This window comes from Protopterus annectens, chromosome 10.part0 (genome assembly GCF_019279795.1).
Source record: "Protopterus annectens isolate FY-2018-M chromosome 10.part0, PAN1.0, whole genome shotgun sequence".
Taxonomy (NCBI): domain Eukaryota; kingdom Metazoa; phylum Chordata; order Ceratodontiformes; family Protopteridae; genus Protopterus; species Protopterus annectens.
In genome coordinates, this window is record NC_056744.1 from 495,648,192 (window position 1) to 495,720,280 (window position 72,089).

The window sequence follows — 72,089 nt, forward strand, 5'->3', positions numbered from 1 at the left end:
TCCTATGTTGAGAGAGCTCAGCCTCCAGTTTGGCCGTATAGTTGCATCTCTCGCATGTATTTGTGTTTTGTGGGAGGAGGAGAGGGTTGTCTGTGTACATGAGGCAATTGTAACATTGCCTCAATATTCCCAGGTTCACCAGCTGAGCAGGAGAGGACACTAGCAACTGATCCCTCGACATGCTAGAAGGAGTAGACAAAAAACTTTAAAAGAGATTCCGGGGGATATGGGTGACCAAGAAATGGGGGGTTGCCTTTTTGGGGTACTATCTATGACAAGAGTTCTGTATCAAGGTAATAAGTACTGTAGGAGCAAGTGCTAGGTTTAACAGATAGAGAATAGTCTACTTGGAGTCAAGTAGAGATGATCTTTTTAGTTGTAGGATACGCTGATTAGATCAGTAGTATAGTTCGAGGAAGGTAGTTTTAAGGGAAAATTTGAAGAGTGGACTTTAGGTAGCCTGAATAGTTTAAACCTGCTTAACCGGCGCTGCCCTAGTGTGCAACAGTGGCAACTCCGCGCTAAATCGTGTTAATTCGCGCTAAAGCGCGCTAAAACGTGCTTTATAGCAGGGGGCTGGAAAAGACAGGAAATGACCCAAAATGGCCAATAGACTACAAGTTACTGCCTTAAACCACTCCTCTAAGGGCAAACAGGCAGCTCAGTACTCCCCACTCTCACTGGTGAGTAAAGAAACTTCCCCCTGTACACAACACACACATGTTTGGCATACACACTACACCTTAGCCTGCTACACATGTCCAATTATGACATCTGCTGTATGGCCAGCCTTCAGCATCCCACTTATCTACGCAGCACACATAATATACCTGAGGGGTAGAGGTCTATCATGTCTTTGTGCAACAGTCTGGAACAAATAATACATTCATGTTAGGAAATTCTCACTATTGGCCACCTTATACACCCATGTAACAAGTGGTTGTGTAATTGTGGATGTAGTCATGTTACTGCACTTCAGGTAAAGCATGCTAGCTGCCTTTCTGGCGCACATTATTATTGTTGACTGACCACAAGAAGCATGTTGATCATGGCTCACGTTACTACACCACATGCAGTTCCACTGACCACAAAAGTACACATAGCTGTTATTGCGTAGCACCGTCATGTGTTGTTTGTGTGTGTGTGTGTGTGTGTGTGTGTGTGTGTGTGTGTGTGTGTATGTGTGTGCAAATCTATGCACCCACAGCTTGTAACACTTGCACAACATTGTTATGTCCTTGTACACATTGTGTCCCAGGATGGAGACAATCACTGAACATCTACACACAAGCATCAAGTACACGTATACTGTTATTAACAAGGGCTGTCTACACTTGCACTGCATGTTCCTGTGCAACACATAACCTGCATGCTGACACGTGTGCAGTGATTTTTTCCTTGTATATGTGTCTGTTGTCATTTAACTGTGTGCACAGGGTGGATTGCTGGACCATGGGAGGTTCCTGGCTTAACACATACAACTGCGAGATATGTGTCTGACTGCTATACTCAGACATGGCCTAAGTGTGTGAGCATGCCCAGTTCAGGCTTTCCATGGTTTGTTGCCTGACATGTGTCTCATTTATCCAAGTGTATGAGCATGCCCAGTGTGACCTTTCCATATGTTGTGATCTGAAGTCCACTACATTTGTGGTTGTGTGTGAACAGGACCAATATTGACATTAATACTGTGTGTGTTGGAAGTCATGTTGTGTTCTTACTGCCAGACCCCTTTGTGTCATAACTCAACAGGGATTATGCTGTGCTTGATGGGTTTCCATGAGATAGTTTGCAAAGACTTGGCAATATTCTCTCATACTGGCTGAACACTGCAATACTGTCATGGTGTAGTGGTTCAGTACTTTCACTATGGTGCACAGTATCATGGGTTTGAGTCCCATCACTGCTGTAAATGCTCATACTGAACAGACCAGACTAGTTAAGGGCCTGTTGGGCAACTATGAGCATGTTGCATTTTGTTCAGCTATGGCCTACTTAAACCAGACTTGTCCGACATTGCTCTGTATTCACCAACTTGGGTGGACATTGGCAAACATTACTCCACAGTGACCACAGTTGTACTACTTGGTGTGTGTGATTCTGTTCATAGGTTCATACTAGGCTATCTGCCCTAGGGCATTTATAATCCTAGCCAGAGTGTGTTTGGCTTTCAACACACATTGTAAGTGGAGTTTGCCATTACATTTTTCATGGTTAGTATACTGTGCCTCTGGCTAACAGTGACATAGAAGTAAACCTACAATCTCCCATCCACTCATCAGGCTTCCTCTTGAAGAGAGTCAATGAGGGACTCTGGCTAACCTGGAGTGGGAGTTTACTCAAGAGTGGGGGGAGCCTCTGGGTTATGGATCTGTCACTCCAGCATGTCCTATTTATTTCAGTCCTGAGGTTCAGGTCTCTTGAGCACGTAACTTGATGGGATTCTGATTTTCCAAGGTGCGGCATGTCCATTGATTCCAGGTTGGACATGGCTTTATACATCTGGCACAGATTGCCTCTGGGCAGGCAGTATGCCACTGAGTAGAGCTGCAGTTTCTTTAACCGGGCAGTGAATTGCATGTGTTTGAGCCCTTTGATCCTCCTGGTGAGGTACTTTTGTGGTCTTTCCAGCTGCTGCAGGTGTCTGAAAAGGTACATCCCACAAGGGGCATTGTACTCAATTATGGGCCTGATGATGGATGAGTTAAGAGGCACAATGACCTCCACTGATGTAGATGTGATTACCTTCATGATTAAGTGGGCTATATGAAATGTTTCTCGGAACACTTTGGCCACATGGTTGTCGAATGTGAGATTGCTATTGACTTGGGTCTCCAGGTCCCTTATCACTTCTTCCATACTTAATGGGTTACCACATATGTAGTAATTTGTGGGCACTTAGTTTTTGACAGGGGAGGACTGTACACTGTTTTGTGTTTAGCTTGAGGACATGGCTCTGGCACCAGTTGTCTGTTTCTATGAGGCCCTTTTGTAGGACACTTGTGTCAGCTGGAGGGTCGATTATGGCGCCCAGTTTGCAATCATCTACAAACTTGTTCACCAACAGTCCTTCTGTGTTGGCCTGTACCTCTGAGAAATATATACCAAACAAGGGAGGTCCCAGGACTGAGCCTTGTGGGATGCCACTTGTAGCTGGTTTGTGGTCTGACATGGCTCCAGCATTTCAGACGATGTGGGTTCTGTCCTTGAGCCAGTTTGCAACCCATCTAGTGACATAGGGGTTTCTATTGAAGCTGGTGATCTTATCTATGATGACCAAGTGGGGTACTGTATGGAAGGCTTTTGCAAGGTCCAGGTAGGCTGTGTGGACCACCATCCCCTCGTCAATGGCCTTGGTGACTGTTTCAAATGACTCAACCAGGTTTAAGAGGCAGGATCTGCCCTTAACAAAGCCAAAATGGGTAGGATCCAGTGTCTGTGTGTCCCCAATATGTTTATTCTTGAGGTCCATGATGATCCTTTCCATAGCTTTGCAGACCAACCTAGTCAGGCTTCTGGGGCGATTGTTTGCAGTATCCGTTGAGGCACCACCTTTGTGGAGAGGGTCCACTGTTTCTGTACACTGCTCTTTGGGTACATATCATGTGTTAAGGCTGACATTGAACAGTGGTTTTATGTGTGTGTTCAATTCTTCTTAGGGTTCATGTTGGATACAGCCCAGGACACTGTCTGGTCCCATTGATGCTGTGTGTTTTGCTTTGGAGAGGCTGGCTGTTACCTGAGCATCTGCGATGTCAGGGGCCAGCACTCTGCTGGGATAGATATTTGCCCTTTTGGTGGGGAGGGGGGGGAGAAGTTTGCACTGAACCTGTCAGCTTGGATGTTGGCAATGTCTGTGGGTTTGTTGTATTGTTTGTCATTTTGGACTAATTCTGAACATATCTGGGGATTCCCACACAGGTTCCTACAATAAGTAAAGAATGCCTTGTGATTATCCTTGGTGTCTTGCACAATTTTTATCTCACAGATGGCCTTAGACAATTTTTTGTGTGGACGTTGTTTTTCAATAATACTGGTCAGAGATGGCTTCCCTTTTTGTGATTTGGATCTATCATATAGTAGCTTTCTCCTTGTATTGTATGGTTTGTTTTCTTTATGGCTGGGGTCCACCAAACAAGATGCCTGCCTTTGGAGGACTGGGTTTTGGTTTTATTTGGGATTGCATGATCCATGCATTCCTGACGGTGCCCATAGAATGTGTTTATAAAGGGTTATGAGGTCTGGGCCATATTTTCCACAGACACAGGGGCTGTGAAGGATTCCACCTCAGTTTTGAGGTGTGTGACATATGCTTTAGTGAACATTTTTCACTGTGGTTTTCTGGCCATGGGCTGGGGTGGGGATGTGAATATCCACTGAGATTACTATCTGGTGTGATCGTACCAGTGAGGGATACACTTCTGGTCTTGGGCATAGAGTCCCAGTGTTGGTGATGATCAGGTCCATTATGTTTTCCCCTTTTGTGGGAGTGGTAGCAAGTTGTTCCATAGCATTTTGGTTTATAAATTCTGGGAACCTTTGGCCTAGGGTGTTGGAGCTAGGGTAATGCTCACAGTGTATGTTTGGGTAGTTGAAGCCGCCCAATATAATGGTGTTTGGGGAGATCTTCATATTTTCATGTGTTCTTCAGTCAGCCAAGTGTGGTTCCTGGGTTTAGGAGGGTGGTCTGTAGCAGGCTATGAACTGGAAGGTGGTTTTACCCACTGTTGGCTACATATGGGTAGTCTCTGATGCTTCATGCTGTGCCACCAACTTGGGGGTGTGGGTATCATTGACAAATATTGATACTCACCCTCCTTTTGTAGTTTGTTCCATGTTTTGCAGCTGTAAAGCATGGTATGAGGTGTACCTGTGAATGCTAGGGTGCTCTTGGGAGCCTTGAACCAGGTTTCTGTTACTGCACAGATATCAACATTCTCCATGCTGAGGAGTGTTTGGAGTGTGTGCATCTTGCAGTTTAGACTTCTGGCATTGAGTAGCATTACTTATACTTTCTTATCCCTTGTGATACCTATGGAGGTGGGTTTGTCTTTTGAGCCTTACCTAGAAAAGGCACTATGGGGGTGACAAGAGCTTTTGGCAATATCCAATAGGCCACAGGTGATAGGTGAAATCCATCCCTAGCAAAGCATCATGTCTTGTCGAGCATCTCATCCCAGGCTGACAGGCATTGAATCCCCTTTTACTGACAATACTTAAGCCAATTGTTGTAATTGATCATCTTGTCTTCATATTGTGGCCTCATGTTTGGTGAGGGTAGGATGCTACTGAAGGTCATCAAGTTTGCATATACGACATGGTGGTAAATGCTGTTTAGCACTACATTACATTGCTTAACACATGGCAATCATGCATCAGGTGGTGCTGCAGGGCTGCCTATGTCGGATGCACATACTGCACTCCATATACATGTTTGGAAACAGGTAGTGTCAAGTTAGGCATCTCTTTTACTATATGTGTGAGTCAGAGAGAGGTATCATTTCCAGGGTTCCTACTGAGCCAGTGTATGTGCTATGCGTTGCCTCTTTGCCAAGGCCAAGGCATACTGGGCAAACCTCCTTCTGCCTACTGGTGCAGGCTCAGGTTGTTCCTCCTCCGAGTCACGCTCTGCCTGTGATGGCCTTGGCACGGGTGGGGGGCTGTTTGGCCCAGGCCTATGCTGGTCCTGTTGCAGCTGTTTTCTCAGGATCATATTATGTAGCATAGCACATACCATGACAATTTGGGTACAAGTAGTTGGTGAGTATTGCAAGGCTCCACCAGATGTGTCCAGGCACCAGAACATTGACTTGAGCAACCCAAACACACGCTCGATTACATTTCGTGTTTGTGCGTGTGCCTCATTATGGCGTTCTTGTTCAGGTATGTGTGTGTTTCTGATGGGTGTCATCAGCCATGGCTCCAGTGCATAGCCAGCATCCCCCACTAAGTGACCATGTGGGATGTCCCCATTGGCAAATGTCTGGTACAGCTGCGTCAGATGCCAGATATGGGAATCATGGTAGCTTCCAGGGCAGCCAGCACACGCATTCATTATTATGCCCTGGGCATCACACATGACCTGGCGGTTGATGGAGGGGAAGCCCTTGCAGTTAATGTAGGCCCTACCCTGCTCACTGGCTGGTGCTTTGATGCGTATATGCGTGCAGTCTATTGCACCCACTACCTCAGGGTATTCTGCTATTTGCTGGAAGAGATGCATATTGCTGGCCAATACCTCACGGGAATTGGGGAAATATACATGATCACCGACATGTGCTGACATGGCATCCAGGAACTGGTGCAGTACCCTGGATGCTGATGCCTGTGATATCCCCATCATATCACCAGTTGGTCTCTGAAAGGTACCTGTTGCTAGTATTCTTAGGCCAACACATACCTTGGTTTCCACTGGGATGGGTTCCCCTCTGTTGGTTCTGTGTATGAGGTGTGGCCTGCACAGCTCAACAATTTGCTGCAGGAGGTGTCTGTCTACTATATAGCGCTCCACTATCTCCAGCTCATGAAAACCCTGGTAGGTGACCCTGGGCCTGTACACTCTTCTCCGTCTCCTCACTGTGGGTTGTCCAGCAGCATTTGCATTGTCACCACCCTCAGCATGTTGCATATGTCGTCTTATAACAGCAATGGTAGCCCCTAGAATTTTTTGTCTGAGTGAAGCTTTTTCAGTTTTCACTTCTAGTAGCATACTCCAGTGTTTCAGTGTCTCTTGTGAGAAACAAACTGCACTGTTGTTTGCAGAGTTTTAAGTGCTGGGCTGGGCTAGGCTAGTGTTCTGCCTGTGTTATTGCCTGATTCGGGTTGTTTTCACCTGCTAGCTCTACTAGTATCACCTGGTAGCTTCCTGCTATTTATTGTGCTTCCTTTTTCCTTTCTGTTTCCTCAGGGGGAGTGATGCGCATACAAGCGCAAACACGCTCACAGCAGCTCACACACGCGCATACATGCTTAGACGGACTAAAACTTGCTTATTCGGGCTAAAACACACGCACACCAGTGCAAACAAGTTTACAGGTCTTCCAACAGCCTTATACATGCTTACTCCGGCTTAAACGAGCACACTCACGCTTCCACGCGCACACTCTGTCTTACTCATTTACAGGCGCGCACACGTGTGCATACCCGCTCAGCAAGAAACTTTGGTGTTATTCACAGTATACACCTTCCATTTCTTGGCTTTCCCTGGCCTACCTGTTGACACACCTCTTTCCATGATGTCTAACTGACACCTAACAGATGCCACTGTCCTCCAATGAGCTGCACTACATTCATACATACCCCCATTGTGATGTCACCTTTCTCCTACTCTGTTCCTCCCCATATCCTACTCCTACACTCCACTGACTGCTCATTTGCTATGTAAAAGTGTGATTCACTATCCTAACACTCATTTACATAGGATTGCCTACTAATGCTTGGTTACATGTCTTAGACTGGGCTTCTCCTCTTAGCAACCCCTACTCGGTGGCCATGTTGTCTTCAGCCTGCTATTCCCTTACATTGCAATTTGACAATTTTCATAAATTCCATGTTTGTGGCTTTTATTGCCTTATTATATGATTTTTTAGTGCACCCCATTTGCGCGGCGCTGTGCTACACTTAAACATCGGAAATCGGGGGAAAAAAAAAATTATTTTAATTTTGCATCAGGGAAACTTTCCAATGGCCGTATATTTGGCCATTGGCATGCTTCCTCAGCCATATGAAACCTTTATTTGGAGCTGACAAGGCTCCATTGTGCTATTTGCAGAACGGTACTCAGTTGTCAACTGAGTACATTTCTGCAGCTAACACGTTTTCTACTCGGACAGGTTTCTGCTTCCTGGATCACAAATTTACCTCATCTGCATGCCTTTCGGCTGCAAGTGAGGTAATTTACATATCACAGCCCTCTCCGTGTAGGAGACGTGTTAGGAGCTCTCTTACACACCCCTACAGGCTGTTCGTGGATCGCTCGTCAGACATGATGGCTGCATGGGGTCTTACTCTACTCGTAGACTCCGTGCAAGCCATCTTGAATCCGGCCCATAGTCTTTCCATAAATACTATAATATAGTATTATGCACACAAACCCTAAACTAAATTTTTTCTAAACTTTCACAAATTTTAATATCTTGAATGCTATACAAACTAAACATATATTTTAGAACATTTTTGTTAATCGGATATAAGCTTTCACATGACAAGAAATTCCTCTCTGAACACATGTTTGAGATATTTACAAAAATGTGAAAGCTATACAAATAATATAATAAAATAATACTGGATATTTCTCAAGATGTGCTACACAGTGCAAATATCAAAGTCAATTTTCTGCAACGGCATCTAAAGTTTCACCAAGTGCCATGCAACAGTTTGTAAGTCACTAGTTTTTTTGAAGTGCTTAGTACATAATGAAATATTGCTTATTTTCATAATTACTAACAACTATCAATATTTCCAGTACTGTGTGATACAAACTAATAACCCAAATATAATGTGCAATGTCTTCACCAAATGAACCAATTGAAAAATAAATTCCACAGTACCAAGACAAATAAAAATAATAAAGGACCTTTAATAGAACAAGTTGAATGCTTGCAGCTCTGTCCCAGGGACTTCATCAGAACAATACATATCCAAAGTTAACTTCTTATAAAGTGTACACCATTGCATATTCACCAGCCAAAACTCTTATCCAATTATCTTGTTAAAATATATAAAACAAAAATCGTGAGAATTTAATGTGTTTAAAATTCTTAGTTATCAACTTAATTATTGTATACAAATAAAATACATTCCCTTTTAATAATAAAACTACTTCTAAGAAATGTTAGCAAAACTCTGAAAAATTCATCTAAGTTCATCTTTATTAAAGCTTCCCTGACCTAATTTTAAGAAGGTAAAGAATAGAAATGACCTAATTTAAACCCAGAACTGCAGTTGCTTTTAACTTAAACTGCAATAGCATTTCATTGCACTCCAGTTTGATTTCTCAGTCCTCACCTCATAAGTTGACCCTAACTTGTTCCAAAATAGCAAATCTAAAGGATGTACATTGATTACTAGGTGAGAGGTGTTTGAATAAAGCATTGTTGGAATTTTTGTTGTCAGTGTCGTACAAGTGTTCACATATATGATTGCAGAGGTATCTTTCAGGTTTGCCTACTTAAAAACTTGAACATCCCATACATTTTGCAATGTACACCACACCTTTAGATGCACAATTACCTTTACATAAGTGTAACATTTTCAATGAAATGTCCTGTCTCCCACATTATTTTTTTTCACACTATACACCTCAGTTTTGAAAATATAAACATAAATATAAAAATATAAATAAGTGGTAAACAGAGATTCATTTATCCACTACAGAACATCCTCGAGTAACAATCTTAGTGGTATTTTTGTTACTAACCCCTTTCTAATACTGCTTACTATTATCTGGTAAGTCACTTGTTAAAGACCCAGACCCAAAAAAGTTCTGGACACTGTAAGAAGTATCTGTGTGAACTGGAAGTATACAGAAAGGTGTTATAAGCTTGAGTGAGTTAAATAAATGTAATGATAATATTGCATTGCTGGTATTTTACGACAGATAATTAAGGCTGTGAACTGCTTGCAGGTTTCATCCAATAGTCCTGTGTTTGCTTTTTTTACTTTCTATTTGCCTACTGTGTGATTCTGAACAAGCCAACTAACCAGGCCCTGCTTCCATGTCACTTCTAAAAATTCATGTGTGTAGTGACTTTACCTAACTAAAATAGATAACTAAGTATAAAAATGAAATTACTAAACTAATGTCTTTCAGCTTTTCCCAGTTAGGGGTCGCCACAGCAAAACTCCAATCCGCTAATGATCGGCAGTGGATTTTTACAGTGCCGGGGTGTCAGCCCGATGCCCAACCTTCAAAGAAGGCACACCCATTCACACACGTACCTACTTGCATGTCTTTAAATATTACTCAACCATGGGGAGGACATGCAGACTCCACACAGAAGGCACTTCAGCCGAGAAGTGAATTGGAGAACCTCTTGCTGTGAGGAGACAATGCTAACTGCTGCACCACCGAGGCCTTTAAAAATGAAATTAGTAACTAGCAGTAGATGCAACCATGTGCATTTGTAGTTTTTTTGTTTGTTTACTTATTTAAACTGCTTAACAATTATTTTGGAGCTTCAAATTTGACACAGTGCCTGACTTTATGTCCATCCTCATATGTAGCTCCTGCACCTTCAATGACTACTTGAACCACAATTCATTGGAAATTAATCATTTGCTTATATTGTTGTGAAAACAAGGATTGTCGAGACCATGGTTAGCTTGTTTAGGAACTTTCCTTGATGTTGTATGACCATGGACTTGTTATATAAAACTTCAGGGAGGTAGTTTTCAGTCTGTGTCATTGCATTTGTTTAGGGCCTCATATTAAAAGCACCACAAACAACTATTCATCATTACTAAAGCTCTATCCAATTATACAAGGTCCAGTATCATCTAATTTGCATTATAATGATCTGAACAATTGACGATATAAAATCTCTAAACTTGCTCAAGAGTGCCTGGGGATCCAACAGGATGTGTTGCTGTTGATCTACAAATAATAAAGTGATTAGCAAAGTGAAAGTGTAATTTCATTATTGCAGATTGAAGTCAGTTCAGATAAATTAAAAAAGTGATGGGCCAAGTATTTAACTCCTTTTGTGTGGTCCACTAATACAGAGAATGAAGATCTACTTTTATCCTCACATAATGTATCATGGAAATCAATTTTACTATGTGCATTTTTTGACCTCAGGCTGTTCACGGTTAGGCCTCCAATTTTCCAGACTAATGCATTGTTATCTGTTAATATAACATATATTATTGCACTTGGGTGTCATAACTGAATGTCTTGCCATTGCTCATCAAGTTAATGCTGGTATACTTTGCCACTGAATTTTGGTATCAGGACTGACAAGCTATAGTCATTCGTTCAGTCTGTATGATGTTTACACTGCTGTCTTGCTGAATGGATGCATTGGTTTCATGTGTGTAACTCTGGTTTCATTAGGGATGTAAATACGTGTCATTTTCAGGTGACAACATGAAGGGATACAGACAGAGGAGGGGCAACTTCTGCCTTGAGGAGAACTACATTCCCATATCTCATGAAGGCTGTTAGGGTGCATGATAGATGCCTTTTTGGCAAAGAGTATCAAAACAAACTGAGAGAGCTATGGTGTGGAACCAAGGGGTTTAGGATACAAATGCGTTTGGCAGGGGGGACTTGAACAGTGATGTAAAGCATAAAGAGGGTCAATTACAGGAGCAGAACTGTCAGATCAAAGGCTAGGTAGAATGCAGCTACCCACAACACTGCTGATAGGGTACCTCCCGCCTGATCCCTTTAACGAATGATGAGGCATGCTTCCTCTCCATATGGGAAGATAACTATGACATTGATAAGGATGTCACGGGTATAATCAGAGATGGTGTGGATATCAGTTACACTCGTGCACACAAGTAGGTTTGCACATCCCTGATGGCAAAACTGAATACTTTCAAAAACTGTGGGGGGTAGTTGTGTACACAGAACACATGTCATCTCTCATCAACAGGTGCCCCTTAAATTTCTGTAGAAAACAAAATCGGCCAGCACTCGATGTGAGAAAACCAAACTTTTTTTTAATAAAGCAACAGCCCAAATCAGTACATAGTGTGACAGTATCACAGAGAAACATGTGCCATGTGGAAAAGTGGCTAGAGTTTGGATGGCAAGTTTGCTCATTAGTTACTCTAAGATAATTCAGTACTGTGGTCCAAGTTTCAGTAACCACGTCATCATTTACTCCTTCAGAGAATTAGCCACTGAAATAGCAACTGCACACTGCAGCACAGTAGGCATATGTTGGCAGCAGAATGGCTGTTGAACATGATGTCATAACTGTCATATTTATGATACAGCATGAGGACAGTGGCATATAACCACCAACTGTAGGGGCGGGATAAAACACTCCATAGCAGGTACACAGTTCTGCAGGCAGTGATAGAGGCTCACAGACTAAAGTGGTAAAGCAAGTGGTATGACACTATGTAGCTCAAAAACAGTGTTTACTGAACCACAGGAACACCTTCAGGAAAATGATACCATCTCAACACCACTCAACACCTGTGCAAAGGGGTGCCAGGTAAAGTCACATGTCACACATAGCTCCAGGAATATGTAAAACCTTGGATACCCAGCAGCAGATGTGCTGAAAGATAGTGTAAGTGCAGTCCACTGCCACAGAGAGTACAGCATGGTGTTCATGAGGATTTCCACCAGTACCTGGGAATGGTAGAGAGCAGGGAGAATGCCATAGTCTCACTCATGCATAGTAGAGTGACACACATAGCAGCCAACTCTGCCTCCCTGTACACACTAGTCAGGACCTACAAGATTCAAGTTGAAAACGCTGGTGGATGGAGAGGAAGCCAAGGCACTGTCTGGATACATGGGTGCATAGTAGGCTGCACACCACATGATTCTCAGGAAAGTGGTGGGATATAACCCACAAGAAGACAGGTAGGCCTCATCAGCCTTCATCTTTACAAAGAAGAATCTGTTACTGGAGGTCTCAATAATGCAGCATTGTGAGGTCAGTGTCTGTAGAATCACCTGCACCCACTAGGTCACGTCATCAAGCTCACATGGTAACACTTCCTCATGATCACAGGCACCATCACTCGCACTATCCTTAGGGGACATTATGTATAACACTGTTGATTTTATATACATGAGGATGCAAAATGCTAAAACCGAAGATGTCACACGGTACAACTGAGCAGCATTTGTTTGACATGACAGATGTTACTGTTCAAAATATGAGAAAGGTTTGTCAAACACCAAAACTTAAAAAAAAAAATGGGGGGGGGGGGTAGTGTATGTGGACTGCAATGTGGAACAGTATTAAGGCCCTACTACACCCGATGCTGTATAATTACAACAATACAATAAATCCTGCCAGCAACACCTGCAGTGTTACTACTTCACCCTCAGCACTGTACAGGTGATGATTGCCACTAAATACTCATGACACAGTTGTCAGTGTCTATGACAGAATTAATCTGATGTGCAGTAGTTTAATAGAGAAATAACGTTATTACTTAAAAATCTGCAAAACACATGACCTAAATATTTCACTGCATGCCACTAAACTTACTACATACAACAATGCAGTAGAAATTGTCATATTCAACATTTTGCCTCCTAACAATGCAGTTCCCTGCACAGATGTTAGTTAGACATGACAATGAATGCATGCTACCACTAAGCAAAAGTAGATCTATAATACAAATAACTATATTAAAAAAATCTTTAAACATAAGGACTGTCTAATGTGGATTGGCAGTACACCTTGTAGTATAGAGTATAGCTCACACATTACACTGCATGCCTCAATTATAGTTTTACTAACCTGAATGTCATGGTGCATAGCTCTGGAACATATGAAACCTCTTTGCCTGCATAGCCCTGTATCATGCATGAGACTATTACACAGCCTCTCACACTACTGCCACTAGCTGCCCATCAACACCATCACCACTGGTGGAAGGACCTATAGTGGGAGCTGCACTGCCTTCATGGTGCACTTCACCACCAGACTGGTACATGTTCATGTTGTCCAGACTACAACACTCTGTAAACATCCTGCATGTTGCAAAAGGATCTTACTGAAAGGGATTCTCAGACTCACCCAGGCAATGGAAACAGGCTTTCAGCAGGCCAAACATTTGCCCAGTCACAATCCTTGTCTGGGACAAGATGGTATTGTATCTTTCCTCGGCAACTCCCCTAGAGGTCTGGACTGGTGTTGTCAGACATGGTTTGAGTAGGTAGCCTGCATCACCTGGAAAAGAGAAACACAACAGAAGAGTAATTTACTACTAAGCAATACATTTTCAAATGTATATTTGCTGATATTAATGTAGTTAAAAATTTCACTTATAAACAAGGTCACCTTGTAGTATTCTACCATGCAGGATGGTGCAGTAGAGCAAGCTTGTATGCCAGATATGAGAATAATTGGCACTTACAGGATGCTAGGCCAACATACTAGTGATGCACTCCCATGTATCACACAGTACTTGGCAGTTGATAGAATGTCAGCCCTTCCTGTTTTGTTGCCACTTCCTTGTGGTTCTGATGGGGCCATAATGGTGACATGGTTGCAATATTTTGCACTAAGCACATCAGGGAAATGCTCCATCCCATACAAGACACATATGGTTCTGGCCCAGTCAACCATTTATTCTGGCAGATAAATATACTAGTCCACATGTGCAAAGAGTATTTTGAGGATCATCTGAAGTTTTCTTGAGGAAAAAGTTAGAGAAATACCGAATGTGTCCCCCAGTCTGTCTTTGGAAGGTCCCAGTGGAAAGTACAGTTTGGGTTACACATACCTTAGTATCCACAGGTACAAGAAGGTCATTTGCATATGTAGGCCACACAACCACACTAAAGCTCTTACAATATCCCTGTCCACTCTAAATCTATCAAAAATGTTTTGGTCGCCAAACTTGCAATGAGTTAACCTTTGTCTACATATACACCAGTGAGCAGCACTGGACACAGCCAGATCATGGTCAAATGGGGTCCTAGGCAGGGTAACGGATTGAGTACCTGGACACATACACACACACACACACACACACACACACACACACACATGCATGTGCACACACAGACAGCAGACCTCCTCCCCCAGCAGCCATTCTATTGTCTCATTACTTAGCTATTTCTCCTTAGTTACCATAAACAATATCCAAACCTTTCAGTGTGCATAATACTTTTTTCTTTATTTCTACAATGATTAGAGATATTTGGATTTAATTTAAAACATTTCAAAATTTATAGCACAAACACTGATAGACATTTGCTAAACAAAACAATACAGTCTCAGTAAGAACGTCTCTGCCTTTGAAACTCGCATTAATTGAAATGGCATTGAACCCCACATTCAAAGAAAATGCATCTAGACATTGCTGGATAAAGTTTAGCCTTTGGGCTGTTTTCAAACCATAGACTCCTTGCACATATTTTTAGGGCCATGTATACATGTATGAGTTCTTCAATTCACCTTCCTGATTGTATTAAATAATATTTATTGTATGATATAACACCACTTGTTAGAGTGTGCTTTAAATTTGTAATGAACCAATATTGACAAAACTGCCCATTTCAGAACATTTCAACCATAAAAAGGCAACTCAAACTTCTGTCATTACAATCTACCAGTATCAGTCAATATCCACAATCTCTGCAGAAGTAAAAAGTCATACGAATAATTCCACATTAAAGAAATCTGCAACTAATGAGGATGTTGCTGCTAGCAAACAAATTTATATATCAGTGTTTCATCTACAAATTCAGTTCCTGTTACCCTTGAAGAATAAACTGCATATGCTTCATTAAAAAAATGGTAATCTGGTAATATTGCAATAAGGAATGAATTGACAACAGTTTCATACTTACTAGGTATCTCATTCAAAGGAGAACGCACTCAGGACTGCAGCACCCCATCCCCACCCTCTTAAAGTATAACACAGTATCAGTAATCCAGCTGCATACTATAGGAGTAGAACTTACTGCCTTCTGCATCAAATTCAAGTTTTCTACATGTTGTACTACTAACAATGCTTTCAAGCTCTATAGCACAATAGTGACGCCCATTTGCTAAACAAAACAGTTGCACATTGAAAACACTTAGCATGAGCAGCAGTAAACTTCTCTTCCCTTGAAGCTCACAATTCCTTGAAAATGCATTGAAGCTCACAGTTCCTTAAAAAATGTATTGAAACTCACATTTCCTTGCAAATACACTGAAACTCACATTTTTGTGTAGTTTGGCAGTTGACATAGAGGATACAGGGTTTGTGCATTTCAGCATAAGAAAATGTATTAACCTACCATCCCTAACTAAGGCATTTCACATACACATACCTTACTGATGGCACATTATTTGTCTGTCCTTGGCAGCAAGTATTTTTTGTCCATGCTTAAGGTTAAGGTCCATGTCTTGTATTTAAATTCTGTGTGTGCAATACAGAAACATGGAAAACAAGAAGCAATAGGTGTTTGCACTGACACTGGATGCAAAAGGCATTCTTAAAGAACAACCTTAAAAAAACACATGTAATTTTTTAATTAAAAAGTAAATGTTGTGGCAGCTCCCTAGTCAGTGGGTTCAGTCCTTGCCAGCAGGACTCCTGTAGGACAGCAGGACCTAGGCAACTACCTTGGTCGCCTAGTACTTGATGTGTCTCTGATGCTGGATGCCTACAGTTTTGACTCAGCCGAGACATGCAGCTCACACCAAGAAATAGCTGGCAGCTACAGCATGCATGCTTGTCAGCTGTAAAGTATACAAAAAGGCACGACTTCACCTTTTTATAATGCTTTTGTACTCGGCATCAAAATAGCTTAAAAACAACTAGGAATCTCAAACGGTCACATATTGGCACAAGTTATAAAGCTGTTTACATTTCCATTTCTTAAACTGTTCATTTGTGTAAGTTGATCACAGGTGGCTGTACCTAAGTGCAACTGCCTCTCTAAATCACGTTGAAGTTGTGCTTAGATATAGCCACTACAGATGGCCTTTATGCTTAATTGTAGTTACTGTGAATACTACTCAAAGTCACATAATGAAATGAGTAATGCATTAATAATGCTATATCTATCAACAACAGTATAATAGTGTACTATCATGAGCTGGAAATACAGTTGACAATGTCAGTTAAAGGAAAGTACAGTTTCAGAGTCACACAATGCCGAACTGGAATACTACAAACTCACAATAAAGAAAGTAGAGCATGATTCATTATTATGAGTTTGGCATTGTGAATGGAGATTGCGGTACAGTGAGGATCAGGGAATTTACCCTTTCTGTAGTGCGATCTCAGTGTTGGTACATATAATTTGCAGGGTGTGTACAGGGGGCTTGCCTCCCTGCAAAAACATAAAATGTCACACAAACTTTCAATACCAGAAGTCTGGTATGTCAAAGGTTCTTTCGTTGTGTTTTTGATGTTCGACATTTAAGGTAAATGCTATTTTTGCTTTTGAGATTTTATTTCCATCTTTTCATTAAAAATGATTTTGCCTTTGAAATTATGATAGTAAAATCTGTATAATAAGAAACAAACTGATACTGAGCTTTGGCAGACTTTATTTACATTTGCACGATTTAACAACAGATTTCTGCTATAAGAGATTTCCACAGATGATGGCAAATTTCAGTAACAGTATATAATCCATAAAATTCCATTGGCAGTGACCTCTACACATTTTTGCTTGCAGCATTTTTTTTGCATTATGTTCTATGTATTATTGGTTATAACTTTTTTAAAAAAAGCAAACAACTGACAAATGAATCTTATCATGTTCTGATCCCTGCTACAGAAACAGAAGTGTCTATATTTTGCTATTGCACCTCTTCTGGGATTCATTCCATAATGTGATTGAAGTCATTTTAAAACATACCTAGAAATTTGTTGCAGGATAACAGATGGTTTTCTTTACTGAGCTGTAACATAATATTTACCCTGAAGGAACTAATGCTGTTTTGTGTTCTGGTCACAGTTTGATGCATAACTCTCCACTCTCACCATGTAATCTCAAATGCCTTTTGTGTCATGTAGTTTTGAAGTGAATTTTCCAATCCACATCATTCTACTGTCTAAGGAAAACAGAAAGGACATTAATAATAAGATCTTCAGCAAACATCAAGCTGTGATGAAGGCTAACACTAAACCTAAGGCGTTCAGAGTTTAAAACGTTGCTGTCTCACATGTGTAGGCTCTCATCATGACCAGTGTTCTGAGAAGGAATATTCTGTTGTTTAAAATGGCAATTAGTTACTATAAATATGAAACATGTCACATGCATAGTATAACAGATCTTAAATAGATGTATACAGGGATATCATTCACTCTTGATGTATTTTAAATCTTTTTGAAACAGTAAAGCCTTCTGAAGGATGTTGTTAATTTCCTTCCAAACCGGTAATAACCACAAACATAAGTTTACACAGTGGATAAAATACTTCATCTCAGTACAGTTATATTAACAAATTAATTTCAGACAGTTTTCAGTTAAACAACAGCTACATGTCTCAAAAATACAAGCATAATTACAAAACAGGTATGTACAGTTACAGTAAAGTATTTACATCGACATGCATAAGCCTGTACAGTTATCAGGGAGGACATGGAGTTATGCAGAAGGGAAAACATTGTTATAAAGAAGCGTAATGTTTTTCACATTTCAGTACACAAAGTTTTGAAAGGAGTTCAAAAAATATAATGAAGTAAGTTATAAAATGATGTTGTAGGGGAGATATTAGTGTTGTATGGGGGGACAATGGTAATAATATCATATGAATAAGAGAGCATGGTATAGGAGTAGATCTATCCAGGCTGCCTGCTCCAAGCTGGTGTTTCTCAGAGGTTTATAACTTGGGTGTACATGGAATGTATGAGAGGGACAGAGCAATGGATAATGGCAGTTAGAAAAAGAGAAGGAAAAGACGTGATGTTAAACTCATTGACACCTATGTGGTGTGGAATATCACACCTCTAGCAGCCTACACACCGACTGCATTCCTGGGCATTTTCTGAAAAATAATCTTAAAAAGCATAAAATAGACTAATGTACATATTATGTGAACAGTAAATGCTATTAAAATTGCATAAATATCAACATTATCAGTAGAAGTGTTCCTTACAGTGCTAATAGTCAGTGCATTCATACTATATCCATAGTCCTATATTATAATGCACACAAACCCCAAATTATATATTTTTTGCTAAAGTTTAAGAAACAAATGCCCATATCTTGGAAACTATACAACCTAAATATATATTACTGGAACATTTTTGTTAACCAGAGATAAGCTTTCACATGACCGCAAGACATTCTCTCTGGGTATGTGTTTATTAATATGTTTACAGAAATATAAAAAGTATGTGTTTAATTGTAAAATTTGCAATTGAAATAACATTGACTACTTCTTGAGATGTGCAACTTCTAGAGTAAGCATCAAAGAAAGTTTTCTTTAACAACATCTAAGGTTTCACCCGATGCTATGCAACAGTTTTTAAGTCACTTGTTTTTTGAATTATTAATTACATATAAAACATGTTTATTTTCATGCAACTAGCAATATCACATGTATGGTGTGATATAAATGAATATTGAAAATACATTTCCCTGTCCCCTACCATTGCATATCATACCTTACCCCTTGAAACATTGTAGGGTCTCAGTTATGAAAATATGAATAATAAGTGACAAACAGTGATTCATTTCTCTACTACAAGGCATTTTAGCTTAATCTTGGTGTTATTTTGTTAATATGTCCTTGCCCTTTCTAATGCTACCTATTATTAGCTGGTAATTTTTCTACTTAAAGAAACCAGACTCAAAAACAGGAAATATACAAAAAGGCATTTTAGGATACAAGAGCAAGATAAGTACTGTTTAAAAGGAGGATGAAGATGGGGTGTACTGATGCAAGTGCAGGAGGGAAAGTTGTTAGGGGTGTATTGATTCAAGTATATCAGGGGAAAAGTTAGCAATAGGCAATAAGAAGTGCTTTCACTAGAGGTCATATGCTGCTCATCTCTGTTACTCACAGCAAACGTAGCCCACTCTTGCTTGATGCAGCAAGTAAAATATATACCACATTACATAATATCCCCTTAGGTTCATAGGTTCATAGGTTCATAGGTTCATACTAGGCTATCTGCCCGAGGGCATTTACAAGCCTAGCCCATAGTTTTGTGGCTTACACCACCCCTTAGGTTTGGGGAACTATGCCCATTATTTTGCTGTGCCTCTGTCGAGCAGTGACACTGAGGTAATCCCTGGGGTATACTTGCGATCTCCCATCCATTGGTCAAGATTTCTCTTAAACAAAGCCAGCGAGGTGCTTTGCCTCACATATACCGGGATTTTGTTCCACAGCATAGGGAGTCTTTGGGTAATGAATCTATCCCTCCAGCACGTTCTATTAATGGCCGTGTCAAGGTTTAGGTCTCCCGCTCTTGTGGCTCTGATGGATCTAGATTTTAGGAAGGTCAAATCACCATGCAAACACTCACATTACATGATATACCCACTCACAAAAGTCAAATCACCATATAAACAGCCATACTACATGATTTTGTCTTCAGGAAGGTCAAATCACCATGCAAACACTCACATTACATGATATCTCCCCCAGGAAAGTCAGATCATCATTCAAACAGTCACATTACATGATATACCCCTCACAAAATTGAAATTACCATGTAAACAGTCACACTACATGATTTCTCCTTCAGGAAGGTCAAATCACCATGCAAACACTCACATTACATGATATATCCCCCCAGGAAAGTCAGATCACCATTCAAACAGTCACATTACATGATATACCCCTCACAAAGGTGATATTACCATGTAAACAGTCACACTACATTATTTCTCCTTCAGGAAGGTCAAATCACCATGTAAACACTCGGATTACACAATATCCCCCAGGAATGTCAGATCATCATTCAAACAGTCACATTACATGATATCCCCCTCACAAAGTTCAAATCACCATGCAAACAGTCACATTACATGATATAACCCTCATGAAGATCAAATCATCATGCAAACAGTCACACTATATGATATCCCCCTCACAAAGGACAAACCACCATGCAAACAGTAACATTACATGATATCACTCTCAGTAAGGTCAAATCACCATACAAATGCTCACATTATGTGATATCCCCCTCAGGAAGGTTAAATCACCATTCAAACAGTCACATTACATTATATCCCACTCACAAAGGTCAAATCACCATGAAAACAGTCACATTACATGATATCCCCCTCAGGAAGGTCAAATCACCATGCAAACAGTCAATCAGGCTGTAAGTCTGCCTGGGGTGCCATATGCGATATTGTGCAACTCATGGCTATTTGCTTCTCATGAGATTATCAGGGAGATGCTATATATCAGCAAATGAGTTCCTGTATTATACATGACATGCAAGTATGTATTATGGATGAATAGGAAACAAGCATAATGCCCATATCTAGGATAATGAACAGTCTGTGGTAGGCAGTTTGTCAGAGAGCTGTGGCATTCAGTAACAATGAGATAATATCTGATTGGTATATGTTGCGTGCCAGATGTGACTGTAGAATATATTATAGTAGGAATCACACCACGTCTGACAACTTTATGCATGAAGAAAATGATGTGAAAGACAACAAGTCATGAATAAGATGTCATATGATTACAGCTGTGCAACATATCAGGCAGGACAACCTTTATTAATATAGTTTAACATCCATCATGTCATTATATTGTAGGAGGGTGGTCTACAGGGCTGTGCTAGACCACACCGACACTGCTCGTCTTGAACAGGAACATTGTGTCACACTTTCATTTTTTTGTGGGTGCTATCACACACTAGTGTATGACACTATTAAATGGTGTTTTAAGTGTAGCCATGGGTATGGACTGCAGTTGTAGAGATGATGCAATGGAAGTGTGTCCATCTCTTTATCAAAAATTATGCATTCATCACAGTCGGTTAGAAAACACCCAGTAGCAGTAAACACAGATTGTAGTATTATGAGACATCTAGACAGCAGCACACTTAAACTGCATGAAAGCAACTAGGACCATCAGATGTGTTTTTTTATTAGCTATGGCATCATCTGTGACATACATTGAGGTTTTCAATACCTACACATTGCCTGCAGTGTCTCTAATGATTGCATGCTTTGCAGAAGTGCTTCCTGTATGTCAGCTGCAGAAGCCTAGTTCTGCAGACAGTATTTATTCTGTGACTCATCACTGCAGTACACAGATGCCATATAAATGATCTCAAAACATTATGAAACAGCTGTACCTTCTTGTACACCTGGAGAGGATTCATGTAAAATGATACTATTGGTGAATGACATAGAACAGAATCATGTTGTACACAGACATGCATAGGGGTAGCATAGCCAGTCATTGTGTATTTCCTGCCCCCACACACCTCCATTAATTATACATGTATGCTTCTGTGGTGCATAGTTGTGGGTGTGATAGCAAGTGACCTTGAGTGCTGCATTACAGCTCTGTACCATGTGCCTCATTATTGCAATATGCCAAAAGACATCACTGTGTTTCTAGCTGGACAGTGAAGTAAGTGCATGATGAAAAAGATATTGTTGACCCCAGTTGTCCATCAACTGTAACTGTTCACCTCAACCAGGCCCACTAAGGTGGTATGATCAGGTGGTGCCTCAGACAGATCTGTATGATACGTGCTTCCCAAATGTGTTTGAGGTGTGTGTGTGTTAGCTGTGAGTCTTTGCTCCACAGATGACACTAAGATTCTCCAAAAAGGCTGTCTTGAACAAATATCCAGTGTCAAAACCATGGACTAAAAATAAATCTAATGGTGATACCCAGGTTGCTCTGAGTTACTGCACAATGGTACCTCCTATACCGAGCCAACAAATATTGCCAACATACTGGACAAAAGATTCAGTGCCAACTTTACCCCCCCCCCCCAAAAGGACCAATCACAATACCGGAAGAATGCCAGGCACCCAGCATTACTGCAACACAGATTAAAGCTACATTGTCCAATGACAAGAATACAGCTTCCATGGGACCCAACAATATCCCTGCATGTGTTCTACATGAATTACAAAGTGAACTGGCAACACATCTGTGTGCCCTGTTCAATCACAGCCTCACCTCAGGTTTTGTCCCTACAAAATGGTGCACTGTTGCAGTCATCCATCTCCATAAAGGAGGAGAGACTACAGACCCTGGGAATTATCCCCCCCACATTAGCCTTATGAGTCTGATATGTAAGGCTATGGAGCGCATCATCATGGAACTAATTAACAAGGATATAGGGAATCTCCAAACTCTAGATCCCACTCAGTTTGATTTTGTGAAAGGTTGATCATGCCTGCTCAACCTGGTTGACTTTGAGTCAGTCACCAGAGCTGTGGATGAGGGCAAGGCAGTTCATACAGCCTACCTCGATCTGGCCAAGGCATTTGATATCATTCCCCACTCAGGAATTATTTATAAACTCACCAAACTAGGCATCAATCCCTTTATCACCAGGTGGGTTGCAAATTGGCTCACAGATAGAACCCACAGTGTGAAAGTAGCAGACTTCAAGTCAGACTGCCAACCAGTCTCAAGTGGAGTCCCACAGGAATTGGTCCTGGGTCCTCTCCTGATTGGCATCTACTTCTCAGAAGTCCAGGCCAACATGGAGGGACTCTGGCTGACAAAGCTCACAGATGACTGCAAGCTGGGAGCCATTATAAACTCCCCAAGTGATGTAGACATCCTTCAGAAAGGCCGCACTGAGACCAGTGACTGGTGTTAAAACCATAGCCTTAAGCTTAATGCCAAAAAATGTGTCATCATCCCCTTTGGGAAAAACTCAGTTCCCACTAATTACCATATTGATGGGAGCCCACTGAACATTGAAGGCATTATAAGAGATCTAGGGGCACAGTTGACAGCAACCTCTCCTTCGATAAGCACATTGCCACTTTGGTCAGAAAGTCCTTCTGTGTGGTACATCTCATTACCAAGGATTTTCCATCCAGGAAGAAAAAGTCATAATCTCTCTCTGCTCTTCCCTCATTAGGCCAATCATTGAGTATAATGCCCCATTTGGCATGTACCTCACTAGACACATGCAACAGCTGGAAAGGCCACACAAGTACCTCATGAAGAGGATCCTAGGCCTCAAACACACGCCCTACATGGACAGACTCAAAAAACTTCAGCTATTCTTTGTCTCATATCGTCTACTAAGAGGTGATCTCTGCTTGACTTACAAAACCATGTCTGACCCAGCTCTGTTAGAAATGCTCTATCTAAATAAATACCAATTTCTCCACATCACACACTCCAGAGACCTCAACCTCATTACCACAATCAACAGAACATGCTGGAGGAACAAGTTCACAACCCAGAGACTGCCCATGATCTGGAATAGACTTCCCATACATGTCAAACAGAGCACCTCACTGGCCTTCTTAAAGGGAAATCTTTTTTTTTTCTTCAAAATTTGTTATTAAAATTTGTCATTATAGCAATAATCAAATGCATATAACCAAGTTAATGACAGTAATAACCAAACTATATACAATGTTTATATTTGACCTGAACTGAATTAAATAATACAATATATAAGAGTTTGAGAATAAATAAGAAGAATGTTCTTTCTTCCTTTAAGAGTCAAATCTAGTTAGAAATCATTTTTAATGTCTCAATTAATGATAAAATTTTTTTTCCAGGGATTATTACTCAATGGTCTTGGAGCAATTCTCCGATCTTTAACCTTGACTTCTATCAAAGCTGTCTCTTCCAATAGTTGTAAAAATTATTCAAACATTGGTTCGGCAGAAGACTTCCATTTTCTTGTAATGCATTTTCTTGCCACAGCTAATAAAGTCCAGAGTATATATAGATCTTTGTTGTTCATTTCCATTTTTTTCACTAACATTTAACAATATTAAAGATTTTGTTAGTGCAAAGGAATCTGAAAATATAGCCTGGAGTAATTTATGTATTTCTTCCTAGTATTTTTTAAGTTTAGTACAATCATATAACATGTGTATCCAGTTTGCCTCACATTTTTGTAAACATCTCCAACAAGTGACTTCTTTCCTCAAATTAAATAAGGCGTATTTACTGGGAGTAAGAAGTGATCTATGCAAAAATTTCCAGGTGTAAATCTTCCAAAATTGTGAATTGGAAGTTAATTTTGTGTAAAACAAAAATGTGGTTTTACTTTCCATTGATAAAGTTATTGTATGTCCTTTTGTGATGAAGTTCCAATAGTTTTGATGGATTTTGACTTTATACTTCAATAAAATTTTATAATATTTTGATGTTATATTTCACCAGTTACGATTGTTGTAAATGATTTCTAACATGAAATTTACTAAGTTTGGGTTCATTGCAAATGAGAAATTATTAATTATTCTGCATAGATCCTGAGCATAAGAAAGAATACTTTGTAGTATAAGCCAGTCATTATTTGTGATGTCATATGATCTTAAAATATGTTGAACATCTAATACTTTTAGATTGTTTATACAGTGTTGCCAGCATATAAAATTCTTTGTTTCCCATTGAATGAAAGTATTTCTATGCATTTTGTGAACAAAATTATTTGTTGAAACAAATGGGAAAATAAATTCTATCCATAATTTTATGTCTGTGGTGGTGTTTGCAAATTTCCTAAAGGAGTCATAAATATAGTTTATGTAATTTAAGCTGGTAGGCTTTGTAATGTTATATTGAATGTTAACACATAAAATATGCCATAACTTATTGTTTCAATCATTCAACATAAGATTTTTGGTTGTATTATTTCCTTATAAATAAATAGTGGTATGGAGAGTCTTCCAAATGGAAGAACTTTTTGGATCAATCCAGTTAATAATTGTTCTTAAAATCGATGCTTTGATGTAAGTCTCAATATCTGGGAAGTTAATACCTCCCTTATCCCAAGGTCTTATGTGATGGGTAAAAGCAATTCTGTTTCTGTTAAGGTACCAGAGGAATTTTTGTAAAAGTGGGTTTATTTCTTTTACATTTTGTTTATTTGGTATCATAGGAATAGCGTGAGATATGTATAAGATCTTTGGGAGTAAAATCATCTTTATTAGTTGTAATCTATCTTCAAATTTCAAGTAAATTGAATTCCATTTTGCTATATGGACTTTTGTAGTGTTAATGATCTTTCCATAGTTTGTCATTAATGTTTCTCCTAAGTTTTCACATAAAGTAATTCCCAGATAATTAATAGTAGAGACTTGTTTGCCTATTATATGATTATCATTAGAAATTAAAGAATAGTTCTTATTCAAGATCATATAATTAGATTAAGTTTTATTAAAGTGAAGACCTGAGACTGAATGGAATTTCTCGACCTCTATATCTAGTTCTTTTAAATATTTATTTGAGGGGGATAAAGTAAGAAGTGCATCATCTGCAAATAATATAATCTTGGAGTTAAATAGACCATAGATATCTATGCCTTTTATTTCTGGATTAGAACGAATTATAAAAGCAAATAGTTCTATAGCTATAGCAAATAAAATAGGGGCCATCGACAACCCTGTTTTGTGACGTTAGTTATTACTAAAGCTTCTGAGGTGAACGGGGCAAGTTTAACATAAGCTAAATTATCTTTGTATATATTTTTTTATTAGTGTAATGAAGGAGGTAGTGGGACATTCAAAAAGTTCCAAAGCTTTACATAAATAGTCCCAATGTAATGTGTTGAAGGCTTTTTCAATATCCAAAGTAACTATGAGAGCATCTGGCTTATCTCTGTTTCGAAAGTCTATAAGAGCCAGGATTCTTTGGATATCGCCATAAGTATATCTATTATATATAAAACCAGTTTGGTCTTCATTTATGATGTGGATCAAGGATTTTTTTTTTTTTATTCTATCAAGAAATATAGACACAAACATTTTGTAATCGTTAAGGATTGAGATTGGCCTGTAAGAATTACATTGTTCAGGATTTTTATTTTCTTTTAGAATTGGAGTAATTAGAGAGAATCTCCATGAAGGAGGGATTCTGTTTTGATTTTGTACTTCAACTAGAGTTGTTAAGGATTGAGATTGGCCTGTAAGAATTACATTGTTCAGGATTTTTATTTTATTTTAGAATTGGAGTAATTAGAGAGAATCTCCATGAAGGAGGGATTCTGTTTTGATTTTGTACTTCAACTAGAGTTTTATGAAAGAGAGATGTGACTGAGGATGGGAATATTTTATATAATTCATTTGTTATTCCATCAATTCCTGGAGATTGATTACATTTACTTTTCTTAATTTTGTCAGTAACTTCTAAGAAATGGATTTTTAAAAATCATCTTTTAGATTTTCTGGTATTTTCGTTGTTTTAGAAAAAAATTCTCCTAAATTAGGAAAGTTGATATGTGGTTTCCCTATTGTGTATTGTTCAGTATAGTGGAATTTAAAAGCATCTAAAATATCACTTATATTTGATACTTTATTATTTTTCATACCCTCATGGGAAATTTCTATAATATTATTCTCTCTAGTTTGCCTTTTTACTCTCATTGCAAGATTATGCAAGATGTCTAGGTGAAGTAGCATATGTGTTCAGTTTTAGTCTTTCCATTGGTAAGATATTCTTATGGTTTAGAATGTCATTAAAATTTTGATTTAAATCCTCAGTCACTTTTTTGTTATGAGAAATGTTTTTTTGAATCCTTATTGTTGATTTTTGTGATTTGTTCTTGTAAGTTATATAATTCTGAATCCCATTCTTTTGATTTATTTTTAAACCAGGTCAAGATTTTGCCATAGATATAAGCTTTCAGAGTGTCCCAGACCATGATTATGTTAATTTAATCCATAAGGTTAGTCTCTAGGTAAAATTGCAATTCAGAATGCAACCATGGTTTAAATTGTATAACTTTTGTGATATAGGCCAGGATCCTTGTCATGTATGTTAAACTCTTGTAGTCTACTTGTAGTTTTAAGATAAGCGAGTTATGGTCTGATAAGGGGCATGGAATAATGAAGAAGCTAACTAATTTTGTTGAAAGTTCTTAAGATATGTCGATTTTATCTATTATGGTTTGTGTTTTAAATCTATGATCTTGGTGAGAGAAGAATAATAAATTACAATCTTTTAATGTATATGTATCAATTAGATTTAGGTTTCCTGTCCATTTTTAAGTAACTTTGCTGTAGAAGTAAGACAAAAGGATCTTCCATTAGTAGTCTCAGAGTTATCTAGGATAGAATTAAAATCACCAACTATTATTAAATTCCCTTTATAAACTGTATTTATGAGGTCTATGTGTTTTTAGCTGTCATTACCCCCATGCCAGGAAACCAGTATAAATTTACTAAAGTCCATATTCTGTTGTTGTATTTTATAACTAAAGCTATAAGTCCTTCTTTGTCTTCATAGTTATAGATGATTTGGGATTTAATAACATTTTTCTTCCAGAGTATTATAACTCCTCTGTTTTTTTTTTTTTTTTGTATGACACGTGAGATAAAATTAGATATCCATTTGGGTCCCAACTGTAGTTGTCATTTGTTATAAAGTGAGAGTCTTGGAGAAATATTGATTGTGCTTTATTTAGTTTTAGGTATCTAAGTAGATTTGTTTTTTTCCTAGGATTATTTAATTCATTGATATTTAGTTATAGTAATGTTAACTCCATGTTAATGGAGGAAGGTTAGAGTTTATTAGTAAATATACTATATTCAATTTCTTGTTACAGTCCCTGGTTAAAGAAAGTTCTTTGCCTAATCCATATATTCTAGTCAGATTGATTTTACTTAATAAGAACAGGGAGTTAAATCCACATTCAGGCCAATTAGGATTATAAAAAAAATTCAAGTTCAATATTAAAAAAACTAGTAAGCAAGAATTTTATAGTAACCCACAATAACCATAGAGTAGCATACACTTCTAATCTGATAGACAATATTTCTTTTAACAGATTGTAACATGTACCTAGCCACAAAGAAAAGGGTAATTACCCTTCTTTTGGGCTCCATTTATTGTCTCTGGAAATATTAATTTATATAGATGTTTTAATGTGGATACAAGTACGTATGATTAATAATTTAGTGAACTATAAACAACATTGTATCTATTAATTGTAAGTTTTAGACTGAGAAAATTATTTCTAAAACAAGATTAGTCTTAAACTGTAGAAAGAAAAAAAAATAAAGCTGGTCTGATTATAACTTATTAATTAAGCCGATTATATTTAACAAAGAGTAGCGATGTAGGATATATAAAAGTAGATCTCAAGTTTCAGAATGATCACTCTTTAGAAACCCAATTTTTAGAATAAAACAAGAAAATAATAGTACAAAAGTAGTATGTCATACAGTAGTAAGATGATTATAAGAAATAATGTGCTGAAGCAATTAACTAAATTAATAGTCATGAAACAAATTTCAGTAATTCTGTACAAGGATGGGAAATATAAATAGTGAAAAGAAACTTTATAAGGTTAAAATGTTGGTGAATAAATGCAAATAAATATTCCTTGATATGTGTTATTTATCCAAAAGACAAATAATGAGCAATTGCAGTGGCATGAAAACTTTAGCTTATCAAAACAAGTCTCATCCAGATAAAGATGCTTGGGTTATAAAAACAATAGAATGTAATAGTTATTAAGATAGTAAGTATGTACAATAAAAGGTAGTTGACATTCTTGCAAAGATTTAGTAAAATAAACCAAGTTAGTTTAAACAATTTCCATAATGTAGCTTCAAATCTTATAAGTGATGTGTGTGTTATCTGATAGGCAGAATCAATTATATTGTCGTTGAAGTATTACAATTTGCCTTTTGAGAATAGCCATCCATAGATCCCCTTACATAAATAGATATAATACTTTATGAACTATTGTGTTGATTATTAAAGGAGACTTTAAAAAGTCTAAATAAGTGAACATTAAGCAATTCCCTTCAAACCATATGAGATGAAACAACAATTATAATTCATAGTCCAATTTTTTAACAATTAGTTAAGTACAAGATAATTTCATTTAGAATAATAGTAACATATAAACCATAACTTTGTAATAGATTATAAGTGACTAAAAGCTGATGTTTGCTTACAAGAGAAGTTTGCGCCATTTTAATAAGTTTCACTAGAATCATAAGATGCAACAACAGTGGTGTTTGTCACTTTAAGGCAGTAGGAAACACATGGGAGCATGAATATACATCATTACATTGCCTCTGTAAGCTTAGTTTAGACCAAAATATGTTGAAATAATCTAAAGGAGTTTGCAGGAGAAATTACTATTCTTTTTATATACAAAACCCCTTGATGACTCTTTATGAGTGGAGCTAGCAAAGAGCTTAAACAGGTCAGTGCAAATGTTAGCAAAACTGAATGTGTTTATTACGTTACTAATAAGATAAAGCACAAGCGAATGCATGTTAACATTAATACAGTAAGCATACTGTCAGTGCAGGAAAGGCTTGATGTTCTGACTAGTAAATGAGCTTCCAAGAAGCTTGGTAACAGCAATCTACATGTGCCGTTCCAAGTGCCAATCTGCATAGCAGACAAAAAACAATAAACCTGTTTCGACCTTTCCCACATAAATGAACGTGCCTCAATAAGAAACAAAAGGTGCTCTAGCAACCAGAGTCTGAAGCCTCAATAAAACCAATGAACCTTGCATAAGCTAGTGAAGCCTCTACAAGTGCAGGAGACCAGTGGAAAACCTCAGTCAGCTTCAGTAATCAAGTGTTCCTGTGCACTACTAAAGTAATATTCAAGACTAGAAACTAAGCATGCCCCATCACTCTACACCCTGACTGCCTCCAAGAATAATATACCTGGTCTTTCTTCTCCCCTTTTTTCCCTTCCTTTCCCTTCCTCTCCTAAAAAGAAAGGCAGACAGAAAAGAACAAAACAAGTCCAGCTAGTGACGAGTGAGGGGAGGCGTCCATGCAAACTAGATCAAAGGTTTCCCCAAAGAAACAGGTACCTAACACTGTGCACCATTATTGTAGGCATAGAACCATGCCTGCACTTCAAAACAAGAATTCTAGGAGAGGCTCCCCAGCCAATGAAGTGCATGAGAAGTCATGTCAGCTCCATTTCATGTCACCAAGCAGATGTGCCTTGAAGGAATCTGTTGATAGGCAATGCCAGTAAACCACAGAATAACATTTAGATGTCCTCGATTAAAGAACAGGCTGATAGAAAAAAAGGACCAAATACACATCCCATCACTACAGGCGCACACACTCCACGTCCACCTATCAGGACAAAAAAAACAACAGAACCAAAGCTGCACCATACACACATGACCATTCTGTGCTGTGCACAAGTTCAAGTGTATACCTCAGCAGCCATCCAAACAGTACAGATAAGCTGGGGTGAGCCGCAATTCCCTGTAAAACATCTCACGACACTGCGGAAAGGGCCAGGGAGAGTTTGTCCAGGCTGTTCGAGAGGGAGAGCTGAATACAGGGAACCAAGCCAGAAGATCAAATAGAAACCGCACGCCCATCTCTCAAGTGATGAAAATTCACTCAGAAGCTACTGGAGTAAAAATAATGAGAGATGGCACGTTTTAAATAACTACAGTTAAGTAACAAACAAAATTAAAATAACACTATCAGAACAGTGCTAACAACGTAGTTAGTGAAAGGAAATGCAAAAAAGTACCAAAACTTCATTAAAGTAGTTATTTTGTTCCCGGACAGTCCCCTAAACCACAACACCAAAGAAATATGCACTATTCAAGTAAAAGTTAATGTACCATGTAGATATATACTGAAAAGCTGCTATTGCCAACAGAACTATTGGTGTAAATGACCACTATTTTAGACCATATTTAACATATTAGCATGGCAACTAAACATATACTGAAAGCTATTATTGCCACTATCACTAATGGTGTAAGTGGCCAGTATTGTATACTGTATTTAACATGTTAGTAAGAAGGATTAAACAAGGTGAAACAATATGGAAATGAAAAATAAAGTGAACATCCTTTATTCCCTTGAAATTTTAATTAAGCTTTTGTGGATTCTTTGAGACAGTTATAAGAAACTAAGTTTGTAAGGTCAGTTTTTTTTTTCTTATTCAAATCAGTCCAAGTATTTTTTTCAGAAGATCTTTTTAAAGATGAGGATGAAGTCCATTCCATATCTTCTGGTATTTTGATTATGCTGTTGTTCTTGATAAAGGCTGATGCTTATTATTGAAAGTTCTCATATCATTTGTGTAGAAAATTCTGATTTTAGCAGGATAGACAAGCTGTGTTTTTATTTTGCTTAAGAAATTTCACCAGTGGCCAAGTTTTTTTCCACAAGTCCAGGACCCTGGAGAAGTAGTCACTGTCAAATCTTATTTGACTTTGGTTGTAGGTTAAGGGACTCTTTCTCCAGACTGATTTAAGTATAAGTTCTTTGTCCAGAAAGGATAGAAATGTTACTACAATAGATCTTGGTGGAGCTGTAGGTGAGGAAGGAATGGGTTTACCTTTAGCTCTGAGTGCCCTATCTATGCCACTGGATAAGCCTTCTTCTAAATCTAATATTTCAGGTAACCAAGAATTAAAAAACCTAATAATGTCCTCACCTTCTGATTTCTCTGGAAGACCAAAGATCCTTATATTTGTTCTCCTTTCTCCATTCTCCAAGTCATCTATTTTGTTAATTAACCAGTTGTTCTACTGAAGAAGGAATTCAGTATGATTTTCTTCCTCTTTAAGTCTCCCATCAATGTCAGATAATGAAGTTTCAATGTCAGATATTTTGGTTTATTTTAGTATTTCTGTAAGCACATCAGTTTGTTTTTGGAAGCTATCTTTTAGGTTATCTAAATTGTCCTTAGACTTGTCCATTTTTATAGATAGCTCCTGTAACATGGCCAACATCAATTGTATCTCCTTTTTCAGTGAAGATTCAGAGAGGGAGTTCTTTGAGTTACTCATTTCCACATGGATGAGGTATTCTCCAAGTAGTTTTGACAAGAAAATATCAACAGGTTTTCTTCAAAATTGAGATGTAGATAGTTTATATCTTTCTTAATAAAGTTGTATTGTTTTAATTTGATGAGATAGATTATTTTTCTGTATTATAGAATGATATTGTGGAGCTCCAAAAAGATGCTGCTATCAGTTAGCCATCTAGGCTCCGCCCCACTTCAAGAGAAATCTTGATACCCTGGGGATCACTCCAGTGACTCTACTTGATAGAGGCACTGGGAACTAACATTGGGTGGCACGATGCCAGGGCACGTATATGGGCTAGACATGTAAAGGCTTCAGGGTCATTAGCCTAGTACACACCTATGAACCTATTAACCTATGAACTTAAATGCCAAGATGACCATAATCCTATCGCTTGACAGGCATGACTATTACATTGACAATGTACGCTGATAATTGATCCATAGTTAGGGATTTGGAAACCTGTATCTACAAGGAACTGTCCTTTGACAAACATGTATCCACTGTTGTATAAAAGTCCTTTTTAATCTCACAATGTATAAATCAAGGTATTGTGTCCAGATCCAGTGATGTAATCATTCCATTGCACTTTGCACTCATTGGGCTGAAATTGGGTATAATGTTCTGTTCAGTATGTATCTGTCAAAACAGTCATCACAACTGGAATGCCCACAATGCTTTGTTACTAAAAGAAATAAAGAGCCTAAATTGTAACGACTATGCAGACCATCTCAAAGCCTCAGTGTCATACAAGGTACTGAGAGTCAGTCACTGCCTCACATATAAAGCTTCAATAGACCCTTTTCTGTCAGATCAGTTACACCCACCAAGGGTTCTCAATCTCTTTTGCAAAATAAATAGAATATATTGGAGATATGTTTGTATCACGATAACATTCTGTGGAACCATCATCCTCCTAACATCAAGCAAAATTTTTCTCTTACTGTATCCAAATGTAATTTGGATTAATGGATGGATAATACCAAATTCACTCCTGGTTTAACACCCTTTTCCCTCAAGGATAGGGGAAACATGTACGTTTCAACATATCCTAGTTTGGCCCATTTCTATGTTATCTATATGCAAAATGTAATATATATATATATATATATATATATATATATATATATATATATATATATATATATATATATATATATATATACATAATAACTACCCTTAAGGCTAGGCTTCTTAAGATCCTCTCAGATCAATAGTGTAGTAGGCATCCATGAACTTATTAGCCCATGAACTAAAGGAAGTGGATGTAAGGAAAACAAAATATACGTCAGACAATTATGAAAATGGCAAATAACTTGAGACTGCATTCTAACTGTAGTGATGATGAAAAACAATCCTTGATGGGCATAGCATAAATGAGGTAGATAAAATTCAAGCCTCTTGTATTCAGGGTATGTGTAAGCCTTGCAGGTAAATGCCTGGTCTTTAATTAAATTGTAGGTGATCTAGAAGAAGGAACATTTGGATAACATCTGATAAAGACAAGTGAGTTAGAAAGACTATGTGGATTGTACAGCAGTAACAGGAAAATAAACTGTACCAACACAAAGTTCTGTTAAGCACTATTAAAGTGAAATGACTTGATCCTTGAAGTCTACAAATGTAATATAGACAAAGAGAGAGCAGTGTGGTCCAGAGTAATGACAATAACATTTAAAATACAAGTGAATACTGGATTGTTGGCAGGAAAATGTTGACAATTAATCAATACAATTCCAAATTTAGTCTAGATGCAGGTTTAGAATATAGCATTGTATCCGAGAATAAATTTGAAATAACAGGGCTAAAAGGGACGGAAGGTAGCTGCATGTATATAGCTAAGGTATTTCAGTAATGCTCACACAGCTACCTTCTGTCCTTTCTAGTCTACCAGTACATACCCACTGGACATTAGCTACTCATTTGTGGATATTAAAAAAAAGTCATAGTCAAGAATATCTTTCTTTCAAAACTAGAATACGGGTTGCCATTATTTTCTTTGCATTCTGTCTATAATATTCATAAATTACAAATCACCAACTTTCTCAGATTTACCTTATGGCACATTCCAAATCACATCACTGCAACCTACTACATGAGCTAAAGATTCAAATATCTGCTTTTCACTTTACTGCATAAGATCCTAGAAAAAGGCCATTGCTCTCCACTAAAAAGAAAGCTATCCATCAGTATACACATATATTCACTAAGTAGTCATGATAACAACATGTCTATTTCCTGTCCCTCCTTTAAAAATGTCTATTTTGCAAATGTGCCTTCTCTAGGCTACTACCAGCAATCTCTATCAGGCTTCTAGAGAACACTTTCAGAGCACCTTTTCAGTGATGTTCACTGCAAATGTTTTAGGGATAATGGCTAGAAAACAAACCACAAGTACATAAACTTATGCTCATAAGGGTGTTATTAGCTATCCATTGTTTATAAATTACATATTTTAATGTTTTTGATAGAGCTTTAACTTATAACTCCATCAATGTATATAATACATGTATTTTAGCTTACTAATATAGACCTTCTGACATGAGTTTGACTCTCTCTCTCTCTATATATATATAATGGCAATCATGTTGATCAACTGACAACTCTATCATCAAGTTGACAGGCTAGAAGAGCATTATTGCCCACACCAGGCATATTTATAAGTATTTAAGGATGTATGAGTGCCAATTAATCAAAAAAAAAAAAACAGCTAAAACAACTTTTAGCGAATCTCAAAAGTATATTTTTTGGATGGGGAGACAGTACTTATACCCTAACTTAACGATATCTACTCTGATGTTGTACAACAGCAGAGCAGAAAGAACACTCCACTGTCACAGTAAGTTGTTTCTCCCAAATGTCCTTGATCGGTCAACAGTCTTCTTATTTGTTTTACCATATGCTTAGTAGCATTGTTACTTAGCCTCTGTGTCTGGGATAGGGCTGAAAGGGGTCTACAGACAAGTCCATCTGCCCAAAAAATAAAAGGTAAATAAATACATAAATACATACATACATACATACATACATAAGTAAATAAATAAATAAATAAATAATAGATAAATAACTGTACTCCTACAAAATGTGCCATTCCAAGAATCTAATTTATTTACTGTTCTTTGGTTTGTAAGAAAGCAGAAATGATAAATTAATTCACAGTGAGAAATCAAAGAATAAATATGTTCAAAATCAAGCACCCAGTTGAAAAGACATCTTGCAATTGTTGTAGGATTCAAATCCAGCATGGCCATTCTAATTTATGAAGCAGATTAGGTTGCTTGCCAGTAAGTATTATATACAAATGCATCCTGATAGCATGCAAATGATAGGTACTCCAAAAAAAGTACCAATAACTCTCAGGGATAGCCTCCATGTGACTGTATAAAATAGAGGGGAGTGATATATGTAACCATTCTGATGAAGTCCTGGATGAAAACGTACTGGGAACTGTGTTCAGTGTTATACTTCTATGTGGTGTGCTGTGCTGTCTCATTAAAGGAGTTTTTGGGCAAACGGCAGTTGTCTGAGTGCTTTTATTTTTAATAGTCTCCATGTGACACGAATAGAACACTTACATGTCATTAACATACAATTAGAATTTGACAGAACTGGGTGGCCATGGTGGTGCAGCGGTTAGTGTTGTCGCCTCACAGCAAGAGGTTTCCTGGTTCAATCCTTGGCTGGGGTGCCTTCTGTGCGGAGTCTGCATGTCCTCCCTGTGGTTGTGTGGGTTTCCTCCGGGTACTCTGGTTTCCTCCCACATCCCAAAGACATGCTGTAGATGGATTGGACACTCTAAATCGGCCCTAGGTGTGAGTGCGTGTGTGTGCCTTGTGTGGAAGGTTGGGGGCCGGGCTGGCAACTCGACACCATAAAACTCCACTGCCAATCATGAGCAGACATGTGATCAGCTGTGGCGACCCTTAACTGGAAAAAGCCGAAAGAAGAATTTGACAGAACTGATGTACAGCATGTACCAATAACTGCTAGGGATAGTCTCCATGTGACACGAGTAGAACACTTACATGTCATTAACATACAATTAGAATTTGACAGTTCTGGTAAACAGCATGTATATTTTAGAAAGTAAACAAGACTCTCATTTGCATAGATCCTCAAGGTTTTCTAAAATGATAAAGTGGCAGCATTACCCCTTGCAGCCAGCTGAAAAAGTACCCTAACTAGGACAAAATTAATTTCCTAGTACTAGTTGAAAACCTCAGGATCATGACAGATAAAGGTGGAAGAATTAAAGCTCCAAAAGGTGTATATATTGAACACCATTGAGAAGGTACAGATTCCTCGGTATTCTGTCTTGCATTTAGTCAACACCATAGTAATTTAATACCAGAAGTATTTGAAATAGCTATTCCATGGATAACTGAATATTGTAAGGTATTATAAACACATTGTTTCTTCTATAAGTGTGGGGGTCAGATAAAAGAAGAGCAGGAAACAAGTAGGTGCAGCTGGTAAACAGATTGATGTGATATAATTTCAACTAAGATTATTTCTGCAAATGCAAAAGCCAGAAAAAAGACTTTGTAGTTTGTCTGTAGTGACCTAGATACCTCACTTTATGTTATTTGTGCTGTGACTGTACAAACCTAAACATTTCTCTAGGGTTAGTTATCATAGTAATTGGGAAGATGTGATAACGAGTGCTGTTCTGGCAGTATCTCCCTTCATCACACTTGTGTGACAAAAGGAGGCACTGCCACACAGCTAACTGGAATTTTGTAAATAATTATATGTCATTTGTGAATATTAAACTAATTTATATAAGATGCTTGTGTTACAAATGTTTTGGAGCTGTATGGCATGTGTATATCAACCTGCTCTGTACAGATGTTTGTTTTGAAAAGGCATCTATAAAGTACTGCATTTAAAATGCATCCCCAGTGGTTCCTACTGGGAGAGAACAAAAATATGCATGTACTATTGTAACTGTTTAAATGTATATATTTTAACAGTGGAAACTGGAATACTGGAGGTTAACCTCAGTCCAGTAAACTATAGAAAAATATTTGAAATTAGATCACTTTATAGGCTACGCCATAAAGAGACTATCTCGCAAGTTTTAAATGCAGCTAGAGACCCAAAGTCTGTACTAGGAAGCTTTCTGTATTGTCTTTGGAGTGAACTAATTGCTAGTCTGCAAGCATGAAGGAATACAATTGTTTTATGACTTCCAGCATCTGCCAAAGATCTGAGCAAAAACCCTTGTCTTTGTATTTTTACAGGTAGATGTTAAATACTGCCAGCTGAAAGCAATGAGGTTGTGGCCTGGGAACTGGAAGTCAGATGACCAGAAATTACATAATTCTGCAAGCTATCCCAGCAGTAGTATTCTAGATATTATTTTGAGAATTCTCTTAGTGAGACAGAGCATTCTGTATTTGGTCTTTGACTTGACAACAAGAACCATTCACCATATCTGCCTTGCTATAATGAAGTACGTTTCTAGGGAACAGTATAACTCTTTTAGAGTCAGTCAGGAATATAGTGAAGCTTAGTTTAGATATTTTTCTTTATTTGTCTGAGCTTGCACTGCAATGTTATCTTAAATATTTCCTGTGGTTTTGAACTCTGATGTCACTGTGAATATATTATTCTCTTCTTCTTCTTTTATTATTAAATATACAATGACATGTGTCTGGAGCACTTCTCCCAGGGCCTGCACTGAAAATTGGCTTTGTTCCAAGTTGGACTTTTTCAGTAAACAAATGTTAAATAAATTAATATATATATATATATATATATATATATATATATATATATATATATATATATATATATATATATATATATATATACCTTTCATTGTGGCTGACCTGTGTAGATATATTTAAGTTTTGAGAGTACTTGCATATTTATTTGTTGACACTGTGTGGGTCACTCCTAACAGCCTTGCTCTTGGTCAAACTACCATTTGTATTAGACACTCTTTGTTAAGGGCTCTAAAGTAGCTGATAAGGAGTGACTGCTGGCATGGGTAACTACCTTATAGTCTGGGCAGAAAACCTGTGTTAGCCTTTCCCAGATGTGTGCATGTGTGTGTGTGTGTGTGTGTGCGTGTCTGTGTCTGTGTGTGTGTGTGTGTGTGTGTGTGTGTGTGTGTGTGTGTGTGTGTGTGTGTGTGTGTGTGCAAATCAAACCTCAAAGCACTGGTTGGACAGAGAGGGTGCTGGAGGTCTTGACCTGGTCACTCAGCTGAGATCTCAACTCTATAGCTGTGCCAGTGGGGAGTCTTACTGGAGATCTGGAGGATGAGGGAGAAACCAACTCCGGACTGACTGTGGTCTCTGTGTGCTCTTGAGGGAAATTGCACTTGATGCAGAGAGCTGCATCGGGAAATACTGTGTGTTCCTGTTACCCCCCAGTGAATGTGTCATGACAGGTGTCAGTGGTGAGGACTGAGGCTCGTTCATTATCGGTCCAGTGCAGGGTCATCACAAGTGTTTCACCAAACTTGTTGTTTATGGAACTGTCCATGGTGATGTCAACTGCAGTGATGGCTTTATTGGCCTGAATTTTTCCATGAATCAGCTTAAAAAGAAATAAGTCATGGGCATTCGGAACCGCCATATAGCTTAAACACCTGATATTCTTAAGGGTCATTTGCATATATCCTATAATAATTTTTTAAGAAGTTTCAAGGAATTACACAGTACAAACTCTAGCTTGGCTAGGTGTTTCTTGTTTTTCTTTCCAGTTGGATTGGCTGTATGTCCTGTTTACTTTTTTATTTAGTACTTGTAAAGATGGAATGAGTGCTACACCAAACCTGGTGTTTAGGGAACTGTCCATAGTTATACTGACTGCAGTGAGGCAGTTACTGTTGCTATTTCATAAAGTATTTTAGATAAGGAGTCATGTAGATACAATGTTACCATAGAAACAGTATGATTTCAATGACATAGAACTATACAAGACATGTATTCTTTGATAATACCAATGCACTGATGAGCAATTATTAGTTCACTGTGATATTCCAAATCTCTATATTTTATGTTATGTTTCAACAGGCCACCACATAGACAGTCTATTATAAAGCTCTACTAATACAAGCCCATGTATGAGCACAGATAAGCTTGCACAGCTAGCTTGGGCAACACTAGGGCTGCAGTGAAAATCAAGATCAACATACTGGGAATAAGCAGGTAGAAATTCACTTTATTTTAGTAAGGACAAGGTAAGAAGGGCTATTGCTGTATTTTCAAAGATGATAATCTCTGAAAAAGAAATCCAACTGTGGAAAGCTGAAATAAGCAACTTGCTGAGTTAAAATGTTGAGCTAAATTGTAAATTCACAGATTGATACGGGAATATTTTTCCACTCTATGGATTAACTCACTAGTGATATAATAAATAATCAGCATGCTCTATCTCCACACTCAAATCAAGAATATTATCGCTGCCTCACTTTTACAGATGTTAGCCTTGTATGCTGAGGTAGCTTGTTTTGAGGGCACCAGGCTTCAGATAATAAATAGCAGTCTCATTTGTTAGATTTACTTTGCAATAAAAAAGCTTTTTTACCACCAACCATTTAACAATGCTACTGCAACAAGGCACATCTTAAAACAAATAAAACTTACATTGTCCAGTCTGCCTGGTGCTACACTACTGTATATCTAGCTTTGCCTGATGTCTATGGCATTTTAAACAATATTTTCCATCAAGTATCATTTGTATTATTTAAGTGTATGGCATGGCCATATGTGATCAGTGTGATCAGATGATTGTGTAGCACTGCACCGCAAATCAATAATGAGAGAGGACAAAAGGTTAAGAGGGATTCATTTGCTACAGCTATCTTACAAAAAAAGGTAAGCATAGTCAAAATATCCAGAGAGGAATTAAACTTTGGCATTTTTTAGTTGTAGATATAAAAATAAATCTCTTACACTTCAGAAATATAAAAGGCAAAGAAAGGAATTCTTACTGGTGTGTTCTTTTGCAGGGATTTTGGTATCTCCTTATATCTCACAACCAATTACAGAGGTATAAAGGTTCTCTTCATCTCTAGGATAAAGGCCACAAATCTTCAGTTTGTCATATCATCATACCAGCTCTCTTCACTCAGAATCCCATGTCCCACAACTAGTCTTCCCAAATGACTAGTTAGTTTTACTAGCATCCCTGAACCATATACATAGTTTTGTGACATTGCTCACCACCCTACCTTTGGACGTTCAGTATAAACCTTTTGATAGCCATATATAATTGTTTCTGAATATCCTGCCTTGTAACTACAATATTAACATTTTCTACCCCATCAACTTTATTCACTCACTTTTATGTCTTAGAACGTCTTATCTATAATCACAAGATCTTTTATCTTTTTAACAAACCTACTAATATACCTCTTCAAATGGTCAATATTCAACATTTACTTTTTATATTATAGTAGTTGCTTTTATCTCATATTAATATAATCTAATTAGCAAATGTATGTGTAACTGTTAATGCATATTATTAAATCTAGTTGGACAAACACTGTAAACAAAATCAAAATAAAATAAAAAGGTCTGCTGTGTGCCATGGCAGATGAGCAAGGATAATTCATCATAGTGGCCTCCTGAAGAGGCATTTACACAATCATGGCTTCCATACAAGAATGAAACTGAGATATTTCAGCTTTAATAATTAATGCTTTTGGTACCTCAACCAGCTCACTATCAATTGCCAAAATACATCCTTTTCTCTACAAAGAGCTAAGAGCACATTGTCTTGTAGGGGGTTAGACTGCCTTTTTTTTTTTTTTTTGCCTTATGACCAATCAGCTATGAGGAAGCATGGTATCTCAACACTGACTTGTTCACCACAGCTGCCTGACAAAGAATCAAATCCAGTCAAGGCAACCCACATAGAATGAAACATTTCAGTTCCGATAATATGTGTAAAAGTAACTGAAGTTTCACATGTATACAGTTTTAAACAGAGTCATCTTATTTAAGTTATGAAGATGTTATGCTTTCTGAGCTCTTGATTTAGGCAGGAAAAAGCTTAGCTGATTTTTATCACTGTTTGTATGAGAAGTCCAACAGGGAAATTACATTAGAGAGAAAAATGTCAGAATTAAGATAACTTTCACATATATCTGTATAGCCTTTTCTTTAGTATTAAATAAGAAACTAACAAGAGTGTGGTTGGCAACTCAACCTGTTGCTTGTGGCAACAGCATATTGCTAAATGTGGAAACTATGCTATCATTAGAAGAACATTAAAGATTAACATGGCAGTGTTTAAAAGCTGCTTCTATAAGTGTGCCTGGACTAAAACATAAGTGCCAGTCATGTTATAATGGAGATCCAGTGAAGACAATAGATACGTGAGGGCCATATTATAGTTGAGACCTGGTGATGACAGTAGATAAGTGAGGGCTATGTTATAGTGGACATCTGGTGATGACAGTAGATACGTGGGGGCCATATTATAGTGGAGATCTGGTGATGACAGTAGATAAGTGAGGGCCATACTATAGTGGAGATCTGGTAATGACAATAGATAAATGAGGTCCATATTATAGCTGAGATCTGGTAATGACAATAGATAAATGAGGGTCATATTACAGTGGAGATCTGGTGATGACAGTAGATAAGTGAGGGCCATGTAATAGCGGAGATCTGGTGATGACAGTAGATAAGTGAAGGCCATATTATAGTGTAGGTCTGGTGATGACAGTAGATAAGTAAGGGCCATGTAATAGTGGAGATCTGGTGATGACAGTAGATAAGTAAGGGCCATGTAATAGTGGAGATCTGGTGATGACAGTGGATAAGTGAGGGCTATATTATAGTTGAGATCTGGTAATAACAATAGATAAGTGAGGGCCATATTACAGTGGAGATCCAGTGATGACAGTAGATAAATGAGGGACATGTTATAGTTGAGATCTGGTGATGACAGTAGATAAGTGAGGGCCATGTAATAGTGGAGATCTGGTGATAACAGTAGATACATGAGGGGCCATATTATAGTGGAGATCCAGTGATGACTGTAGATAAATGAGGGACATATTGAGATCTGGTGATGACAGTAGATAAGTGAGTAGCATATTATAGAGGAGATCTGGTGATGCTAGTAGATAAGTGAGGGTCATATTATAGTGGAGATCTGGTGATGACAGTAGATTACTTTGCAACATCATTATGAGTTGTTATATCAGGCACAAAGTGTGGTAAGAATGAGCTTCAGATACAAACTTATGGTTACTGTGAATTGTATAACATGAAATAGCTGCTTTGATGGCTTCTATAATGAGGCTGAAAAGAGGCAGGTTAGCAGCAAGATCCCATGTATTGATAGTTTTAGATTATTAATAAAGAAAAATACTTCTTAATGTAGTACTAGAAATAAATGAGATTTCCTTAGTAGTGGAAAGAGGCAACAGTAGAAAGTAAAAGATTTAAGCTTTCCTCTTTATAAACCCATTTCTATATTAAATCATGACTGCAAATAGTCTGTTACAGTTATGGCAAAGAAATAGCAAAATACCTCAGTTAGCTGCCAATGAACAATGTAAATTGGAGGGAAGAAAACAAACTTGTGGTAACATTTTGAAGACTGAACTGTTGATAAAAACTACTAGTTGGCAACCAAAGTCACTACCAATTTTGAGCCTGCATGTAAAAAAGGCCTTTGCCAAGGCAGAATGGCATTAACTGATACAAGTGCTCCCGGAATTTGAGTTTTCTTTGGAATTTGATTTAACAAATAGTATGTATATGGTATCTAAAGCTAGATTATGTAGGTATGTCATGTCTTTATGTTGTCTAGAGTATGAAGTAGTATTGTTTTGTGTCACCACTTTATTTCTTATTGTACTTGGAAACTTTTGTTGCAGTGGTAAGAAGAACATCTATGAGGGGCTATATAAAAGAGTAAGACATTAAAAAAAATAGCTTTTTTGCAAATGCTATTTATTAAGTATAGCTGATCCTAAGAAAGACTTGTTTGAGATTTTTTTTTTTTTTTGTACTTCACTTAGATTAACAATGATGTTCTTTAATGCAAAGTCCAAATGCTGAATATGTGAAGAAGGGATATTTGGGCTATTAGAATTATATATTATGGTCATATTCAAAGTTAACAGTTTTAAGTAGGATGTAGGAAGTCTACTTTTAAGAGTACTGCAAAAAAGTATAAGGCCTAATTAGCAGGAAAAATACATGTTTGCATTGTACTAAACTATAAAACAAATTCTTTTTGTTTTTATTTACTGCAAAATAAACTATCTGGTCTTTGGTGCAGGCTGGAGAAGTTGTTTGACCGCAACTGAGCTACAAAATATAAGTATTTTTTGATTATTTTAACAGATTACTGTTTTTATAATTTAATATATATAAAGCACTTTGTCTATTCAGAATCTTCAGAAATCTTTTTCTGTTTAAAAACTTTCATAGCTTGTTGTCTTAGGCTATTGTATAAACTGAAACATTTACTCTGTGTAATTATCTCTTGGCTAGTGGGGGCTGGTTCTTTTGTGTTCTTGTAAAAAAAAGTTGTTGTTCTGGTCTTTGGTGCAGGCTGGAGAAGTTGTTTGACCGCAACTGAGCTACAAAATATAAGTATTTTTTGATTATTTTAACAGATTACTGTTTTTATAATTTAATATATATAAAGCACTTTGTCTATTCAGAATCTTCAGAAATCTTTTTCTGTTTAAAAACTTTCATAGCTTGTTGTCTTAGGCTATTGTATAAACTGAAACATTTACTCTGTGTAATTATCTCTTGGCTAGTGGGGCTGGTTCTTTTGTGTTCTTGTAAAAAAAAGTTGTTGTTCTGGTCTTTGGTGCAGGCTGGAGAAGTTGTTTGACCGCAACTGAGCTACAAAATATAAGTATTTTTGATTATTTTAACAGATTACTGTTTTTATAATTTAATATATATAAAGCACTTTGTCTATTCAGAATCTTCAGAAATCTTTTTCTGTTTAAAAACTTTCATAGCTTGTTGTCTTAGGCTATTGTATAAACTGAAACATTTACTCTGTGTAATTATCTCTTGGCTAGTGGGGGCTGGTTCTTTTGTGTTCTTGTAAAAAAAAGTTGTTGTTCTGGTCTTTGGTGCAGGCTGGAGAAGTTGTTTGACCGCAACTGAGCTACAAAATATAAGTATTTTTGATTATTTTAAGATTACTGTTTTAAAATTTAAATAAATAAAAAGCACTTTGTTTATCCAGAATCTACAGAAATCTTTTTCTGTTTAAAACTTTCATAGCTTGTTGTCTTAGGCTATTGTATAAACTGAAACATTTACTCTGTGTAATTATCTCTTGGCTAGTGGGGGCTGGTTCTTTTGTGTTCTTGTAAAAAAAAAAGTTGTTGTTCTGGTCTTTGGTGCAGGCTGGAGAAGTTGTTTGACCGCAACTGAGCTACAAAATATAAGTATTTCTTGATTATTTTAACAGATTACTGTTTTTATAATTTAATATATATAAAGCACTTTGTCTATTCAGAATCTTCAGAAATCTTTTCTGTTTAAAAACTTTCATAGCTTGTTGTCTTAGGCTATTGTATAAACTGAAACATTTACTCTGTGTAATTATCTCTTGGCTAGTGGGGCTGGTTCTTTTGTGTTCTTGTAAAAAAAGTTGTTGTTCTGGTCTTTGGTGCAGGCTGGAGAAGTTGTTTGACCGCAACTGAGCTACAAAATATAAGTATTTTTGATTATTTTAACAGATTACTGTTTTTATAATTTAATATATATAAAGCACTTTGTCTATTCAGAATCTTCAGAAATCTTTTTCTGTTTAAAAACTTTCATAGCTTGTTGTCTTAGGCTATTGTATAAACTGAAACATTTACTCTGTGTAATTATCTCTTGGCTAGTGGGGCTGGTTCTTTTGTGTTCTTGTAAAAAAAGTTGTTGTTCTGGTCTTTGGTGCAGGCTGGAGAAGTTGTTTGACCGCAACTGAGCTACAAAATATAAGTATTTTTGATTATTTTAACAGATTACTGTTTTATAATTTAATATATATAAAGCACTTTGTCTATTCAGAATCTTCAGAAATCTTTTCTGTTTAAAAACTTTCATAGCTTGTTGTCTTAGGCTATTGTATAAACTGAAACATTTACTCTGTGTAATTATCTCTTGGCTAGTGGGGGCTGGTTCTTTTGTGTTCTTGTAAAAAAAAAGTTGTTGTTCTGGTCTTTGGTGCAGGCTGGAGAAGTTGTTTGACCGCAACTGAGCTACAAAATATAAGTATTTTTTGATTATTTTAACAGATTACTGTTTTTATAATTTAATATATATAAAGCACTTTGTCTATTCAGAATCTTCAGAAATCTTTTCTGTTTAAAACTTTCATAGCTTGTTGTCTTAGGCTATTGTATAAACTGAAACATTTACTCTGTGTAATTATCTCTTGGCTAGTGGGGGCTGGTTCTTTTGTGTTCTTGTAAAAAAAGTTGTTGTTCTGGTCTTTGGTGCAGGCTGGAGAAGTTGTTTGACCGCAACTGAGCTACAAAATATAAGTATTTTATGATTATTTTAACAGATTACTGTTTTTATAATTTAATATATATAAAGCACTTTGTCTATTCAGAATCTTCAGAAATCTTTTTCTGTTTAAAAACTTTCATAGCTTGTTGTCTTAGGCTTTTGTATAAACTGAAACATTTACTCTGTGTAATTATCTCTTGGCTAGTGGGGGCTGGTTCTTTTGTGTTCTTGTAAAAAAAGTTGTTGTTCTGGTCTTTGGTGCAGGCTGGAGAAGTTGTTTGACCGCAACTGAGCTACAAAATATAAGTATTTTTGATTATTTTAACAGATTACTGTTTTTATAATTTAATATATATAAAGCACTTTGTCTATTCAGAATCTTCAGAAATCTTTTTCTGTTTAAAAACTTTCATAGCTTGTTGTCTTAGGCTATTGTATAAACTGAAACATTTACTCTGTGTAATTATCTCTTGGCTAGTGGGGCTGGTTCTTTTGTGTTCTTGTAAAAAAAAGTTGTTGTTCTGGTCTTTGGTGCAGGCTGTAGAAGTTGTTTGCCCGAAACTGAGCTACAAAATATAAGTATTTTTGATTATTTTAACAGATTACTGTTTTATAATTTAATATATATAAAGCACTTTGTCTATTCAGAATCTTCAGAAATCTTTTTCTGTTTAAAAACTTTCATAGCTTGTTGTCTTAGGCTTTTGTATAAACTGAAACATTTACTCTGTGTAATTATCTCTTGGCTAGTGGGGGCTGGTTCTTTTGTGTTCTTGTAAAAAAAAGTTGTTGTTCTGGTCTTTGGTGCAGGCTGGAGAAGTTGTTTGACCGCAACTGAGCTACAAAATATAAGTATTTTTTGATTATTTTAACAGATTACTGTTTTTATAATTTAATATATATAAAGCACTTTGTCTATTCAGAATCTTCAGAAATCTTTTCTGTTTAAAAACTTTCATAGCTTGTTGTCTTAGGCTATTTTGTCCCACCCTCCCTCCCTGTTGGTGTCTTGCTCTTATACTTGTTGGCTTTGCAGTTGCCCGCCCCTACTGTGACACACCTCCCAGTCTAGTGTCATTAGCTCATTCTTCTTAATACACGGAGAACATTTGATAAGGCCTTCTGTTCCTCCTTTTACCTTTTCAAAAGTAAAACAAAACTTTTTTTTCTTCTTCGCCTGAACCTTCTTGTGTTCTGACTGTCCTTCTCAAACATATTGGAAATATACAGTATATTTCAGAGCATTTGTTATAACTGTATTTGCTATAACTGATTTAAGTATTTTTTCTGGCTTTTTGAATATTTACTGCTTAGCGACTGCATCTTAGCCTGTTTAAATAGCTCTGCATTCTATTTAAACTGTTTTTGTGTTGATTAACTGTTTTGCACTCTTAAAAAGTTATTTGTTGCTTAATTTTACCTGTAGGCTAACACACTCATGTGTGCTAGCCACTTAAAAGCATTTATAGCATTTACTGTCTGTTTTTTTCCTTGTCTCTGTAAAAAAAAAAAAAAAAAAAAAATCTCTTGTTTTCCCACCTTACTGAACTAGAGTAGTCCAGTTTCAGAGTTGCTGATCCCTGGGCTTTGTTTTTAGTTCCTGCTACTGATCCATTGCCTTATTAGGAAGGAGGGAAGTTTCTTTGCTTACCAGTGGGAGTGGGAAGCACTGAGCAGCCTTTTTGTCCGAATTGGTGAAGTTTCAGCCAGAAACTAGTAGTCTATTGGTCGTTTTGGGCCAATTCCTAGCTCCTTTCAGCCCCTGCTATAAAACACGCTAAACACGTGTTTTCCAGCTTGTACCAACTCTGCACAGATCCTCGTGGTGGCCTGCAGAGTGATCCAAGCAGCAGAGAGCTAAAAGAGTGACTTTCTACCAGATATAAGTATTTTTGTGGCTTTCCCACTGTTATTAAGCTAGCGACTGCATTTCGCCTGTTTTACTGCTACTTTAAGTGATTTCTGCATTTTACATTGTTTATTGCACTTTAAGTTACTAATTGTTGCAAATTGTTTCTGTAGGCTACACACTAAAGTGCGCTAGCCGATTTACAGCATTTATAGCATTTACTGTCTGTTTTTTTCCTTATCTCTGTAATAAAACAAAAAAATCTCTTGTTTTCCCACTTTACTGAACTAGAGTAGTTCAGTTTCAGAGTTGCTGATCCCTGGGCTTTGTTTTTAGTTCCTGTTACTGATCCATTGCCTTATTAGGAAGGAGGGAAGTTTCTTTGCTTACCAGTGGGAGTGGGAAGCACTGAGCGGCCTTTTTGTCCGATTTGGTGAAGTTTCAGCCAGAAACTAGTAGTCCATTGGTCGTTTTGGGCCAATTCCTAGCTCCCTTCAGCCCTCTGCTATAAAACACGCTAAACTGTACTGCTGATCTAACCAGCATATCCTATAACTGAAAAGTTCATCTCTACTTGATTCCCAAGTAGACTATTCTCTATCTGTAAAGCCTAGCACTTACTCCTACAGTACTTGCACCTTGATAAAGCACTCTTATTATAGATAGTACCCCACCAGCCCAAAACCCACTTCCCCGAGTCCTTTGAAAGTTCTTTATCTACTACTTCTAGTATGTCGAGGGATCAGTTGCTAGTGTCCTCTCCAGCTCAACTGGTGAACCTGGGAATATTGAGGCAATGTTACAATTGCCTCATGTACCTGAACAATCCTCTCCTTCTCCCACAAAACACAAATACATGCGAGAGATGCAACTATACGGCCAAACTGGAGGCTGAGCTCTCTCAACATAGGACTGGCAAGACCAGACAGGAGGAGAAGGCAACCACACACAATACATACCCAGTCACACATGGTACCATCACAACTTCAAATCATACACATACTCACACAAAGACATACTCGGAGACTCTGGTCAAAAATTTACCAAAACAGCAGAGGCCACCAAAGCAGACACCCAAACAACTACCACCTCACGACCCAACACATGCAACACATAGACCACACAGTCAGAGTGTCAAACAGTCACAGCCCTTAAGGCCAAACAAAATGCCAGACACACTTGTCATTGGTGATTCCATAGTCAGACACACTGGCGTCCGCTCACCAGACTGAGTAAGGAGAAGGTCACAGTAAGCTGCCTGTCGGGCGCTAGAATCCGCCACATAACGCAAGCACTCAGGTCTCTCAACAGCAGGTACAAGTACGACTCAGTCATTGTCCACGCTGGTGTCAATGACCTGAGACGTACCTCCTTGGACTACCTGAAAAGGGACGTCGAGGAGCTCTCTGATTATGTAGCCCAGGCAGGTATGACCCTGACCTTGAGCAGTATCCTACCTTCACCTAGAATGATGCCACAATACAGTGATAAGATGATCAGCTTTAATAATTGGCTTGAATTCTGGTGTCATTCAAAGGGGATCCAATGTCTGTCTGCCTGGGATGACATGCTGGACAAGCCACGCTGCCGCAAGGGCGGCTTGCACCTGTCACCCTGGGCTTCCGGATATTGGCAAAGGCTCTTGCCACCCCCATAGTGCCTTTTTTAGGCAAGGCTCAAATTCTAAACCTACCACCCTAGAACACCAAAAAGGAAAAAAAACTAAGGGTAATGCTGCTCAATGCCAGAAGTCTCAATCTCAAGATGCACTTTCGAGGCCCTTCTCAATATGGAGAACATCGATGTCTGTGCTGTGACAGAAACCTGGTTCAAGGCTCCTGAGAGCACCCCAGCACTAACAGGTTTCACCTCATATCATACGTTCCGGCCCCAAAATCCGGACAACACCAAGAAAGGAGGGGGGGGTGTCCATATTCATAAAGGACACCCACACCTCAAGGTTGGTGGCAACGCACGATGCATCGGAGACCATCCAGGTGCAATTAACCATAGGCAAGACTGCTCTGCAATTTGTAGCATGTTACAGGCCACCCTCTCAAACTCAGGAACCTCACATGGCCTTCCTGAAAACATTGGAGGGATAAATGTATCTCCAAACACCATCATACTAGGTGACTTCAACTACCCTAATATAGACTGGGAACACTACTCAAGCCCGAACACTCTAACCCAAAGATTCCTGGAGTTCATAAACTCAAATGCCATGGAACAACTAGTCACCATCCCCACAAGAGGTGAAAACATACTTGATCTCATCATCACGAACATGGGATCAAAATGTTCAACACCGGAAGTATACCCCTCACTGGTGAGATCAGATCATAAACTAATCTCGCTGGAGGTCCTCATCCCGCCCCCACCTGAAACAAAAAAGACCACAGTGAAAAACTTCTCAAAAGCCGAGTTCACACTTCTAAAAACTAGTGTGGTCTCCTTTAAGGCCCCTGAGCCAGTGGTAAACATTACTCAAACTGCTGAATCACTTACAAATGCCTTCTACCAGCACCTACAGGACTGCATGGATCAGGCAATCCCAAACAAAACTAAGACTCTCTGTACCAAAGGCAAGCGTCCAGTCTGGTGGACCCCAGCCATAAACAAGCTCTACAACAAAAGGAGGAAGCTACTACAAGATAGAGCAAAATCCTTGAAAGGTAAGACACCTTTGATCATTATAAGTAAAAACTAACAGCTCTCATAAAATCATCCAAGGCAAATTTTGAGAGAAAAATCGCCAAGGACTCTAAAGAGAATCATAAGGCCTTCTTTAGCTATGTTAGAAACCTAGGAGGAAACTCCCAGATATGCTCAGAATTAGTTCAAAATGATGTGAAAATTACTGAACCTACACACATTGCTAACATACTGGCTGACAGGTTCAGTGCAAACTTCTCCCCCCTCCCCAAAAGGAGAGATATCTATTCCAGAGGATTGTAGCCCCCAAACATCTCCAACGCCCAGGTGAGAACTGCCCTCACTAAGGCAAAAACACAGCATCCATGGGACCGGATGGTGTCCCCGGCTGTGTGCTTCATGAACTCAACGAGGAATTAAACCCACAGTTAGGACAGCTGTTTAATCTTAGCCTCACCTCAGGATACGTGCCCAAGGAGTGGCGCCGGCGACTGTGGTCCCACTTCATAAGGCGGTGCCTCCACAGACCCTGGAAATTACCGCCCCATTAGCTTGACAAGCCTTATCTGCAAAGCCATGGAGAGGATCATAATGGAACTCATAAATAAAGACATAGGGAACTTGCAGACTTTGGATCCAACCCAGTTTGGCTTTGTCAAAGGCAGATCCTGCCTCTTAAACTTGGTTGACTTTTTCGAGACAGTCACCAAGGCCATTGATGAGGAAAGGCAGTCCATACAGCCTACCTCGACCTGGCAAAGGCCTTGACACAATACCCCACTCAGGTATCATCGAAAAACTCATCAGCTTGAATGTAAACCCATACATCACAAGATGGGTTGCTAACTGGCTAGCGACAGAACCCACAGGGTCAGAGTTGCTGGAGCCATATCAGACTCAAAGCCTGTCACAAGTGGTGTCCCACAGGGCTCAGTCCTGGGTCCACTCTTGTTCGGCATCTACTTTTCTGAAGTACAAGCAAACACAGGAGGGTTATGGCTGACAAAGTTTGCAGATGACTGCAAACTGGCCATAGTCGAAAACACATCTGACACAGATATCCTCCAGAAGGGCCTCACAGAAGCGGATAACTGGTGCCAGAGCCATAGCCTGAAGTTAAGCGCCAAAAATGCATAGTCATACCCTTGGGAAAAACAAGGTTACCCCTAGCTACCATATAGGTGACAATCCACTGAGCACAGAAAAAGTCATCAGGGATCTGGGGACCCAAGTTGACAGTAGTCTTTCGTTTGACACTCATGTTGCTAAAGTAGTTAGGAAAACCTTCTATATCGCCCACCTGATCATGAAGGGATTCACATCTAGATCAAGGGAGGTCATCGTCCCCCTGTACTCATCACTCATTAGACCTATGATTGAGTACAATGCCCGTTCGAATGTATCTGACCAGACACCTGATGCAGCTTGAAAGGCCCCAAAAGTTCCTCACCAAAAGGATAAAGGGTCTCAAAAATATGTCTTATGCTGCCCGACTGAAAGAACTCCAGCTTTATTCAGTCTCATACCGCTTGCTCAGAGGTGACCTGTGCCTGACATATAAGGCCATGTCAAACCCAGATTTGATGAATATGCTTCACCTCAAAAATCTAGATCCCTCAGAACCACAAGGGCGGAGACTTAAACCTTGACATGGTTATAAATAGAACGTGCTGGAGGGACAGATTCATCACCCAGAGACTCCCTATGCTGTGGAACAAAATCCCGGTACATGTGAGGCAGAGCACCTCGCTGGCCTTGTTCAAGAGGAATCTTGACCAATGGATGGGAGATCGCAGATATACCCCAGGGATTACTTCAGTGTCACTGCTTGACAGAGGCACAGAAAAATGATAGGCATAGTTTTTATTCAAACTAAAGGGGTGGCGAAAGCCACATAACTATGGGCTAGGCTTATAAATGCCCTTGGGCAGATAGCCTAGTATGAACCTATGAACCTATGAACCTATATTACATAAGGAGAAATGTAAGTAATTTCCAACAGTTAAGGAATAACGAATTAATGGATATAAGGGTGAACAATACCTCAAAGAAAATGTGAGGCTAGATGGCAACATGGAAGACAAATAAGCATACAAGTGTAGCTTACATCTTGTGATATATTTTATCTCCATTTACTGGACTGCTATGTGACAACATGACATTGTTTCCCTTTATAAAATACTGATTATCCTCTATTTAGCAAGAGACGAGTTTATTATTTTTTGATATGGCTAATGAAAACCCAGTTGTATGAATTTATTTGTTACAATTTAGTTTATGGTTTATATCTGTACTTTTGTCTGTACTTTCTTATTTGCAACATATTCGTACAAAGTAGGCACCTATATGCATGCAGCAGGAAAAAATAAGTACATGTACTATATAATTGTATTGGTATTTAAGTTGCTTGAGTTGATGAGTATAGCTTGTTATGTCATTTACCTATCAATTAAATACTATAAAGATACATTTTCTGATATAAAGCTAAAAGAAAAATGTCAGCTAAAAGAATAAAATTAATACTAATATCATCTCTTATGTACTAATATCATCTCTTATTACTTGTATCATATTGCATCACTGTAAATATAATTGTTATATATGTGATCTATCTTTCACTTGGAACAAAATGTACATTGAAGAAAATGTTTAACATTTCCTAATATATATATATTGTGACTTTACTAAATGTGGAGCTTTTCTCCCTTGGTGTCCACTGAAAAAGGACTTGTGTCCAGTTGGACCTTCCTGGTAAACAAATGTAAAATACAAATAAATAAGTAAAAATAAAAGTACAGCTGGAGGTCCATATGGCTGTCCTCATGAATTTTGTAAAATAAGAGACCATCAACTATATGACTCATTAGCTAACTGTATAATATGACTACAGGCATAAAATCAATTCTTAATCATATAATCAAATGAAAATGATTAGAATAATGTTTCTTCAAAAAGTTAGAAACACTGAAGATGCACAAACCATGCACAAACCATGGGCCCTCTGGGAATTAAAGTGTTGAATTCCAGAATAAAAATACTTTATTTAATAATAAAACCTATATTTTAACTCCTTAACAAACTTAGTATGTTCATGAATATTTTCTAAAACAGAATTCTTAATACCTTCACATCGACAATAATGATGCTGATGAAAATGTAAAACTATAAAGTAGTAACAGAAACATTTTGATATTTCTAACATGCTCCTCAATTTTAACTTAAACAGCTATTTTTTGATGAATAAAAAATAGTGCACAGAGACAAGATAGAGCATACATATCCCCAATGTTATTACAAGTAAAATATCCTTTAACAATTATTTTAATGACTTTTTTTTAAATTTAGAAACAACACTAGCCACCCGGCAGTGTAAATCTTGGTTCTAGATGATTACCACCGTTAAAGTCACACCCCCAATCCCATGTGCAAAAATGGGAAAAAGGGGTTGTGGATGGATGGATGGATGGATGGATGGATGGATGGATGGATGGATGGATGGATGGATGGATGCATGGATGGATGGATGGATGGATGGATGGATGGGTGGATGCATGGATGGATGGATGGGTGGATGGAAGGGTGGATGGATGGATAGATGGATGGATAAGGACAAATAGAACAATTACCATAAAGGACAACAGGAGAAAGACAGGAAAAAGGATAAACACACATTGGTCTGAAAATAACTATGCATCAAACAATCCCCCATATTTGTTCCTTTGTCAAAAAGACACTAAGAGACTGATTTTACATTTGTTGACCGGGCTAGTCTAACTGGATATATGTCCATTTTCAGTAGAGGCCCGGGGAGATAAGCTCCGAGGAAACAAAACAAAATCACATATACAAAAATTAATGTATACAATGAACATTGCAGGTGCAGTACAGAGAATAATCAAAGAGGTCATTTGTTCATAAAATAACGCAAAATATACAGATACAATTAGTACAATACAAAATGTAGTTGCAATACATCATAAAGAAAAAGATGGCAGCTGAATTATACAATATATTAGTATACAAGTAGTCTCAAAGAAAAAGTAGGAGCTGAATTATACAATATATTAGTAAACGTAGTCTCCTTAATGAGATTCTGAAGATGTAAATAATAGTATCTAAAAGGACAAGGTCAGTTGTTATTAAGAAAAGGAACTTGATTACTGAGAAGAGGAGGGTAGGTTGAACCAAGTAAGAAGAGCTAGTTGATCAGTCAGGTTTAGTACAGGGGCACAACCAGTGTGTTCTGAGGAAAAGTTTCAGTTTGGTTTTAAAGAGTGATATAGAGGGAAGAGAGGAAAGTTTGCTAGGAAGAAAGTTCCAGAATTTTCCAACAATATTAAAGAAAAGAGAGTCACCGGCCTTGTTGTTTGATTTACAAATATTTACAAGAAGTTTATGTGATGACCGTAAGGTCTTTAGATTGTTGTAGGGGATAATGAGGGTAGATAGTATAGGGGTATTGGTAGGTTGGTAAAGGGTTTTATGGGCAATGGTCAGTTGGTGGAATTTAAGCTGATTTTGTAATTCAAGCCATCCTAGCTGCTTTAGTTTAAAACAGTGGTGGGTTCTGAAAGGGTTACCTGTAGCAAATCTGGCTATGTTATTGTAGAAGTTTTTCATTTTATTAAGGTTGTTTTTAGAGAGTTTAGTATATATGGGTGAGGCATAGAGGAGAGTAGAAATTAGATGGGTGAGAGCAATAGTTACTCTAGCTGCAGGAGAGAGGAAGGGCTTGATCCTGTAGAGAGAGCCTAGTTTTCTATTAACAGATTTTAGAGTATTGTTAATATGGGTGTTGAAGTTAAGGTTGTTATCTATGGTGATACCTAGTAGTTTGGTAGTTGGATCTGGGGATATGAGAGTACCATTATTGGATGTTAATGTGAAGTCTATTGGAGGGGACTTACAAGTAGAAGTAAAAAGGAGGAGTTTAGTTTTTTGGGGTTCAGAAGGAGACAGTGCTGTGTAAACCATTGTTCAACTGTGTTAAAGACCTTTTGGGTAAGGGAGTGAATTTCAGATATAGATGTGGCTGAGCATATAAGTGTGGAATCATCTGCATATTGTATGCATGTAGCATGCGGGACAGAAATGAGTTAGCAATGGAATTTGACCCCATTATATACCAGCATATTTTAATGACATAAACTGTGCTATCAGCTACAGCATTATATTGCATAACAAAGTGGGCATGTCTTCTGCAGTCAAAACAAATTGGAGAATATTTTTGTCAAACAACCCTTCTCCTAAGTTGTATTATAAATGTTTTCAGTAAATTCATTTTTTCTGTGTGTGTGTGTGGGGGTATCTACATGCATGTGTGTGTGTGTGTGTGTGTGTGTGTATGTGTGTGTGTGTGTGTGGGGGTGTGTATCTACATGCATGTGTGTGTGTGTGTGTGTGTGTGTGTGTGTGTGTGTGTGTGTGTGTGTGTGTATATGTGTGAGAGTGTGAGTGTGTATGTAAGTGTGTGAGTGCATGAGCATGTGTGATTTTTGTCAGCATGTGTGTAAAGGTGACAGAAGGAATGCAAATTTGTTGTTTCCCATTTGGAAAATTATAAATTTGTTTTTTGACTTTCCTGATGAAAGTAAAAAGAGTATCATTAATTTCTAGGATCTTACTTTAAGTTGTAATCCTATCTCATTTATTAAGATCAACATTCTCCTCTGGACTTTTTGAAGGTAATGGCTATCACCCACCACGTTTTAGCGGGTCTACTACTAAACACCGACACGACGATTCCCCGACACAAAACTCACCGACGCCAAATAACCGACAACACACAAACCCGACACAAACCCGACAACGCAAAACACCGAACACCATTACACCGACACACGGAACGTAAACAACACGCGACACTACATAGCATACACACTAGCCCTGACCCAAACCCTAACCCTAAGGTCTGACACTATCGCACACTTCACCTACCTGCACCCTAACCCTAACTCACTTAACCCACCCCTAGCCCAAGCTCCGACACTAACGCACACATCACCTACCTGCACCCTAACCCTAACTCACTTAACCCACCCCTAGCCCAAGCTCCGACACTAACGCACACATCACCTACCTGCACCCTAACCCTAACTCACTTAACCCGTCCCTAGCCCAAGCTCCGACACTAACGCACACATCACCTACCTGCACCCTAACCCTAACTCACTTAACCCGTCCCTAGCCCAAGCTCCGACACTAACACACACATCACCTACCTGCACCCTAATCCTAACTCACTTAACCCGTCCCTAAACTACAGTCCCTCACTAGCACACACTTACCTTACCCGAACCATACCTCCGACACGAACACACACTCACCTTTCCCACAGCCTAACCCGACATCCCACAATCTTGAGCACTTACCTGACCGCTCCTAACTCCGTCACTATCGCACACTTACCACGTCGCGATCGCACATTCCCTTGTCGGTCTTTCCGCTGTCGGCAAATCACCCTGTCGGTACACTTACCTGTCGGTCATCTGGCGTCGGTGAGTTTTCTGTCGGGGAATCGTCATTTCGGTCGTTAGTAGTAGACCCGTTTTAGCAGGCATATCTAAAGCACAACTTTTAACAGTAAGAAATTGTTTACTATGTGTAATGACTGAGTCTAAATCATTAGCCAAGATGTATCTCAGTAAGAGCCATGATATGAATGCGGTATTACAGGCTTACTGTTATTTGAGTTATTTGACTATTTCAGATCTAATTGTTAATATGACAATGGACAGAATCTAGTGAGCTGTACTACAGGAACTCCTTACCTTAATTTTTCCCACTTTATTTGGACAGCACAAGATATGTCCAGTTCAATACACACCATAATTCTAGGGGATAGCATAGTATTTTTAAATAACTTTAAAATATTGTTCTTGAAAAAATATTTAAATACATGGGCTCAATAATAGTTATCTGTTATATTTTAGACAAATTAATAAATATTTAAATGAAAATAAATTGTGGGCCTTCACACCTGCTACTCAGCTGGCCAATCACCAAGACTCTTATCCCCCTTCTGGTCTAGATCGCTAGTAATCAGGATGTGTTTAATATGAGGTTGTCAGAAAATCATTTCTCTGTTTCACAGAGCTTGTAACAATCTTTAAAAGATCTTTTATAAGAATGTGAAATCTCACTTCTCACCATCTAGACTAAAAAAAAATAAATTTCTAAAAACGTAAATCCATTTTGGGTATTTTACCTCAAAACCATGAAGTAAGCTTCAAGCAAATGTTGGTACAATTAGATTATGCCTGGTATTTGAGTAGTAACTATAGTAATAGTACCACAAATTATTCAGATGCTGCTGTTATTTATGGCTCTGTACTGTTCTACATTGGCTATGAACTTGATTTAACACAACTGTGTGTGCATGTGTGCTTTTTTTAGGATATCAGATTGCCTTTTCTTTTACTGAAAGCATCAGTTGTGAATTGTTTACATGCTGCATGTCTTGGCATATATATATATATATATATATATATATATATATATATATATATATATATATATATATTTATTTATTTATTTAACATTTGTTTACTGGGAAAGTCCGACTTAGAACAAAGTCAATTTTCAGCAGAAGCCCAGGGAGAAATGCTCCAGATGCATGTCTTTATAATAATATATATTTCCCTTTTTACCTGTCTGGTCTTGTATTTTCCCATGATTTACATTTTAGTACTGCTAGGATGCAATTTATGCATTTTGTAGTTAACTCTCAACATCATATTAGCTATCTGCTATATCACTAAATGTTAAAATCAAAGCTTCTCTGAAAAGACATGCCCTAAAAAAGACGCTGGGCCATTCACTTATCAAAGTTATAGAGAAAACTGCTCCTGCATGTACAAATATAAATATATATATAAACACAGATATATGGAACAAAGTATTATTTCAATATTCACAATTTAAGGAATCTAAAAAGATGGGAAACAACAACATACACAATTTCTTTAACTATGTAAAATACTTCAAGCTGATGATTATTTGAACAATGCACAAATACTGCAAGCTCAAAATAGTTAAAAAGCTGCATCAATTACAATTTCAGGCGCACATTCTGATGGTATGATTGCCTATTTAAATTACACACTTATATCTAAAATGAATGAAATATGTTAAAAGCAGGCCTTATTTACATTATCAATGCCTGTCAGTCATTTGGGATAACAGAACCAGCTCTCACGGTAGTTATTCATTAATTCAATTTTCTTTCTGAAGCCTTGACAAAGAACATAAACAGAGTCAGTAGAGATTAATTTAATTTTCAGAAAACACCTTAAAGGCATCAAAAAACAGTCACTTCAAAGACATCTACATACTTCATAACTACTTTAAAAGAATGAAATTCTTGAAATTTGGTTACAAATGTGTTGATAAAAGTTATGTAAAACAGAGTAACAAAACCCAACAAGAAGGTGACGTTCAGAGCCTCAATAAGCTGAAACGATTTTGTTGCTGCACTGTTCATCTCAAACACCTATATTATGTGATGTGTCCCCATTTCATATTAAGTGTACACTTAGAACTCATTTGTATAGCAATGTGTATACAAAAACTTTATATTATGTTTAGTATTATAAATTCAGAAGAGTTGTGCGATGTTTCAGTATGTAAATCTATAAGATGCTGATGTGTGAATTCACTTAGCTCACTGTTTAGGCTATGATCCACATATAGGCCCCAATAGACATGCTTTATAGAAGGCTGTTCCTAAACGTCAAATCATACTAACAGGCAAGATCATTTCTGGATATGATTGAGTAAAAAAGATAAGACATTTCTTTAATAACTGGATAGTGAAGTGATCCAGCAGTAGCCTTGTTGCCTTACAGCAAGAGATTCTCTGGTTCTATTCTCGGCTGGGATGCCTTCTGTGTGGAGTCTGCATATCCTCCCTGCATTTGTGTGAGTTTTTTTTGAGTGCTCTGGTTTTCTCCCACATTATAAAGACATGTATCTGGAGCGTTTCTACCTGTGCCTCTGCTGAAAATTGACTTTGTTCAAAAGCCAGACTTTCCTGATAAACAAACGTTAAATAAATTAATGACTGTATTTGCATACACTCTGGATTTTAATGTTTGACATGCACAGTTAAAGGAAACTTTCATTTTATTCATTTTGCAACCTGATACAATAACTAGGCAGGCTTGAGATGTTATTTAAAATGTAATATCTTAATATGATTGTCTATCTGACCCCTTCTCATGAGCACGACTGTTTAACATTAAAAAAATGAAACCAGCTCTCTGTCAAAACTTGATCTTTTTTTATGAAAATACTAGCACATAAGCACTAAATGATTGCTACTGTCCCCTACTTAAAAATCTCCTCCTTTATAAAAAACAGTCTTCCTCTATTAATCATTCAGACACTAAACTAATTTTTAGACAACCATATACCCTAGCAATTGCTGAATAAATATTGATCAAAACATTACCAGAATAATGAAACAATATACAACAGGAAATTAGGCAATTAACCTCCCTTAAAAATATTGAAAACTCATTTAAGAATTTGTTTTGGGAGAGGGGGGTTTATTGCATAGAAATGCCCAAAGGTGCTATTCTTATTCTTTCTATGTATTTGCCCTACATAGAAATCATTACAGCATGAATATTGTAAGGTGTATATGATGTTCCCAGAGCTATATGTAAAATAGTTTTCCCAGTGAAAGGATAAAAAGTGTATGATAGACATACCCTGGGATTCAGAAGCATTTTCACCATAATCAGTCTGAACCAGACACTGTTTACTTTCCAGATGTGATGCAGCTCTGAGCCAGTAATGATTAACAAAGTAAAAATGCCATGGGAAAACAGCATATAATTAAGATACCACCTCACTGCTAGAGCAGGGCCTATGGTCAGTGAATGTCTTCCCCAGGGGTAGTTAAATAATGCGATGAGAAGATGTTATGAACAGGACACATATGCACATCAACATGACTCCATGCAATCATGCATGTACATGAGAAAAAGGATAATAAAAGCCGCTATCATCATTAAAGGGTTCACTGCACATTTTAAATCCACAAGATTAACGGTGGAATATCTCTCAACTGTCCAGATTTTGCAGAAAGTCCAGATTTTTGCCTGATATTTTGGTTTGTTCCTCATAAATTTGTGCTATTTTGGTAAATATTTGTGGACTGAAGTCATTAAATAATTATAGAAATGTGAGTTTCAGTCTTTATATCTTTCAAAATACCACGCTAATGTAAAACTTGTTATTCTAGTATTTTTTTTAAGTTTATAAGTGCAATAATTACAATGTGTCACTATTTTTTGACTTTTGTCCAGATTTATTCTGAAAGCACATAAAACAAATAAAAAAGGGTAATATATATATTTTTTAAGGCAAGTCTCCATTTACTCTAGGCAGTGAAGGTAACATGGAAAAGTTATAGTAAGATGATTATGGTAGTTATTAGGAGCAATCGAACAGACATAGAGCATGGACAAGACTGACATAGGAAATGCTGGCACACAGAGGGAGGGGGAGGACAGTGGAAATGGAGACATCAGGCAAAAAAAAGACTATGGTGATGGGGAAGACTGGACAATAAAAATGCAGGACACTGATACCATAGGTGAGAAGCAGTGGGATGGGGGACAGGTTTATATAGCCCCTGAGTACTATTCAGCATATGTCACAATCAGCGGACATCTGTCACCACCTTGTACTCCTATTGCTGCTGAGCCCTGCACTGATATTCCTGCCAGTACTGGTTAGGACCCATCTCTGTGAGCCATAAGATGAGAGTCTTTCCAGGTTGTTGAAGCATGCTTCAGTGCAGCAGTTCTCCATTACTTCAGCTCCCCCACTACTTTTGCTAACTGCTTTTGGGTTACGTTCGTCACTCCAGTAGAGTCTTTGTTGAAAACAACAGTGTCCCCGGCCAATGATGCTCCACCAAGGGCAAGGCTGTGGGGCCTATCAGCCTCCCCTGTGGATGAAAAGTGTCAGGTGTTCCCTGCAGACACAGATGTAGGTCTTCTTGGAGGTATTTGTCTGTGAGAGATGGCAGTCTACTGCAGAACCTGCACTATAAAATTGCAAAACAAATGGAAAGAAACAATATAGCAACCTAAAAGAAATATATTAAAAAGAAAGTATAGTAACAAAGGATGAGAGAACTGTTAACATAAAACAAAGAATAGTACTATTATCACATAATCAAGATAATGTAGTAGTGCTAGTACAACAGGAATATTATAAAAACACATAACTGAGATTCACAGGTGACTACTACAAATGCAGAGATATAAGTTGACAGGTCTCTATCAGCTTATCGAGTTTTCAGAAACTCAAACTTCATATGGTCGAGATCATATTATCGAGTTTTTGAAAAAGTGACGCTTTTGAATGGAGATAGCGATACAGTGCAGATTAGGAAATTTACACTTTTCCTCACTATATTGAGATTTCTTAGTTGGTATATATAATTTGCAGGGGGGCTTGGCCCCCTTCAAACACATAAAAGAAGGTAGACTTTTGTATTTTTTTTTTATTTGATCTTTGAGTTTTCAAAAACTCGATCATCTGACATAGAACCAAACTGACATATTTATTTATTAATGCATTTATTTATTTATTTGACATTTGTTGACTGGGAATGTCTGACTGAGCATGTGCCCTTTTTCAACAGAGGCCTGGGGAGAAAAGCTCCACAAAGTATTACATACACCATAAAAATATTTACAAACAGTATAGTATACATGAGGTAATATAAACATGCATTATAATGCTTGGATTCCCACTTGTAGCATGAGAGTTTAAAAGGTGTTATTTACAAAAAAGGCAATAAAACAATATGTTAAATCATTCATATATCTCCAATACATAAGGAATTCCCCATTTAGAGGGCAAGTAATGACAATTAACTCAGAGTTTAAGATAAGAGTACATAAAGTACTGTATATCAAATCTTAGTTCTTACAGGCAGCAGCATGTACATCAGTAATCAGAAGCAGACGGGAAGTTGATAGGGAGAACAGGTGACAGAAATAAAAAGGGGGGTGGCTATGGGTAAAAGAAGGAAAATTAGAGAATTTTTGTAGTTAGCATATTTCCTTTTCTCAGATTTCACTTGATTCTAAGTGGGAAAAGAAGGGAGGGAGGTAAATATGAGCAGTGGAGAAATTTAGTGGAAAAAAGTATCAGGAGTTGGAGTTCTGTGGCTAGAATTATGTACGAATTTAGAAGAGGCTGTATGCAATGGAAGTTAGGTGATTAAGTTCAGGTGGTTGCAGTCAATAAAGCTAACTCCCCTAACCAGCCCTACACTACTCCTCCAAAAAAGCAAGTATCTTTTTACTCCATGAATCTTAGAAGCATCCAAAACAAAATTAGTGAATTCCATGCCTGGGTGGCTAACCACACCCCTGATAGAGTCGCCCTGACTGAAACCTGTCTGAAGCCACAAAACCATGACAGCAATATCCTCCCCCTGGATATAATATTCACAGACTAGATAGACAAAAGAAAAAAGGGATTGGAGTGGCCATTGTATATTCAAACCATCATAATCCTTCAGGTCTAAACCAACTGTCTCCCTCCTTCTCACCTGCTGAATTCCTGACAGCTTAATTTGAACTTAACAATTACACCACTGTCACTGTTGTAGTTATCTACACCCCCCCCCCCAGATATAACATTACCCTTCTAGAAAACATTATCTCTTACCTTTCTCAAAACATCCACAATGAAACTATTCTTCTTGGGAATGTAAATATTAACTGGCTAACTCTTCAGTCCCCAAACACTACTTCCAGCAACAACTTACATGGCTTTGTACAACTTATTTCAACCCCCATCCATAAAAACAGATCACATACCCCCAGCTCTCTCATTGATTGGATTTTAGTCCCAGATCCCCACAAATACCTTAACCCTGAGACCCTACCCAACTCCCTAAGTGATCACTCCCCTGTGAAAGTTCTTAGATACACTCCTCATTTCACTAGACCTTACAGATACATAACATGTCACAAGCTAGCCACCAGAGACTTTTAATGCCTTTACCTCCACAATAAACTGGACACATCTAACTTATCTCCCCCTGATGAATCTGTCCACTCTTTCCACTCTACTTTCCTTAACATCCATAGCTCTCTTGCGCCACCCCACATTGTTCGCATCAAATCTAATATATTCCCTTGGCTTACCAATGCCACCCACCCTATAATGAAAAGTAGAGACAGGGAATGGAAAAGGTGGGTAAAAAGTAAGCTCCTTCCCATTTGCAAAAATATAAAGAACTAGGAAATCAGGCAAAAAAACACATCCACAAAGACAAAAAGAACTTCTACTTTAACCCCCCCCCAACTTCCTGAAAAACAGATCCCAATTAATTTTGAAACTCTATAAACCAAATCTTGTACCCTGGTAACCCTTCCTCCCCCAACTCCTGCCCAAACAACTCACCAGAAGAAACAGCTACCTCATTCAATTCCTATTTCATTGAATCCATATCTAAGTTGACACATTCCTTCTCCTCTACTACCAACTCAACTAAAGTTTCCAAATCCTCTCCTACTCTCAACTTCTCTACCACCTTTTCTCTCAAAACTGTACCCACTAACTATATAAAATCCTTGCTGTCTAAACATAAACCCTGCTCTGCTTCTGCTGACAACCTGCCTCCCTATTTCCTACAAATTGCTGCTGAATCCCTTACCCTCCCTGTATTAATCCTAATAAATCTCCCCATCTCAGAATCTAAGCTCCCATCTATTTGGAAAGAATTCTACACCATACCCATTCACAAAGGAGGTAAATCCACTATTATACAATTCCTCCCCTAAAACATGCATGCTGACTGGCCAGCCCAACCAGCGTGCCCGTTGTAAATCCCTCAATATACTAACGGAAAAAGGTCCGGTCGCCCTGACTTTTTCTGTTAGTATAAAACACTGTCTCGCTATGTTAAAAGAGTTTAACATAGCGACACAGGTTTAAAAAAAGCAACATAGATCTCTGTTGCTTTTTTTAAAGCTGTCTCGCTATGTTAAACTCCTTTAACATAGCGACACAGTGTGTAAAAAGCAACAGAGATCTCCGTTGCTTTTTTTAAAGCTGTCTAGCTATGTTAAACTCCTTTAACATAGCAACACAGTGTGTAAAAAGCAACAGAGATCTCCGTTGCTTTTTTTAAAGCTGTCTAGCTATGTTAAACTCCTTTAACATAGCGACACAGTGTGTAAAAAGCAATGGAGATCTTGTGATCTCCGTTGCTTTTTTTTTAAAGCTGTCTCGCTATATTAAATGGGTTTAACATAGCGAGACAGCTTTAAAATAAGCAACGGAGATATCCGTTGCTTATTTTAAAGCTGTCTCGCTATGTTAAACCCATTTAACATAGCGAGACAGTTTAAAAGCAACGGAGATCGCAAGATCTCCATTGCTTTTTACTGTTTCGCTATGTTAAATGGGTTTAACATAGCGAGACAGCTTTAAAATAAGCAACGGAGATATCCGTTGCTTATTTTAAAGCTGTCTCGCTATGTTAAACCCATTTAACATAGCGAGACAGTTTTTAAAAAAAAAGCAACGGAGATCGCAAGATCTCCATTGCTTTTTACTGTTTCGCTATGTTAATAGCGAGACAGCTTTACAATAAGCAACGGAGATTTCCGTTGCTTATTTTAAAGCTGTCTCGCTATGTTAAACCCATTTAACATAGCGAGACAGTTTTAAAAAAAAAAGCAACGGAGATCGCAAGATCTCCATTGCTTTTTACTGTTTCGCTATGTTAAATGGGTTTAACATAGCGAGACAGCTTTACAATAAGCAACGGAGATTTCCGTTGCTTATTTTAAAGCTGTCTCGATATGTTAAACCCATTTAACATAGCGAAACAGTGCTTTTGCCCACAGCTCTGATGTACTGCGTAGGCATGCGCAGTACATCAGTACTGCCGCAGAATACCAGATAGCTGTGGAAGGGCAGTAAAGAGGCATTATACAATGCCATTATTTAAGAAAAGTAATTATTTCTTTTCTTAAATGATGTCATTGTATAATAGCAATAACCCACTTCTGGGTGTGGGTAATGCTGTATTTACCCACGGTTGGCTTTGTTTGGTCCCTCGGGTTTCGCCCTTGGGACCAAACCACGCCAACCGTGGGTAAATCCAGCATTACCCACACCCAGGCGTGGGTTATTGCTATAACATTACAAACTTCAGACCCATCATGATCCTCTCACCACTCTCACAAATACTGGAAAAATGCGTACACAAGCAAATCATAAAATACCTTCTACAGGAAAACTTGCTCCCTCCTACAAAGCATGGCCTTCACCCTAAACATAGCACTACAGCTGCCTTTATATCCTTCATTAATACTATTTATCTAGCCAGAGACAATAATAAGATGGTCTCCTGCCTATTCCTTGACCTTTCAAAAGCCTTTGATACGGTCTCTCACCCTCTTCCACTGAACAAACTGGCTAACCTAAACTTCTCTGCCTCTACTACTACCTGGTTTTCCAGCTATCTTACTGACCATCTACAATCAGTGAGATGGCTCTCAGCTCTCTTCCCTCCGCTTCCTGTCAAAAAGGGAGTCCCCCAAGGATCTGTTCTTGGCCCATTACTATTCAATATATTCACTTATCTACTCTACACCTCCTATCCACAGTCATCCCTTGTACAATACATAGATGACTCCACCATCATCACTATCGCAGATACTCCCTCTGACCATATCTCTGCAACTCAAACATCATTTAAGTCAGTAGAATCCTGGCTCTGTAACAACCAGCTAATTCTTAACCCTAAAAAGACAAAGCTCTTATTATTTCTCCCAAATAACTTCATCCACCTTAAATCTACATTTTCTGCACTGTCCCTCAATAACACCCCCATTAATGTTGAACCTAGAACAAAACTACTAGGAGTAACAATAGATGACCAACTCAAGTTTGATCTACATGTAAACAACTGCATCAAAAAGACACACCAAAAACGTGGCCTTCTTTATCAAAGCAAAAGGTTTCTAACTAACAAAGCAAAAATAACCCTCTCTCATGCATACTTCCTACCTAGCCTTCTATATAGCTGCCAAATTCTTACCAATCTTAACTACACACTACTACCTAAACTAGAGTCTACCTACAACAAGGCTGCCAGATTTGCTGCTTAAACTGATAAATCGCATCATCTTTTACTAAGATACCTAAACTGGCTGGAACTACCTCACCAGCTTCTACTCTTTCAACTACAAATAATTCACTTTATACTATACATGAAATCCTTCTGCCCTAGCCTATCTCCCCTCATCTCTCAATATTCCCCCACTAGACTCCTAAGTAGCTCTGAATTTAACCTACTAAAAATATACAAACCTAAGACTAAAATTGGCTGCAACATCTACAGCTACAATCATACCATATTATGGAACAAATTACAACTAGAAATGAGGTCCCTCAAACATCCAAATCCATTCAAAACTGCCACTAGAGATTGCCTCCAAACTCACTGGTCCTGCCACTGCACTCGTCCCTCCTGATCTAATCCATTAATTCATATGTAATCACCAAAACTTCAAACCTTTTTAGCTCATAAACCTCTTCAAAGTATCACTTTTCTTCTCCATCTCTTATCTCCATTTCTAATGTCACATATCATTAAATGTACACTCTAAAAGAATGAGCTAATAGAAAATTGATTAACAAGACAACGCGTAACTTATAGAAAGGAATAGAGGGTTTAAAAAACAGATGAGTGAAATGAGAAGATCTGGAGGAAGAACTATTTCAATGGACTCCTCAGTGTCATTGACTGGGAAGGAAGATACATTGTAAAGGTTTGAAAGGTCTGACCCAAACTCACAGGATAGCTTTAAATCAGGAAACATAGGAACAAACACAACTTCACATGGTGAAAGTGGAGTAACAGACAAATTAGCACATTTACAGAGGAAACACAATTAGAAAGTCACATGCAAGTAGAGTGAGGAGGACCTAGCTATTATTAATCTTGTCTCTTACTACATAAGAGATTCTTTAAATTCTGTATTCAAATTTGTACCTGTATGGGTATCTTCAGACTATGACTTGAAGGTGTAGTTATTAAACAAACTCTGTGGTAAACTATATTTAATTATTTTTTTTTCAAATATTAAGCTAGTAGAAATGAAATGAACTTGAAAGAAGCAGATACTTAGATAAAAGCATTGTTGAAATGGTAAATATTATAGGACTCTAGCTATCCAAGTTTTGCAAATGATTTGCAAACTAATCATCGTTATTGAATCTCCAAACACAGTTACCCTTCAAGAAACAAACAACTAGTGCCAGAGCCATAGACTAAAACTCAATGCAAAATATGCATAATAATATCCTTAGGAAAGAATGCCACCCTTGAAAATTACCCCATTGATATTATTCCTTTAAATACAGAGCCAGTGGTCAGGGACCTGGGAACACATGTTGACAGTCACTTGACGTTTGACCACCATGCATCCACTGTGGTGAAAAAATAATTCTATATTGCACAACTTATAAATAACGGAATGGCATCGAGGTCCAAGGTGGTCATTCTACCCCTGTTCTCAGCTCCCCTCAGACCACTAATTGAGTACAATGCACCCTTCAGCATGTACCTGACCAGGCACTTGCAACAGCTTGAGGGATCACTAGGTTCCTCACACAAGGACTACAGGGATTAACCAGCAAGTTCTATGACCTATAAACCCTATTGTTCTACTTGGTTTCCTACTACAGCCGACTGAACAATGACCTATGCCTAGCCTGCAATGTTCCTGCTGATCTGTTGTACACCCATACATCAATTAGCATCACAGATACTTGATCTATGGACCGAAAACTTATCTGCAACATAAACAGGACATGTTGGAGAGACAAATGTATCTCAAAGATTGCCCATTCTCTGAAACAGGCTTCAAATCCATGTGAAGCAAAGGTCATCCTTAACCATATTTAAACATAAATTGGACAACTGGATGGGAAATCACAAATTTACCCCTAGTTTGGTGCCTATGTATCTAATGGTCAGGGGTGAATGTGAATGCTTGCTTTGTACAAAACTATATCATAACTCTTGTTTTGTGAAATAAATCTGTTTGCTTTTATTTCAGACTCGGACCCTTATTTGATTCTCCAGAGAACCTTTGTATAATGTTTGAAAAAAATTTACATTTTAAATATATATTCAATAGGGTTACCTAGCCATCACATTTATGATATCATTAGAAACAAGTTCACAGCATCCTAGACTTTTGCATCAGAAGATAGCATGCATCATCCATATTAAAATTTGTCTTTGCCATATTCAGAATTCCTAAGAACAAGGAAAAATCTAACTAAGAAGAAGGAGGAAGATTATTGTTTAGAAACATAAGAGGTGTTTGACAATTTTCTATGAAACTATATCAGTTAGGTGCCTACAACAGTTTTCAGAACTAGAAGATGTGCACTTAGACATGCAGAAATGTACTGTCCCAAAGCAGACAATGTGGAAAATCAATTAGAAAATATTAATGTCATATACATCTGCATCATGCATATCTTAGGTTTTTACCTGAATTTAGAAATGTGGTGTTGAAAATTGTCATAATCATTTACTAATAAGAAAGAGGCTGTCATTATAGCAAAGCTATAAATGTATATAATATGATAGGCACAAATAAATTAAATAAACCAGTGCCAATTTATTTAAAAGGGTTTAAGAATGTAATATCTGTGCACTGACATATGAAGGAAATGCATGGTTTAAAACTAGAAATAAATAAGTATTCATTACATTGTATAAATCTGACAATGTTAGTATTATATATACCAGAGTTGTGCATTCCTAATACAATCTAATAAATTGCATGGAGGGAAAAGTACTCAGAAATTTAAAGCTATGGTACAGGACCAACTAAGTGAGGTGAATAGCAGTCCCTATGTGTCTTCCGTAGCAATATGGGTAGATCCATATCACAAAGAATATATCACTGGCTCAATGTGCTCTCTGTTTTGTAGCTAAACAAGATGATGTTTGTGAGATAGATGACTTTTTACTGAAGTTTAAATATATGCATATTATTAAATATAATACTTTATTCTCACATACATTTTATTCTGAGGCTCACCTTTATTTACTGTAATATGCATTAATTACTAGAGTCCTGCCTATTTATTATTTTGATGCAAATTATTTATAAAGGTTTTTTCTTTTAGCTTTTATTTTGTGTTTGAGACCATCAAAAATACCATAAAAAATAAGCAGTTTAAATTAATTGTAAGTAAATGGGATACATCAGTTATCAGACAACCATCAATAATTTGGTAGAGCGCTGAGGGATAGTGCCAAAAAACTGCTACTTGGGCCCATAGAGGATGGTAGATCCCCCAAATTGTAGTTGTAACAAAGTTGCTGCTCTTCATGTGGGAATTCAAAAACCTCTCTGAGACTTAAAGTTCAATTAACTTTTCCAGATTTAAAAGAATCTGCAGCTCCTTCAAGAAATAGCACCATAGAAAGATATGACATTTATAACGGGATTATGATTCTAAAGCTATCAGCCAAAGCACATCTAGAATAATGGAAACATTTGGCCTTTGAGTACAAAATAAATGGAGCTACACTAGTGCAGTTCTGTCAAGATAATTCACTGTTCTTTCAAATCACTTTCAATATCCAAAAAAAAGTCTTTGCACATGAATATCACTAGGGTGTCAATACGGAAATCAGGTGGATTATATACTTTTTTATAGTCAAAGGTAGAACAGCTCCATATAGTTAGGAAAAAAACAAGACCTGGACTTGACTGGGGCTGAAGAGTACCAGCTTCTTATAGCAAAGATATAAACTAAATTACAGAAAACAAGAAAAACCTCCAAGCCAACTAAAAATGAGTGCAAAGCTTTATTTATTATTTTATTTTATTTCCATTTCTTGACTGAGAAAGTCCAATTGGGCAAACCCCCTTTTTGCCTGAGGAGAAAAGCTCCTTGTTTACATATCAAAACATAAAACATTAGAAACATAGCATGTGATTATAATTTTTAAACTACCCAACATGGGTTTCAGAACTACAAAAAGTTTCCAAAAACAAACATAGGCATGAACAAAAGAAAATAATTAATAGCATACATATGATAGATACAAAAATGGGACAGGAGTTTACATGTTGGCTATATTCAAGTAGAAAAGAGAACAGTTATAAGAATATACAGTTAGATTGATGTGGTGGAAGGATTATCCAGGTGCAGAGCAAGAGCATAGCCAAGAGATGGACAGGTATTGCTTGAGCCTGGCTCTAAATGAGTTTAGTATTTTTTTTTAACTGTCGTAATTCAGTTGGTAAGTTGTTCCACTGTTTGGTGACATAACTTGAGTAAAGTGAGTCAGCAGCTATGGTTTTAGATCTGCTAGAAATTAGGAGACATGTATTTCCTGAGTGCAATTCCTTTGTAGCTTAGTACTGCTGGAGAATGTGGTTTAAAGAATGACAGTTTTGGGGTTTATAAATTAGTTGTGTATGTTGTGTGTAGGAGGGAGACTATGTAACCTGAATACAGTGAAATTGTTTAAGGGCAACACAGCAATGTGTTCTGGGTTGGAAGGCTGGTTGTAAATTTAGTTATCCTATTATAACATGCATCAGGTCCTTCGTGTATGCAGAGTGCAGGTTAGTATGAATAGGAGCTGCACGAGTAATGGGAGAAAATAGGATGAAGTTGCGGCTGTCCTAACAGATTCTAGGAGACATAGAGTCTCTCAATAAAGTGAACCAGGGTTTTGGTGTTTTTTAATGACATGAAGACTATGATGTTCCAGTTTTAGGTTTGAACTATAGTAACACCCAGCAATTTAGCCCATGATGCTGTTTCTACCATAATATTGTCTTTTGATGTAATGCTAAAGGTATGGTTTTGGAACTGTTTTGGTACAGCATTAACATGCCTTTCTTTGCATTTAGAATTAGGTTGAAAGTGTGTAACCATGACTCAATCCACGAAAAAGACTCTTGAGTGACCTGCTAAAGGAATAGAATGTTAAGAGCCGAGTAGGTAAGGGTAGAGTCATCTGTGCATTGTGCTATGCTGGCATGCTTGGTTCCAGTATGGAGATCATTTATAATGATTTTAAACAGTAATGGTCCCAGGATAGATCACTGAGGAAAACCACCAGAGACAGGGAGAAATACTGAGTATTTGTTTAGCCATTTAACGTCTTGTTGCCTATTTGATAGGTAGCTCTGAAATCATTAAAATGATGAGTGGTCAAGGCCTAAGGAAGGAAGTTTGATGAGAAACTGTATAAAATATTTTAGATCGGTATAAGAAAAGAAAAGGGATAAAATTGCCTGTATTTCCATGAAAGCTTATAGTATGAGTGAAGCTGAGAACAGTATTTGTGATATGGTAAGAAGGGAAACAACGCTGAGTTTGAGAAAGATTATTGTTGCTAAGGTAGTTGAGAACCTGAAAATGGACACATTTTGCAAGAACCTTGGATAGAGGGGATAGGTTAGCTACAGGTCTGCAGCTGGAACATTCAGTGAAATTTCCACCATTTTGCAGGAGAATGATAAATGTATTTTCAC